The 72,089-nt window shown below is 32.9% G+C and overlaps 4 protein-coding genes across 6 annotated transcripts; 2 read left to right on the forward strand and 2 right to left on the reverse strand.

Annotated features, from left to right (window-relative positions):
- The first annotated feature begins 1,319 nt into the window (after window positions 1-1,319).
- On the forward strand, window positions 1,320-17,019 carry ltl (leucine-rich repeat-containing larval translucida). Its single transcript, XM_013323850.1, has 8 exons — window positions 1,320-1,718; window positions 13,117-13,285; window positions 13,782-13,988; window positions 14,261-14,449; window positions 14,525-14,755; window positions 15,001-15,222; window positions 15,362-15,560; window positions 15,956-17,019. Exons 1-8 carry the CDS (start codon window positions 1,387-1,389, stop codon window positions 16,390-16,392), a joined length of 1,986 nt encoding a protein of 661 aa, XP_013179304.1. The 5' UTR covers window positions 1,320-1,386; the 3' UTR covers window positions 16,393-17,019.
- Window positions 17,020-19,828: 2,809 nt separating this feature from the next.
- LOC106126319 (protein zer-1 homolog) lies at window positions 19,829-30,266 on the forward strand. 2 transcript variants are annotated; one of them, XM_013323908.1, is made up of 8 exons: window positions 19,829-21,130; window positions 21,463-21,665; window positions 21,763-21,934; window positions 22,284-22,445; window positions 25,760-25,927; window positions 26,491-26,640; window positions 27,069-27,321; window positions 27,527-30,266. In XM_013323908.1, exons 1-8 carry the CDS (start codon window positions 20,123-20,125, stop codon window positions 27,709-27,711), a joined length of 2,301 nt encoding a protein of 766 aa, XP_013179362.1. In that variant the 5' UTR covers window positions 19,829-20,122; the 3' UTR covers window positions 27,712-30,266. The 2 variants fall into 2 exon arrangements, with proteins under 2 accessions (XP_013179362.1, XP_013179363.1); XM_013323909.1 differs by having other exon boundaries at window positions 25,760-25,921.
- Window positions 30,267-31,371: 1,105 nt separating this feature from the next.
- On the reverse strand, window positions 31,372-34,704 carry LOC106126209 (peptidyl-prolyl cis-trans isomerase Pin1-like). Its single transcript, XM_013323697.1, has 3 exons — window positions 34,510-34,704; window positions 32,173-32,424; window positions 31,372-31,719 (listed from the first exon to the last, which is right to left on the reverse strand). The coding sequence occupies exons 1-3, from the start codon at window positions 34,565-34,567 to the stop codon at window positions 31,496-31,498; spliced, it is 534 nt and encodes a 177-aa protein (XP_013179151.1). The 5' UTR covers window positions 34,568-34,704; the 3' UTR covers window positions 31,372-31,495.
- A 2,680-nt stretch (window positions 34,705-37,384) lies between these two features.
- LOC106126278 (glutamine synthetase 2 cytoplasmic) lies at window positions 37,385-59,855 on the reverse strand. 2 transcript variants are annotated; one of them, XM_013323819.1, is made up of 9 exons: window positions 59,742-59,855; window positions 46,386-46,437; window positions 44,209-44,406; window positions 41,493-41,675; window positions 40,640-40,801; window positions 40,206-40,419; window positions 39,660-39,917; window positions 38,961-39,100; window positions 37,385-38,623 (listed from the first exon to the last, which is right to left on the reverse strand). In XM_013323819.1, the coding sequence occupies exons 2-9, from the start codon at window positions 46,414-46,416 to the stop codon at window positions 38,475-38,477; spliced, it is 1,335 nt and encodes a 444-aa protein (XP_013179273.1). In that variant the 5' UTR covers window positions 46,417-46,437; window positions 59,742-59,855; the 3' UTR covers window positions 37,385-38,474. The 2 variants fall into 2 exon arrangements, with proteins under 2 accessions (XP_013179273.1, XP_013179274.1); XM_013323820.1 differs by lacking the exon at window positions 41,493-41,675 and having other exon boundaries at window positions 59,742-59,853.
- Between the last annotated feature and the right edge of the window lie 12,234 nt (window positions 59,856-72,089).

Genomic DNA, 72,089 nt, shown 5'->3' on the forward strand with positions numbered 1-72,089 from the left:
TGTTGTTCCAGACTATGTTCTACATCTGTGCCAAATTTCATCAAGATACGTTGAACCGTTCCGGAGATACCTTCAAATATCCATCCATATAAACTTTCGCATTTAAAATATAGCAAGATTTAGTAACATGTAGTTTGAAAATAATAGTAAATGTAGTCATTAATATTCTGTAAAACTAAGCTACCTTTGATCTTTTGATATTTATTATATTATTAAACTAAGTGTAAACATGTTCTAACTTTCGTTGAATTTTGAGAAATATTTACATGTATTATAGAATAACTATTGTTTAGAGTAATGGTGTAGGACTTCCTATCGAAGTCAATGGTGAATAAAGCTGCTGGTACAGATAGGGAATCGAACCTGTATATGTACATTACAAGTACAAAGTTGAGCCACCGACGTATTTATAAAATTAAAGTATTAATAGCAAAAACTACTGAATGATGTTTATTGTAAGACAATATTGTCCAAAAATATTATCAGGCGCCTTGACAATCTTTGATTTGCGCAATCCGAAATTTTTTTTTAAATAAACTTAGAAATTTTCAATAGAATAAATAAGTTATTAGTTATAGTTTTTAGTCTAATTAACATTATATAACTTAAATTAATCAAAGTGAATAACGATAGTTTTTGTTTTTTGTTCAATGATGTATTAATGTCATTTTAAAACACTAGATGGCGCTATTAAGATCTTATTGGAATTTGATCGAACTTATCAACGTTTCGATAGCTCCTATTCACACTTAAGTATTTTAGTTCAGGCAGTTGCCGCCAGATGTCGCATATTAAACTTTTTTTGATAAGAATCGAGACGCCGACAAAGGTAAGTATTTAACTAACTTCGTGCTTATCACAAATTATTTTTATTAGGTACAAAATTTCGAAAAAGTCCAAATATTGCATTTCGTACATTTTTATGGGAAAATTATTAATAATTCTATTCTATTACTAAATGCGATTCTTCGATTCGGCACAAGACATTCAAGTCCGTGCGTACGGGTATAGGTGCGGATAAACCGTATGGGTGCGTATGCGCATACGGCGTCTATTATTCGAATCGAATACATAATATTAATAGCGAGAGGTACCTTTTAGAAATTGCAAAGTGTGAAAGAGAGACAGTGGTAAATCTGAAGTGAGAGTGAGACGTGAATGAAGGTTGGCAGTGATGGCAAGAGGTGCGAATGTTATCAGAGTGGAGAGCGTAGACCAGGAGTCGGGAGCGGGCCTGGGGAGTGGTGGTAGTGGTTGGTCGGGGGGTGGGTCCGGAGGGCGCGCGGCCGGTGCAGAGTATAGTCGGCGGTCGTATCGGACTATCGGTACATTAGTGTTTGCCGCTGGAGTCGGCAGTCGCGCGTGCAAACTCGGCCGGCACGCACGATGCTCGCGCACCCGCACGCGCTAGCCGCCGCGCTCCTCTGCGTCCTCGCCGGTCAGATCGGCGCCGGCGCCAGCCTGCATTGCGCCATGCGCCGCGAGATCTCGCCCTGCACCTGCCGCCGAGAAGACAGCGGCACCGGTGCCGTCGTCGTCGTTTGTCAGCGCATCGCCACCTACCAGGACATCGCCCGCGCCCTTGCCAACAAGTTCAGCCCTGAGACCAAGATCGGCCTCGACATCTCCTACTCCCAGCTGCCCGACTTCGAGCAGCACAGCTTCCGAGAGCTCGGCCTTTCCATCACCAGGCTCAAACTTAACTTCGATAATTTGAGGCAAGTTCTAAAACTTATGCCAATATTTTGCTAATGATATTAGTATGACACTGACGTAGATACCTATCCTTTGCAGAAGAACGTTTATACTAGAGTCCATTGGTAAGACAAACACAAGACATTAATCTCGCTATCACTTACCGACTTTGCTCCTAAAAAACAAATATTAAAATCCACGTTGGGGTGAAATCACAATCACCGACCAGTAAATTTCCTTTCAGAATGACTTTATTATTGAAACAGTATTTGCTTATCAGCTTCGCAATTATGAGTTTTAACGTCGACGCAAACACGAGGGTAACGGACACGATGCTATCATAAGATTTCGAGATAAATATGTTCTTCTTTGCAATTTTGATGATGACATTCGTGAACTGACAACGGAATTGGCAGCTATTTTGCTAAGAAATTACTGATATGTTTGTTAATATCTACAACATCAATTACAGATATCAATTTTTCATCTCCAATAAAGGGCAAATTAACCATTTTTGGTGGACTACCAATTATTAATTTAGTATAATTATGAGTCATATTAAACACTGTAATATGCGATCGTAGGTACACGTTTTGGTTAGATGTCTACATATATTGTTATTCTCTCATTATCAAGGGTCAAAGTCGCAGCGAAGGCGAGATTTTCAATCTGACAAATATTCAAACATATTGGTATCATCACGAAATTGTACATAAATTCCTTTAATATTAAATAATATTAATACAAGGTAAATGTTATCCACTTATATACATACATGTGTATATATACATACATATATATAGGGATAACACCATTGAGTGACGATATTTTGCAGGGTTATCTAAGGTCACCTCTAAAGCAATGAAATTGAATGATATCTTAGTCTGTCGATTCACTTTATTTACCCATTAATGCACTAACAAATTATAATAAATGCGACTTGTTTGCCGTAATTAGCGATATAATGATCATAGAATGTCAAACAACATATATAAATAGATGATCATTTCTACAAAACAAAAAGGTAACCATTTCCCCGATTACATTTTGTTTTACAATAAAAATTAAACAATTTTTACATTAACATAATGTTAGTTTTTTTCATATTATAAATATGAATGCATAAATGCAACGTATTTCCACAAAATGAATGAGGATAAAATTTGACTAAAGATATTCTGGAATAACTAATAACCAGTATATATATGTTCCTGCTAATATTGCAAATGCGAATGTTTCGATGTATGGATGGATATTTGTCAAAAGGTATTTTCATTTATAGTGGTAAATGATAGAAGCTTTTTAAAAATACTCTTTTTGTAACACGCAAAAGTAAAATCAGAATACTAAGATTATTTGTACTAAAATATTATATTGCCAATTTAAACAGATATATAATTCACGAGTCTCTTTCCAATTAAATAAACGATAAGGGTAACAGAAAAACATTTACTGACCCTTTGACTATAGAGAAACGGACTAGGCTAATAATTGGCGTTGTATTGAGGTAAAGTACACAATTCTAACTCAATTTTTATACACACCAAACGAATTCACAAGCAACTTTAGAAATTATTATTCGTTTTATTACAATAAGGAGAATGTGCGCTTGTCAAGTCCTATCTTTTAAAAGTCAAAGTACTAACGAAACAAACAAGAATATACACAGACATAATACTTCTATAGTAACCGAAGTGATGTTATGATAAAGTTAAAGAGATGATGGAATAAACAAGAAAGCAATAACAATTAATTTGGATATATCTTTGTTTTTAATTTCATCCAGATTACGTGGTAACATTCATCCAAACTTTGGCATTTATAATATTACTAAGATAAGAAAAGAGCATCGGCGGTCCAGGGGTTATAAGTACTTGACTTGTAATTTTCAAATTCTGAGTTCGAATCTCCTCATGTACAAATGTGTTTTTCAATTTACATAAGTACGTTGAACCGATGTTCTTAGGTTCGACGTTCGGTGAAGGAAAACATCGTGATTGGACGTATCTGCAAAGAAATTCAAAGATATGTGTAAAGTCAACCAACCTACAATGGGCTACCTTGGTTGTTAATGGCGTAGTCACTGACTTAGGGTAGGCTCCGTGCCCCTCAGTGGGAATGTATAGCTGATTATAAAGATAAGAAAGAAGAAATATTAACAATTAGATAGGTGTATGTTATTTAGCAACATCTATCTAAGAATGTAAACGTCTTCACCTTCATTCGTGACATTGTTCTGTGAATTTGTTGCATTTGAGTAAATATTTTTCAGTCGATTGGCGAGTGCAAGTCATTAAACCACAACTTTATAACAAACAAATCACCAATTATAGAAATTTCTTTTATCACTGTCTGAGAAAAAATATAAAATGTTTACAACGTATACCTTCGTTCAATATCTCCTATATGAACCAATGTTTGTTTATCCACATTGGATACCTAAACCAAAGATAACTTTATACATTGTACGTGTCTTTACCTCAATGGTCTAAGGAGAAACTAAGGATAAATGTGTTCCTTCGATAAAAATCTAAAATATTTTTTTGGTTTTTTTATTAAACTTCAACATTTTTACCTTTTAGTTTTTTTTTGCTTTTAATTACACTTCAACATTTAAGAGTTTATTTTTATATAACGCAAATAAGGTTAGGATTTGGTTTTTATATTAAATAAACCTTTGATTATACTTTACCAAATAATAAGGAAACTTTGTTATTATTCAAAGATATATTTGAAGGTTTCTTGTCTTATAGTAACTTAATCCTCTGGTGCCGCGAACCGAAGAGGATCTTGCCTTCCGAAACAAGAGATCACCACCTCGCTAATTCTGCGCCATCTCTTGCCATTCGTCTAATTGGAGACATTGTAGGTTCAGTTCCACGGAGTCTTTCCAGCGGTGTCTGGGCTTTTTTAAACGGCCTTTTTATAGGCTTTAGTGCCTTTTAGGTTATTTTTTCTTTATGCGGTAACTTAACCTTCTAGATGTGTTATTAGTCGCAATAAAATTTGATTAGAAATTTAGTGTAATAAAATATAATAATTTATTGAAATACATGCGATTTTTTTTTGAGTTAGCTCGGAAAGATGGAGCTGTGTATTTAATATAAACAAAAATTCGATGCGAAGCTTTTTCCGCAAAGAAAATCTTTGGTAAGCGAGACGGTCAAAGACGATCTTGTTGAGTCGAACGATCCGTAATTGTCGTACTGACATGGGCCAAAGGGTAATTAAATTAAAAAACGAGTCCAATTAAACGAAGAGCGCTCGCCTGACCGAACGTGATTGTTCGCTCGTCTTACGTTACGCCGGGATATTTGCAAAAAATGACTACTTTAAGTTTGGACTGCCGCGATCCTTGTATTTAAACAATTTGGTATCCCTTTCCTTGTCTTTGACAAAAATGGAGACTACAATATTTTTAAATACAAGAATCATGGTAGTTGACATCTTCTTAAAACAATTTTCTCGTTGCTCTACAGTCCGAGATTTTTGCATATGGAATTTGTTAGAGATATTTCTGTGTTTATTTAACTTAAATAATTTTGAGCTTTCTATGTATTTATAATTCTGTGGACGCTATAGTATGTACCCTTAAATTAAAAGGATATGTTTTACCGTTTTAAATTTTTGCTGGTACTTGAGCTTTGACATTATTTTCAAGTTGTTTTTTTTATTTAAAGTTACAATACAATTGTCGGGTTCAGCTAATAACGACATATACATAAAAGTCTTACATAAATTACATAAATATTGATTTTTAATAAAACTTTTGACTTTACTCTGATATTCTATGGACTTTTTTCCCGACTGATGAGAAGTCGTATTTAAATTCCTTTGTGCAGTGTCATTCGAGTTGTTTTCTTCCCAAGAGTGTTTTATGCAGCACTAGCTGCCGCACGCGACTCCGACCGCGCGTAATAAAAAAAAACAAAACAGTAGCTTGTGTATTCTTCCAGACTATGTTCTACATGTGTGCCAAATTTAATTTCATTCAGCTGTTAAGCTGTTCCGGAGTTACCTTCAAACAAACATCCATCCATCCATTTCCACATTCGCATTTATAATATTAGTATGGTTACATCTGAACAAAACAAGTACAGTAGACGTGGGAAATAAAATTCTCAAAAAGTAAATAAGAACTTCATTGAATCTCACCTTCTTTAACTTTTTTATTGCTCATATACTTTGTTACTATTTCGAGGAAATTCTAAAATAACAAATTGTTATAAAAAATGTGGCATTTGACTTTAGTTGTAAAAAAATATTTGTATCAAAGATGCATTAAACAGATGTTGCCAGTCTCCTTCAATTTATAAACATTAAATTACACGATGTGTCAGTGAGGCGCTTTTTTTATAGCTACCACATGTTTCATTCGTTACTTGCCAAATCCTGCTAAACGACAAATAACTTTGACGTCTTTGTATTATTTAATTACTAACTGTCGCCCGCGACTCCGTCCGCACAGAATTAAAAAAAACTTAATAAGTAGCCTGTGTGCTCTTCAAGACTATGTTCTACATGAATGCCAAATTTCAGCGGGATCCGTTCAGCCGTTCTGGACATACCTTCAAACAAACGTCCATCCATCCATACATGCATCTATCTAAACATTCGCATTTATAATATTAGTAAGATAAGTAAGATTGTTTTTATTTAATTATCCTAAGGATATTTAAAAAGTATTTAATAAAATATTAATGTTTAATATCAATAAAAAAAAACAAAAAAATAATTAAGAAATCGAACTGGCCACTTATCTGCAAACTGCATCAACAATTATCTAAATATAAAGAAACATCATAGTCTTATTTTTAATAGAAAAACTGTCGCGTCGTTGACCTTCCATTCCTTACAATCAGTACGTAATTTAAATAAATTTATGTTACATATAACACTTACATAATTATGGCAGACGAGTCGTCAGTTTAATGTAAATTGCGATATCCACTTAGTAATGACGCATCAAGTATAATAACCCATTTATTACCTTTCTTATTTATCACATTCAGTAAATACACAATGATACAAACAACACGGGAATTTGCTGTACAATCTAATAATTAATAAAATCGAACTGTCTGTATGTAATATTGAAAAAAATATATATATCGCGAATTATGATGCATTTGAGTTGCCACTAACGAAAATCCAATTTTAAAAATGTTTGTCTCTTCACAATGTCTGTGCATAATCTTTTAAATAGCTAGACTAGGCTAGATTTTGATAGGACTTTTAGTGGTAGAAATCTTGATGTACATTTTTTTCCAAGTGGACTAAGTCCTTCGTGACCGCTAGTTTAAGGATTACAAAAGTTCATTGTTTTTTTGGTATATTAATTATTTTCTCAAGAATTTTTATGTTATTAGTTACCTCTATGCACTATTTGCGTCCATTTTGTCTGTATGTACGTATATTTATTCATAAAAAGTAACATGTTCAAGATTTTGCACTACTTATATAAAGTAAATAAATAGAAAAATACAATTACTATTATATCAAACTGATATATAAACATGGCTAAACACTCACGTATATACGTCAGGTGGCGGCACCGACTAGTTTCGAGCCCATCGGGGGCCCTTCATCAGGATGAGTGGCACTGGTATTATTTCGCGGACGCGGCCCGTCGCTAACTGATGGGCTCGAAACTAGTCGGTGCCGCCACCGGACGTATATACGTGAGTGTTTAGCCGTGTTTATATATCAGTTTAGTATAATGTCTCACGAAAGTTTGAATAATTTAATACTATTATATCGATCAGTAATTATATTTATTGGCACATAGTGACATCTCACTCATACTCTTTGTAGAAAAAGAGATACCAATATGTTTTGATGCCGATTCAATAGAATTTTAGCGCAAAAGAATACCCCAAAGTAAGGTGTCAATAGAATAAAAAATATTATGGTTTTTTTCATAAAATTGGGTCAAACGTAATTCATATAGTTCATCTGATGTTAAGTAATTTAACCTTGATTATGAATCAAAGCTATGACAAATGCACTTGCTATGAGAGCTAAGGTAGGTAGATCTTTGCCAATAATTAGATCTGATTTTGTCAATCACCGTGCGAAAATTGTCTCACAATCGAGTAGGTCTGTACGTTTCTATTCTCATTTTTATTATCATTATTATATGCAGTTAAAAAAATAAAATCTGTTCAACTATTCTCTATCTACTTAAATAAAAAATACTTCATGTGTGTTCCCTAACCGCTCCTTAACTACAAGACAGATTTTAATAAAACTTTGTTGATTTGTTCAGAGGACATCAGACAAGGTTTTTGTCCAAGAAAAATTTAAAAATTTTTTTTTCAATGAAAATTTTACCCTAGAATTTGACCGTAATGACACTTTTATTTTTATGTACATATTCTTGACTCCGTTTTGTCAAAGAGAATGTAAGGGAGGACAATATATAGCAAAACAAAATCACGCCAGTGAAGATTCGCCGTTACGAGGTGTAATGCATACCGGGTTCCTTTATTATTTAAGTAAATAAAACACATATCAGCTAAAAATGGGGTAATAGACTGGATTTACCACAATTATGATTGTCCGCAGGTCGGCACTCCTTTAAAGCTACTTTTTATTTGGTCGCTTAACCCGGATGGAAACAGGACACAGCTAGAAAGATGATAACACTGACCTTATCAAATAAATTCAACAGAACATACGAGTAATTAAACAAGACAAATCTAATATTTATTATATTGGCGTACATACAAGTTTAATCTGGGTTTATATTAAGTTGATAGTAAACTATTGTTTTTTTATATATTTGTGTATTTAATTATATTAGGCACGCGTGATTAGTGATAGTAAGTTACTGTAACTGACCACGGACACGTCACATTGTTCCCTAACTCAACAAATGAGCATTAATAAATTCAAATGTAAATACCCATCAGAAGAAAAAATAGTTATCTAGTTTTTCATTTCTAAAAGCTGTCACTCATCTCGCGGCCAGTCTTAATGCGATCCGTTCAATCACCAGTGAAAAATGTGCATAAAAAGTTCGCGTTGCGATTCCACTGCGTTTAGTCTCCGTTACTATAAGTGTGTTACAACTAACTGTTTAAATATAATAAAAGTTATGACAATAGTCATTAATACAAACGTCATATTAATAGAGTTCTTTTGTACGACTTTATGACATCGTATTCTGTAAATCGCCTTATATATGAAGGGCCTTACAAACGCTTGCGGCTCGCACCGTGTGTACGAGGCCTAATATTGATTAGGTTAGGACTCATAGCCATTAGAATAGACCTTGGTCCTGTAATGCAATTATCAGCGTTATGATCACGACCTAGTTGGTGGCATCAACCTGGAGTTGGCGTACATTAGCTCTTATTGCCATGATTCTATCACAGCTGAAGATAACGCATTGTAGTAACTTCAATACAATGTTACGTGACAGTGACATCGTGAACTTAGAGATGGATTAATAATAAAGTTTAGTCATAGAAATATACTATTAATATAACTTATGCTAAAATTATATTATAAAGTTTGTCGTGTAAAACTTTTAATTAACAAAAATTAAATTTCTTAATTAAACTTTTGAGCAAAAACAAAACCATTTATCAGTTTGTTATACATCGAGGTAGAAGATAGATATCAAAAGAAATTACACTATCTTTTATTTCGTCCCTTTTCTGTTTATTTACGATAGAAACGCACGCAAATATAAACGTTGCATGATGAGTAGCGGTTTCCCACCTTCTATCATAAAAAATGACAAGAAAGTATCAATTATTCGCCCAGTATAATATTGGCCATCAATTTATAATAACTAATGTACAGTCCGATTATTTTATGAAGTTCACAATAAGTCGATGGTGTTATCATCTTTAGAGACAAACATCACAAGTCTACCCACAGACAACAAAGTTAACGACGTGACAAATGGGTCGACGATCTAGAACTGAAGGTCAAGGTTGCGGGGAGTTATATATTATTTGTTTGTTCAGATAAAAGCAACAAAGGCATCGGTATAAATTTAGGACACCTTGTAGAAAAAAATAAAAAAAACATTCATGGGTGGCAACCCAAAGAGTAACCTTCTTCCTAACTTATTGTACGAGAAAAGATGGATGGACGGTAGGTATGAACGTAATCCAGCCAAACCATCCCTGTACTATTTTTTAATTTCTTTACATTCACCTGAATAATTTGACAGAATGGTACGTGTAAATAACTCGAGTGTGGTAGAGGTAAAAGTCAAGTATGTTATAAGTCTCTTACCAATTGTTTTTTTTTATTCTGTCGGGTGCACGACAGACGATAATGTTATAGTCGTATAAAGCAATAATTGCACGAATGAACATGCATCGAATGCCTTATGATGCATGAGTGTTGAGTTTAGTAAACACTAAGGCGGGTCAACGTTCCGAGGTTATCGTAGCTGGGGCGGCGCCAAACAGTCGCCTACGGTAGCTTGCATCTCGCGAATCTCACAAAACACGCCATCACTACGTTTGAACCTTAAGCCCTACGGTTGTCAACAACAAGTCACGTTATTCTAGAGAGGTAGACAGAGACTACGGCGTTAATGGCGCAAGTATGACAAACTCTCTCGTCTCTTCTCTACGCATATGCACTTTAGTTGCCGGAGTTCTTCTGATATCCCACTAAGCAAAGCTTCAAACATCCATTAGGATTAACAAAGTTCGCTTGAAATTCATGAAAATACAAGCGTCTATGTTGGGAACATCACTTTCCTAGTACTACACTTTGTTAATGCAAACTAATATATTTTTATTAGTAGCTTCTAGATTTAAATTAAAATTTTCTATAGATATTAAATATTATAACCGTAGAAAGCTTGAAAGAAGTATGCTAATGGATATTATCTCACAGAAACACACAAATGATCAGTCAAGGAATTTAGTTTGGCATCAAGCTAAGAGTGAATATCGTACAACTTCTCGTCATGTTCTTTATTTACTTAGCCGGATAGTATATACATTTGTACCATCACGATTTAGGTATTTTTTAAAACCGATAAGCTTCCTATGCGGGAATACTCCATATGTCTTATTACGAACATCTGTCGCAAAATTTATTTTGGGTTTTATTGTTTGTTCAGCTGTTCAGTAGTTCGGTGACAAGAGTATTTGTAAATATCAAAAACAATTTTATCCTTAGGTACATTTAATAACTGTTAATCTCATGAACCTAGGATTTTGTCAACACCATATGCACATGGAGACCCATGGACAACCTGCACTCGTACACAATTTTTAACAAAATCTAACATTATAAATGCGAATGTTTGGATGTATGGATGGACTTGCTGTATGTCGCGACTGTCAAATCTTAATAAGTAGCCTATGTGTTCTTCCAGACTATATTCTACAACCATGCCAAGTTTAAGCGAGATATGCTGAGCCGTTTTGGAGATACCTCCATCCATCCATCCATCTAAACATTCGCATTTATAATATTAATAAAGTTGATGTTTGTTATAAGGTATTTTCAGGCCGGCTTCATGAATCAGGCTGAAATTTGGCATACATGTAAAACATAGTCTGGATGACACATGCGTTATTAATAAAGATTTTTTTAATTCCACGCCGACGAGTCGCGGGAAAAACCTAACAACTAATAAAGTCAAATATCGTAATGTTTGCCATATGGAATCCGGCTCTATTTAATTATGTTTTCAATCGATACGAAATACTTTGCGCAAATATATTAAAAGATGATCTGATTATTACATTATTCCTCGATAATTTAATTCAACATGTGACATCGCTTTCAATGTGAGTCTATACTATCATAATGTGAACAAAACACTCTTAGAAAAGTTATAAATAACATTTCATCCTCTGATGTCACATAATGCATGATAAAAGTTATATTTGTCAGCTTGTTATTGTTTTTTGGCCGCTGTTGATAGGGCGTTGATGCATAACTAAAATAACATTAATTTTACTTAATCTAATGAAAAACATGCAATAAATCTGCTTGGTGACATTTAAATATGAGGTTTTAAATACATTCTCTACATAACTATTTTTATAAACAGTCTACATATGTATTACTAGGTATCGACCGCGACTCTATCGAAATAATAAAAAGAAAACTTAATGAGTAGCCTATGTGTTCTTCCAGACTATATTGTATATATGTGCAAAATTTCATCAAGATCTATTAAGCCGTTCGAGACATACCTTCAAACAAACACCCATCCATCCATCCATACAAAAAATATTAGTAAGATAATGAACAGTGTAGCTAATAATAATTTACAGGAATATATTATTCGTGTCTCTTTAAATCAATAGCAGACAGTGAAAAATAACAGTTTTTTTTAGCTGAATTTTTTTATACAAAAACTTTAGTTCGGCCTTTATATACAGGTTTAAAAAAAATTCTATGTATTTCAGATAAATAGGGTTATTTATCTGAAATACATTTCAAAGCTTCGCGCCGTTTCTTGTTTAGTTACAACTATAAATACATACTAGGTCACTAGGTCGTTGTAAATAAAAGATAACTTTACAAAACATGTTCATTTAATTTAGTACTAGCTGTTGCCCGCGTCTTCGTCTCCTTGCATAGATAAAAAAATAAGTAGCCTATGTGGTTCGTTCAGCCAGGGAAGACTAAGATTTATTTCGCAATTAAAATTGAGCTGTATACCATTGAAATAAGGTTTCATTTTACTTTGCAAACGTAAAAAGACGTAAACAGTAAAATTAAACCTTGTTTCTGAAGCTTAGTAAGTAACCTATGCTCTAGTAGACTATGTTCTACAATTTAGTGGTAAATATCATAGAGATGCGTGTAGCCGTTTTTGAGATAAGTATTAACAAACATCCATCTAAATATTCGCATTTATCATATTAGTGAAATTAAAAATGAATCAAATATTAGACTTATTTGAGACGTAGTTTGAGTTTGTAGTTCATTACGACCACTGTGTCCTAAGTGGACTTAAATGAAGATTCAATCTGTAGCAATGTGCGCATTTGGTTCTAACAGTACTAATTTGCCGAATGAGTAAAAGGTCTAAGGTTACAATTCTTTAGAAAGTCACTTGGAATAAGTCGTAGCATCGGTGTTCGTCGCAAATACGCACCTGAGCGTCAAATACGAATATTTATGATATGCGATTTCGTAACGCCATCGATAAAATTTCACAGCTTGTATGAATTTTGTGTACAAATCTAATACAGATTTGTCGATGACGTTACGAATTTTCTCGCAAATTTTTGGGCTAGGCCCTCTGACAGGACCGAAACGTCATCAAAAGGTCCGGGTTGGATCCCCTTAGAAAAAACATACGTTAACATTTAGGTATTTTATAAATAGCTAACCTTGGCTACAAGAATTCTCATGATCACATAATTTCCATTTATATCTTAGAAGACGTTTATTCATAAATATTATTTTTTTTTATTTCAGCGAACTAAAGGAGAGTGTGTTTGCGAAGCTGGACCTAGTGGATTACTTCAGTTTGGCAGATAATCTACTGACCGAAATGCCGCGACATGTTTTGCGGCATCTTCCACATGTCAAGACTTTCGACCTCTGCAGGAATAAAATCACAAAACTAACCGAAGACGATTTCAAAGTAAGTTTCACCGCCTTTTATTTTTAACTAATTATATTTGTTATTAAGGACCCCACAGAGCATTAAATTCTATGCGTGTCACTGTACTATGTAGGTATATAACTGTCTAGACATTGAAGGTACCGAAGCCTCGATTTTGATCACAGATAATAAAATATTGTACTGTAAGAAAAAGAAAATCAAGACCCTATTGTGTGCACGTTTAAGTAGAACTAATAAGGATTCTCGGCTTTATTAAAAAAGCTATAAAATATAACACACAAAGAAAAACGTGCAAATTAGTCTGCGACTTGTCATTTAAATTTGATGTTATAAAATAATTGGCAATTAACAATAACTCTAAAGGTTACGCATCTGCAGTTCCTATGGTGTTCCAGATGTCCATAGGTGACTCCTTGACCTGACCTTGAGATGACCTCGGTATTCCCGTCGCTCGTTTGCTGCCTTCTCTTATAAAAACAATATTGTTAAAACAGGCTATGTTTCTATATTATAGGATATACAAGAAGTAGAGCATCTTGTTGTAGCTGACAATCAGATCTCGAAGATAGAGAGACATGCGTTGCCCAAGGCGTTGAAACACGTCCACTTGGGTATAAACAAGCTTAGTACATTGAATGGGGCGTTGAGGGAATTGGACGATTTGGAATGGATTTTCATCAACGCAAATAATTTGAAGTCTATTGATAATGAACTACCCGTGGTAAGCAAAAAAACACCTTCAGTTATGTAATTATATTTAACAATTTTGCTTGCAGCATAAGATTTCACAGAGAATGTATTAAGTATAGTTAAGTACAAATTCCAAATGTCTTCACTCTCCCATCTCTTCTGTCTCTATTCCTCTTTTTGTCTAGTAATAGACCTAGTAATTGAGGCCCAAGGAACCTGTCTTGCTCATATTTTCCACAAAAAATAATATTGCTTTCTCTTACCTTTTAATGAGTAGTTAATTAAATATTTTTCAATCTCCAGAAAGCCAAGAAATTGGTATTGATTCACGCGGCACACAACGAGCTTACAACTTTACCGAAGGAAATGAAATTAATGACGTCACTAGAATCTTTATATTTCTACGATAACAACATCAAATCTCTCGACAGCGCATTGCAAAAGGCACGGAGATTAATAAGGATTGGTTTGTCGTTTAATAAAATTGAATTTGTAAGTACGTGCCCATATCCAAAATAAAACGATTCATTTGTCTGGGTAAAAACTGACATTTTATTCCATTTACAGTTAGCAGACGATGAATTTGCCGAAGCGGAGAATTTAGCTGATCTAGACATTGCCTACAATCAACTAAAATCATTAAATGGTTCCTTGCGACATCTGAAGTCTTTACGTTATCTGAATCTCACACATAATCAGTTAACTGATTTCTCTTTGCTTGAAATTAAGGGACTGAAACGACTGTCAGTAATTGATTTATCGCATAATAAAATAAGTCATATTGTTGGAAATATGGACGTAAGTTGAACGATCATCTTACTTCTTACTTTTATTATATTATTAATGCGAATGTTTAGATGGATGGATGGATGTTTGTTTGAAAGTATCTCCAGAACGGCTGAACAGATCTCGATGAATTTTGGCATACATATAGAATGTGTGTGGCAGAATACATAGACTTGTTTTAATTCCACGAGAACGGAGTCGCAATAAATATTTCGCACTTTCGGTGTAAATACTAATGTGTCTTATATGTGTTTCAGAATCTGGTGGATGTTGAAACAATGGTGTTAGAACTACGCCTTGACCACAATCATATTTCAAATCTAGATGGAGCATTAATGGGTGTGCACGGTCTACTGCGACTTAACTTAAGTAATAATCAAATTAACCAGATTTCAGCGGACGATCTACTCGGCTTGGAAGATTTAAAACTCCTAGATGTATCACACAATCAAATAACATCACTTGAAGAAACATCAAAGGTTTGTCTATCTAGGGTTTGGAGTAAATTTAATTGTAGCTTGCGAGCTATTGCGATTTTTTTTATAATAAAATGTTGTGTTACTGAAGCGTAATATTTTTATATAGATAAAATACTGATGTGGTCGTATCTATTTTCAGACGTATTTACCATCATTGGAGGAATTGATAGCACATCACAACAATATAACTGGACTAGAGAAGGATTTCCACGGCCTACCTTCGCTTTGCATAGCCGATTTGTCGTATAATAAAATTCGTTCGATAAACTATGAACTTGTCTCGAAGTCAAGATGTACTATTAACGGTGTACCCAGCGTTCTGAAGATTTATCTTCAAGGTTAGTCTAATCGGTAACAAATGCTCAGCGTTCAAATAAACATATGAATTAAATAATTTTTTCTTTCATATGGAATATTAAAGAAAATAATTTCGTTGCGCAAACTCAATCCAAATACGTGTATTTGTTTCCAGAATTTAATATCATATTAGCCAAGCGAAATACTTGAAATATTAAATGTTTCTTTCGACTGCAAAGCGATTGCTGCTACATTATTTGTATTTTACTCTATTTGTTTCATATTATTTCTTTAATAAGATTGAAAAAATTCTTAGGTTCTACGAAGGTTTTTTGTGTGCTTGTTAAATAAACAAAGTATTTAAATAATAGAAATGTTATTAATATAAAGATAAAATTTGGTATTTTGTAGTAATTGAATGAACACTTGGTTACAGATAACCCAGTAATATGCGATGACCGGTACTACGAGTTGATGACCGTTCTGGAGAGTCTGAACGCTCGCGTCAGTGGCGCCTCGAACTGCGTCACTTCACAGACTGCGGCGCCGATATTGATGAGGGCACTCAACGATATAGTTCCAGAGGCACCCGTCATCCTGGTGACGCGTATGGGCGCCGGCGTCAGAGTTCTGCAAGATAGCAGAGAAAACACGGCGCCACAGCTCGCGTATAGACGCGTCGGTCCACTCATCGGTCAAGTTCTTCCCGAACGCGAGGGAGGATATCCTGTCCTCGTAGAGCCGCCGGTAACTCTGCCGCCTTCCGCCACAGACGTTGTCAAGTGGCCGGATCAAAGTGCTCTGCGGGAAAACCACCCCCACCCTCTGGCAGATCATCTTCGCCTCCGCGATTTGAACGCCTCATCGCACTGAACGTCATATCTCCAAGGCATCAGCGTCCCCACGGTGCCCCGCTACGGAGTGCTTAGGAAATATACTGCCACACCTCAAGCCGGCAGAATGCCATTATCGATCGAATTAAATATTCAACAGTTACCACTCGCGGTGTAAATAAAGTACATAATTATGAATATCGACTCGGGCAAAAATGTATTCATATAAATTTGTTAAAATGCTTTTTTCATATTCGTGTGATTGTATCTTTGAAGTTTCATTAATTTAATTAATAATTTATTACTACTATTTGATTATAAAAATGTGGCTTACTAAACTTTTGTTAAAACAAAATATTTAGCTTAAATATAACTTCGCACTCTTTTCTAACACTTGCTCCAATTAATAAAACTGTACCTAAAATTATTTATGTTACGTTATTTTATCTTAAATATTAGCTGTTAGTTTTATTTATATTGTCCATTAACACAGCCATAGAATGTAAATTTTTATTCTTCCATTGAAAATCTATTTTCACATCTGTCACTAAATATACCACTGCTTCTGTTTTTCTTCCCTTACTACTCTAATTATTCTACCGATTTTAAAAAATGCAAATACAGAATCTTCATTTTTCGTAAATCGGCTGTTTTTTCCTTATTCTTTTATTATTTTAATTAAATATTGTGCAATCAAGTAATTCAATAAATAATACATAATATAAATTATGGTTTCATTCTTTCTCGACCAGTAATTAGTTGCAAAACCATATTACTTTTGTATCTTAAATTTAATAAGGTTAATATTTTTCAATCATGCTAATGAATTTTAAAGTTATCAAATGGGCCATTTATACTATTATCTAAAACAACGTGTCAACCAATGTAAAAAAAAAACAGATTGAGGTAGTGCTCATAGTTCAATCGGACTCACTCCCTATATAATACAATATAGTGATCCTAGAAGGGTTCCGTTTTTTCCTTTAATAATAATACAAAAGAAGATAGAAAATTCTCATGCTACCCTACTCACACCATGACACTCTGGAGAAAAACATTAATCGACCACTACACTCACTCTACAAAATCCGTGAAAATATTAAATCAACATATACACGGACATACATGTAATAACATATACTATTACTATTACTCCGCTGCTGCAGCGACCCAGAGTGGGTCTTTGCCGACACAAGAGATCGCCAAAGTCGCGTGTCTTGCGCCTTCTCCTGTCAGACCATTGCTTGTAGGTCCCGCAGATCCAGCTCTACGGCGTCTCGCCAGCGGTATCTGTTCAGGCCGATAATAACATATTCTACAATATATTTGATAGAATGAGATCAAAGACAATTTAACATACACATGTATCAACAATCACACACAAATAAAAATATAATTTCTACACACTTAATATTATAAAAAATTCAACTTAAAGTTAGAGCACAATGCTCATAGAACTAATTATCGAATCTAAAATTACTAGAATGTAAGTTATCTCCCAAAAATTACCTTAAATTAATTACCTTAAAAAATATTCTCAGTGGCGTGTACAAGATGAAGTGAGAGAAATCACTCTACTATACAGCTTGCGATCGTTCTTCGTATCAAATAAAAACGTCTGTCCGTGACTATTAAGGAATATTTTTTTTAATATCAGACACAAACTTTAAATTAACCTAACAAGGTTTCACTCGAAAATTCTAGGAATTCGATTCTCATCCCTAACAAGGAGTTCGAACCAACTCTAGGGGCGACTAACCCTTAGTCTACCATTCTGGGTCTGCGCGGGTTTCAATTGCTCCGCAGATTATGCTGGTGACAACGATATTTTCCTTCTCCTTCAACGTAGGATAAATGTACATAATATGAGGTTCCAAAAAACACATTGGTTCATGGTAGGAATCGAACCCGCACCTGTAATTTACGCTCCGGTATGGTATTTAACAAGTGCCACCGACGCCCTAGAATTGTGTCAACCATTGAATAGAGTTCTGTTTATTACTTAACTCACTTAACATGAATTTACAAAAGGTTTATAAATAATAAAATTATTAATCATGAAAAAATACGATGATTAATTAATGAGAATTGAAATAAATGCAAGAATGCAGAATCATGTTGAACTTGCCCAGGGCTGGTTTTAGCATTTCCGGCGCCCTGGGCTAGATTTTAACAGATCCTCTTTTTCTTTGGTATCAGAGAAAATCTTCCAAAGACCTTAGGTAGGTGCCATAGTCGGATATAAATGGGTGCCTGAGGCGCCCACAAATGCCCGGGGCCCTGGGTGGACGCCCTACCTCGTCCTACCCTAACACCGCTCCTGTACTCGTCATCTTACTACACAGACATTTACTATCAAAACATGCTACCCACTCGATTTTTAAGAATAGATGTTGTACATGTGTGCAACGTACAGTTGCACCTAAAGTTCTTGATCCAATATAATATTTTACGTATATTTTATTAATTTAACTTAATTGTACTAATATTTATAAATAATTAACTTTGAATTATCTACTTTGATTCAATACGGTGTGTGAACAGTTCCCAAATACCATCATACTATTAGGTAAATGAGATTTAGTAGTAATATCCATAACATTATAATCATTTAGTTAGCAGTTTAACTTAACTCTAAACAAAATAATTTCAAACCATGACACTAGTTAACCAAGTATTAAAACCTAGAAGACGATCTTGAATTTGAATATTGATTTGTGCACACAGGTAAGCCTTAGTGTGCAATATGCTTCTGTGTTGCCAGTGTGAAATTGCCGATCGCCTATATAAGGAGCTGGACATTGTACGACAATCTACAGTTGTCATTTGGCGTGTTGCCGCATGTTTCTAACGGCGAAGTGCTCTTCGATATTCAAAACGTCAACTTTGTTTTTAAGTGCGCTGTGATTTTGTTTCAGAGTGATTTAACTTACGCATTTTTCTAAAAAAATGTATTAATTTCAAAATTAAAGTGTATTGAAGTGTTGATTTATATTAAATATATTTTAATATTTTAAAGTATTATAGAATACCGCAAGTGGATTTTATCGGATATCCAAGAAAGCAATGGTAAGTAATAATAATTATAAATATTTGACTCCAAAATTGATTTCTACCATTCCTTTAAACTTTAGTAATTAATTGTTTAAAATTCGAATTATAAGAAGTTTACATAAACTTAAAGTAAACACATTTTTTGGATATAAGTTATAAAAAAAATTAAAAAGGAAATAGAAATAGCATAATATTATGCATTGTAGTTTTTATTTCATTCTTTTCGATTTTTATTGATGTGACATTTATAGATTTTAAAGATATTTATTTACAACTTCCGAATATAGCGGTGGACACTTAGAAAACCGCAATACATAATATCATCATAATATCATAATCAAAGTGTGGACTAGTATTGCCATAAATTTGAAAAGAAGCACCAGTTGAAATAGAAATAAAGTGTAGCAACATTCAAATTTATCTGTGACAGAACAGAAATTAATAGAACTTTCCAATCGGTCGATTCTTTGTTCATTTTGGTGAATTGTGCGAAAATTGCTCCCATCCATTGCATTGCATCGTTTCTTATTTGTTTAGTAGTGTATCCTTCAAGTTTATAATGTTTTCAGAAGTTCGTAATGTAAAACTATAAACAGAATCGTCTCATAAAACTGTCGACACGACGTGATCTGTAGTGAAAAAAGAAATGAGTAAAATGGTGCCATAGAACGTGTAATTTTTCTACACCATAAGAAGAAAATCATTATCCAGTCAAAATGGCGACGAAACCAGAAAAATTACCAGTGACTGACACTAATACAGATTCCCTCTTAGAAATTTGTATTGAGACCATTGCGCGTAATCTCGACGCAATTTCGATAACAGATCCTGTCACCCTGTTGCGCAGACTTAAAAATGATATAATTCTACCTGTGGAACTCTGTGAAAAGTTTATTGACATTTTTCAAAGAAAACACATTATTGATGACAAAGTCGCGAATATATTTCGTGATACTGAGCGCACGAAAATCAATAATTTGAAGCTGCGGAATTCGGCGGTGACCGTTGATGGTCTTGCCTGCTTTATGGTTCATAAACCAAAGACAGTGGAATTAACTCATTGTGTGGATTTGACACAGGTGGCCATCAATGTGATCAATGAGCATAGTGAGAACCTAGTATCTCTGAAATTTGGACCACTGAGTTATACCATTTCACAGAACAAACTTTACCAAAAAGAGTACATCCTGTCTATACCACAACTGAAGAAGTTGTCCATTCAATGCCGGAAGGCAACTGTCTTCCCAATACTCCTCACTCAGCCTCTGTACTGCTTGAGGCATTTGGAACTATCAGAATTGACACAATCTAATTACCTGACCGCTTTGCAAGGCCTTGAGACCTTGGAGTCACTGGTACTTTATAATGTACGAATTGAGACAGGACTTGTAGAGTGGATTTGTACCTTGCATTCATTAAAGCATCTGGATTTGTCTCAATCAAATGAGCGGCTGGGTGTATTTCCTAATCCTAATTTAACACTGTCAAGGATGATGCATTGCTTGCCGCATCTGATGTCTCTGGACATTTCGGGCACCAATTTAGCTGGTACTGGAGCAGCACCACCCCCTGATGAGGAAGTGGGGGAACCTGAAGTGCCTGCTGTCCCTGTGAGGTGTGATATCCCTGGCCTAGTCAGTCGAGTGAACAAACCTCTGCACTTCCTTGGTCTTTATGGAACCCATAATGGGGCCTGTAGGTGGCATGATATTCCAGCTAAAGTGGTAATTTTTCTAATATTTATAATATTTTGTCTCCCAAAGCCTTATGAAATTGCTATTGCTGTAAATTTGATGGTTCCTATGTTAAATAATTATATCTTCATAATTTTGCGGTTAACACACTAAAATTTTTTATATATTAAATAAATTCTATGGGTATTTTTGTGTAAGCTAGTATAATAAGTTAAAATAAAAGTAAAATAATACATGTAAGAATTTTACATCCAGTGATAAAAATATAATTATAAAGTGGAAACCATACTTACCCTAACTGGAACTAAAAACATTTAATTTATTGTGTAATCAACAAGTGCACTACATTTATATTATTTCAGATTACTGGTGATACCAATGAGGAGCAAATCCTGACATCAGCGAAGGTTTACATGGGCAGAACTGCAATGCTTGCTCATGTCCTCAATGATCTTTATTATCTGTTCCGTTACGACCAGTGTGAATCGGTACAACGTTCTCTTGCAATTGTATTGGAGGCAATGAAAAGACATATCCCTGAGAAACATATTCAAATATCTGGAAGGTACTATAATTAGTTTTCCTTTAAAAATCTTATATAAATTTCTTAGTTTATCCTATATTAATTAATAAGAAAAACTAAAACCATGTTTTTTTTATAGTGCTACTCTATTCTACATTGTAAAGGGTAAAGAAAAAGACAAGCTGGGAAAAAAATTGAAGCACGACATTCTGAAAGCTTTGCTTGATGCAATGGAGGAACATAGGAAGGATGAAACCGTCATGAGAAATGGCTGTATCACCATTTGCCAATTCAAGATTCCGTCAGATGTGGTAAGTTATAAGTTAAACAGTGATAATTAAAACAGTATTTCAAAATAATTATAAAACAATTATAAAAATATCCTCTAAAATCTATTTCAGTTTCATGTTTATAATATTTGTAAGACTAACTGTTGCCGCATCTTCATCTTTGTAAAAAAAAAACTGAATGATGCCTATTTTAGACTGTAATGTATCATGGTTTAAAATTTCATCTAGATCCATTCAACCATTATGAAATTATGTGGTTACAAATAAACCAAAACCCCAGTTTTCAGTTAACATACCCCATACAAGGTCCGTAGTTTGAAGTCGTAAAAAATGTTACATGCAGTCTTAAATATGTAATTATTTTTAACAGTTGTGTGAGTATGAACGTCTAGTTCAGATGCTGCTCAGTTGCGTGCCATATCAGAGCCAGGAGGGATTCGTTCAGCGCGTCTCTATCTACCTGCTTAACTCTCTAGCGTGCCAGGTCGACGGCAATCGAAAGTTATTCTTGGGGAGAAGTGGACTCATTGAGGTAAGAATAATATACAATATATTTAAATACCACTTTCTGGATAATATTTTTCTTCCAGAATAAATATAAGTCCTGTAAAAAACTGAGCTAAGGAGACTTTAGTATTTAATATTAGCTTGCAGCTATATATACGCGATATAATGGCAACACTAACACAATACATTTGCTATGCTTTACTATACTAATATTTTGCTACTAATACTGTACTTTCGCATTGCAACGTAATCGCGATGTTTCGATGTAAACATGTTATTATACTTCTTCCATACAGACACTATACAACATCGCTATAATGCCATCCAAACTTTAAAGCAGCTGGTAATTTCTCAAGGTCGTAGATGAATGCGAGGGCGGGGTACAAATCCGCGCTTATTCCATCCGCCAACACAAACCGCTATAAAGTTTGAATCGTGTTATACCAACGCGACGTGACCGCGATACATTCAATAAGCAATTTCGACAAAGACGATTCTTCTTTTATAAGCAAGCGGATATTCTTTATGCGCACTCGCGATGTTGTCTATCTTAAATGAAAAAACAAGTATTATTTTCAACTTTAGTTAAACAGAAATTACGACTTTATTTTTTTCTTTGTTTTTAAATGTCTAGGGCGTACTATAACCTTTGTGCGTGCATACCAGCCTGTTTTATGGCCAGGTGTTTACCTGCCGCGCGGCGTAATATGAACGCGCACTTGTAGTGCAGATCTAAGACTTAACTTTAAGCAACAAAAAGCGGTTAGAGATAGATTCTACAGAGCTACTTGACTATTTATGTTAAACTATAATCTAATAAACGATGCGCATTTTATATTACACTAGTTTCTAGTTATGCGAATTCAAATCTGCGTCTTTGGCGAAATGTAGTCTACATTTTTATATTGCAAGGCTGAAAATTAGAACTAGAATGAAAGAATGACAATATTTCTTTGAAGAGTGTTAGATTTTTTCTTTGTTAAATCTAAAGAGTTCTTATTCTGCGCAAATGGTTTTATGCGTGCGTCTGCGTTAATACTGTATGACATGATTAAATAACGAAAGATTTTCAACTAGTACAATATTGAATGAAGCGAATTAAATTTACTAGTTAATTTTAAGGCGAGTTATTTATAAGTGTATATATTTTTTTTTATTTACACTTACAATTTTTTTTATTAATGTTTATTTATAAAATTGCTAATAAAATTGTCAAGGCGTCTGTAACAGTTTTGTATTTTGTATGGAACTAGCTATAAGCAGTAGATTGCAACGTCTAACGTCTTAAATTCAGCGAAAACCTACAAAATTAAAAGTTTTTATGTATGTGGGTTCCTAAGTAGCGACCGAGAGTCTATAAACTGAACTATTTTGTTTTTTTAATTTGCGATGAATGTATGCGAAGACGCGCGCGACATCTAATTTTATAAGCTTGATATCTTTATTGAGGGAAATAGATAGGAAAGATTCACGCTTGTCATAATGATAAATACAATACTTGAAGAATTGTCACTAGTTGCCTGGAAGATTTTTTTTCAAGTGCCTTTGTAAAGTTCAGTAGACGAAAATATTTCCGTAACACTTTACAAAGCAAAGATCTCGTCTCCAAGATTTTGTTTATGTTTTATTTTGTGCATGCGAATAAAAATACTCTTTGAAGCTGCTAATTATAACTAATCTGTATGAAGCGAGCTGATTGCGATGAACTATTTATGTGACAAAAGCTGCGAATGTTTGGATGTATGGATGGATGGATGTTTTTAGAAGGTATATCTAGAATTGATCATGGAGCTTGCTGAAATCTGGAAAAACACATAAGCCACTATGTTTTTTTTCTTTCCGCACGGACGGAGTCAAGGGCAACAGCTAGTTATACAACAATCAAGATTATGAGTCCATTGGTTAAGCAAAAGAGTCGATTCATTCTTTGTGTCATTCATTGATTGAATGATTATATTTTTCTCGGGTTAAATATGTACCTGTAACAAACCGGAGGATTCGATATCGACGAGTTTTATTCCATTCGTCGTTATCGTAATATTTTTAAAGTAGATGTAGAATCTGGAAGAGCACGGCCTCGTCTATGTTCGTTTTTTACTTTAAAGAGAAAGAGTTGCAGTTTTTTTAAAAATGATATTTATTAATGTAATGAAGCGAGACACTTGCATAAAACATTGTCAGCTGTGCATAATTTATATTTTCGTATTATAAATCTTATAAAAAGCTTTGTCTATGTACTTATTACTTATATATTAAGTTGTGGCTTGCAGTTAAAATTGTTGGTTTTATTAAGTTATACACAATGAATGCTGAACTATGACGATGCGAGCAACTTGTTCTTTATGAATTTTGTATTAAGCGATAAATTTTTGATTGATCTTTTTTCTATTTCGAGGCGTGGCCTTTGCACTTATTGATTTTTTTTATAATCCATGTCCCTTGTTTGAATTACAATTAAATTAACAGTGGTAGAGCCCGCTTTAACATCTTCGCGCGAATCGTCCGGGCTCGCCCGGTGAAATACCATGACCACACAGAAGACTGGCATCAAGTGGAAGCAATTCCGCGTTTCGTCTGTTGAGCGTGCGTCCCGGAGGCCTTTTTTCGTCCTCTTTTCCTTCCCATCCTTTTTCTTATAAACAAAGGATGGGAAGTGGAAGTGGACTTTCCGGATGAGAGAATGCATGGAAAGGGAAAATATTTTCTTTCTGTGCATACTCTCCGTCGATTAAAGGTAGGCAACGCATATGCAATTGCGTATGTCTATGGGCAATGGTCACGTCGCTATTTCAGCGATTTCAGATGGTCGCTTGCTGGTTTGCTCCCTTGTGATATAAAAAAAAATAAGCGATATTGTTGTTATAAATGTTTGGCGAGATACATGTAAATTGATTGAACATTATTTTTTAACCTATTTCAAAAAGTTCTGATTATTTATATGTTTTATCTTATGCATAATGTGATAGCTTTGCTTGGCGTATTGAGTTTGAAGCAAACTTTTGTCTCTTATATGATTCATAGCCTTAAAGTGAGTCTTAATTATATTGCATTTAAACATTATCGTCGCTTTTGTTCTTTTTGAAAAAGTATGTTTCAATTACACGAAGTTTTATACTGTCAACTTCTGGGTAAAATCAGGTTTGCAAAAGAAAACGAAGAGAACACAATTGATCTCCCAATCGCGTTTGGTAATAATATTAGGCTAACTCTTTTTAACCTTTCTACCAATTTCTCCCTTTTTCCTACGCAAAGACCGTTACAAAATTACCAGCAATTTAAAGTGGCCTTTTCAGAGAAATCACAGTATATTCAAAAGTTCCACCTTTAACATTGTTCCAGAAAATGATGCGTCTGATATCGACACGTCTCGATTGTGGTGTTTGCGACGACGTGCTTGAGGTCGCTTGGTCCACTCTGTGGAATGTGACAGACGAAACTCCGGCCAACAGTAGCCGCTTCCTCGAATGCCTCGGAATGGAGTTATTCATCACATGTCTAGCGGTAAATGTACGATTTAAAATCTATATTATAAATTCCTAGAGCTCAAAGGATTGCTGGCTTTAGGTTATCATCTTTACCGTCGAATGACGTAGTTTTGACATATAACGCTAGATGGCGCTGAATTTAAATGTATCAGAAAATTAGAGAATTTATGTTGTCAAGTTGTTACACTTGCAAAGCTTAAATGACAGAAGTTTGCAGAAATTGCTCCTAGAATTGATGGGTAGGAGTCGCAATCTTAAAATGGATAAGTATAGTTCCACGCAGCGTAAGTAGGCTGCCTAGGACAGATTTGAATAGGCCTTATAGTGTACAAATCAATTGAGCTATCCAATTTATTCACACAAACGATTTTGATGAAAATGTGAACTCATCAATCGAGTCGGTATTATATATTATAAAACTATTATCGCCTCTCTCGTTTTCTTAAAAAAAAAAACAGAACAATGTATATGACAGAATTTTAAAAACATATATTCAATAATCTTTTATTACTTTTCTCCAAAAATATAATAACATATTATTAAACCAAGCGTAAATGTACAACCAAGAATTCCCTATGTCCACAGGCATTTCCTCTAAAAGAGGAATTGCTCCGCAACATGATGGGCTTGCTGGGTAATGTGGCCGAGGTGGCTGAACTGAGACCTCAGCTTGTGGACAGTAACTTTCTTGTACTCTTCTACAACCTTCTAGACTCATCCAGCGATGGAATCGAGGTATGTATAAATTTTAACTAACTAAAGTAGGAAGTGGAAATATAATTTTCTATGTATCCACTCGTTGGTTCGTTAAAGGTTGGCAATGAAGCTGCCTTATTTTGTTGTTACTTTGCTACTTTGGCAACACTATATTGCCGCTCCTTGATACTCCTTACTCTTACGGTGAAGGAAAATGACGTGACGTTACCTGCATGTATCTGAGAAGAAATTCAAAGATATTTGTGAAGTCAACTAACCCCCACTGGGACTGCATGGTTGACTATAGCCTACCTTAATTAGAGCAGGCTTCAAGCGCCTCTTCGTATAGTGAGCTGTTGATGATGATGTGGCCACTAACTGATTTCCCTTGTGATATAAAAGCAAAAACCTGATATAAAAAAAAAACATAGAAAAATGGATGTGTTCACACGTGCTATACATAACAGGTAAGCTACAATGCGGCTGGGGTCCTGGCCCACATAGCTTCTGATGGGGAAGAAGCCTGGGTGGTGTCCAACCCGCCCAGATCTGCCGTCCTCGCACGCCTGGCCATGGCTGTACAGACCTGGAATCTTCATGATGAGAGGAATATCAATTATCGATCATTCAAACCTATCCTGGGTCTGCTCAGTGTATATCATACACCGCAATGCCAACATTGGGCAGTGTGGGCTCTTGCTAACTTGACCACTGTATACCGTAAGTATATAATTGTAATATATAAATACCACAAAGTCAAGCATGTTATATTGTAGCTAATAAAAACTACACGAAAATACCTTTTTAGGTGTATTATCTAAGAAAGTAAATATATTATGATTGCTTTTTATCATTCCAAGTCTTAACATAGTCCTAATTCTTTTCAAGCAAGTGAAGATTCTTTATTTTTATGTATGTTTTTCAGCACAAAAATACTGCAAGTTGGTGATTGCTGAAGATGGTATTGCACTCCTTAAAGATATATTAAAAGATCCAAGGCCGTACACTGTGATCAAAGATCTTGCAAACATGGTCATCGACAACTGTGCGCGCTATGCTGCTCAGGACAGTAACAACCCGGTCCCGGATCCTGTGTCCTATGACAACTAGCTATTGGAGTTCTTTGGAGAGTTTGACCCAGAGTTACGTGAATAGCAGAGGGTTTTATTCCTCAGATGCGTAGCAATCTGGGCAGGAAGCGTCATAGTGGGTCTCATTTCTGTTATCACCTATGCCTTAACCCACTAGGCACATAACACGGTCGGCCTGCAATGAACCATCACTGGATGTACAGCAAATTGGGATTGCAGTATATGGATATGATAGTGTTGTGTTTGAAGTTATTGTGTTGTGCAGTGCCGTCGTATTTGACGCGATCAATCTCTCCGGACTCAATGAGTGAGTATTACAAACAATTTCAGAGCGTAAATTTAAAAATGAACGTTGGTAACTACCAGTTAGATTAACCTCACAACTTAGTATATAATGTGTTTAATCTTAATATCTTAACACTCTTACCATGAGTTTACACTACAGATACATTCACATGTAAACATGTTGTGATGTATCATAAATAACATGTTTTATTGTAAAAGTTACAGCTAGTTAACTCATGTTTGTCTTGTAGTTTCGTTTCAGTATTCTTCCGAAAAATGTATTTTCAAATAATATTTAATCATGAAATGATTTCAATCTTATATCCAATATTTTTTTGTTCAAAATAGAATAAAACTTGATATTTGTTACAATATTACTATAAGATCTGTATTTCAAATAAATGTATATTGATGTTAGTTAAACTAAGTTTAAGAATGAATAGTTCACAATCACTATGGTGATGTAATTGATTGTAAAGAGGTGTTTCAATTTAATGTTGAAGTAGTATACCTTGTGACTGCACCTCTACTTTAGTATATGTTTAAATCTATAACACCCTGTATACTAGTCTCACAAATTAAATAAAATTTCATAAATTTCTAATCCTTATAATCATTTAAGTAAATTTAACGTAGATTTATAAATAAAGTAATTAACAAAACCATGATGATGTTAGTTTATATTACTATGATAATGACAAGAAATCAAGTATTGATAAAATATATATAATATGGAAGTTTTGACATTATGTGTGTTTAGATATATAAACATGTAGCAGTTATCTAAATATACAAAACATATATCACAACTAAATAGTTTACTTATGATGACCTTTAAGACGGCATTATGATAGTGCATGGATAGGTTCGCCCAGATCGCTGGGAAGAATGGTGTGCCACTGGTCTGCTAATTAAAGTCACACATAACCTTGTTATACTCCCTTCCTCCAAGGGATGATAAAAACAGTGGGCGCCATCTATAGATATATATATACCTAGTTAGTCACTGACCATTGGAAAAACTAAACATATTTAGAAAGAGATCCTAGTGTTTTAACAAAGCTGATTATTATTGTACTTAAATGCTTAAAATTATATTAAATTAATAATCATAGTTATAAAAATATGGGTGTTTCTTCATAAAAGGAACAATCCTTTATAAAAGTTTGTCTTTTTGCTTATTATAATAAATTACAGATGTAAAAATATTATTGGAAAAAAAAATTATAAAAGGATGAAAAAAAATTAAATCTTGCTTCATATTAAATTTAAAAAGTTAAAATAGTCTTTGTACATAGATAATTAGCTTTGATTGTGTCTTTAGTATGTCTAAGCCATGATAAAGAATTGATTGTGAACTTACCTGGACCCTCATAACTTGACAACATGTCAACTTTGCTCATGATTTAGGTCATACTTCCCTACTACCACCCACAGGATCTCTCTCCCCGTTGAATACTTGACATGTATTAAATAAAATATTTAATGTTTAGAATATTTGACACTTACATTAAGATAAATGTTTAATCTACTGTTTGTTGTAAAAGAGATGGCTGCGTTCGGGGTTTGTGTAACATGCAAATGTTCTATGAGGGATTAGTATGTTAAGTCTTGTGTATATATTTGATATTATGTATTTCAAGTTCCATTCACTAATGTTTCAATGTTAGTGTTTCATTCTGGATCTTTATCAATGTCTATTTATCCCTTCTGTAAATATATAGCTGTATAATAGCTTTAAATATTAAGAAGATGTTATAATCATTTACTATATTATCTTACAGCACTATTAATCTAACAGTAAATTATTTAGTCTACATATAATAATCCTCTGGTGAATTATTTACATTTTTTTTTCAGATTTAACATTTTATGTTATAGGATGTACCTAACGCTTTTGTCCATATTTCAAACGATTTGATTCACTGAATAAATTTAATATTGTCTTTAAATTGTTCTTATTATTGCAATATTAAACTTTGATGCAAAAGTTGTATATGTTTTCATTTTGCTTACAACAAATTGCATTGGATGTTGTAAAAGAATAGTTGTACCTAAGTAGACGTAGCTTTTTAAAATATAATAAATTATTATATTGGTGTATTTCAATTAAAATTTCCTTGTTCTAAACGTTCCTTACATGGAATAGATGGCCATTAGTTGTTTGTAGTATCTTGCTAATGAAATCCTGTTTCTATCGCGTAGGCTGCAGCTTTAAAAATATATTTAAGTATATCTTAAACATGTTTAAAATTATTTCTCAACTTTTTTCATGATTTAAACATATTTCAAATATAATATTTTACTGTATTACTTTTGTGTTTTAACGAAATTGTTCTTCAATTATTAACAAAGCAGGAATATTCAAAATGATATTTTATATAGAGTTGTTTTTGTTAGTTGAGTCAAACTTATTTACTTCAAATATTTTTATTCTATAAGTCTTACTGCTTTAATATGCTATGTGATTTTAGAGTTGAAATGTTATTAATAAATTTAACCTATTTAGAATTTGCCTTTCATTTTTTATCAACCACTACTAAATCAAAATCATTTTTATATCCGGTAAAAACTGGTTTTATTTTATAAAAGGATGGCTGATGAATTGACTGTTATTGACAAAGGTTTTTGGATTCCAATACACTAAGCTACGAATTTACTTCGTGTACATTATTTTTTTTTTAACCAAAATACACATTACACCGTTTTGTCGGTTTGGGAGAAAATGTTAAAAATTCGTTTGGTTTTGAAGATAATAAAAAACACAATTCAAATATCAAGTTTATTTGTAAATGAAAAAGTACAAAAACTAATCTAGGTTTTATTTTATATGGCCAGTCATAGTAAATATTCTTAATATCTTTGGAGAACATATTGCAAAGAAATTAAGAACATTAATTTAGGAACGCTATTGATTGTAGTTATAAGTTTAAAATAAGTAAAAAAATAAAAAAAATATTAAAAACAGTTTAACCTAATATTTAGGTTACAAAATTCAGAGTAAACAACATATTCATATTAAAGATTTTTGCTAAAAATATTATTTCATGTATCTTATTATATCTATGTAGAAAATTTACCAAATCTATTTAAAAATTGTGGATTTTAACATATAGACATATGTATGTAACATGTTTTTTTTAAAGAAAATGTGAACTGATATGTGACTACATGTATCGCAGCAGTGGAAACCCATGTTAACATATTTGATTTTTCTAACAAATTGAGCATTAAATGCAAATTATAAAATTTTATTTTTCGAAATAAAATCTTAAAAAAAAAATCTTTTAAAAAGGAACTTATGAATATTTAACAACGGTAAAAAATTTTCAAACATTAAATGTTATGTTATCATTAAAAAATATTTCATTCTATAACAAATTTCTTGGTCCGGAAGATTTTTTCAAGTAAAATAAAATACGAAATGTATAACGATATGTAAATATAAAAAAAAATCTGACAAAACTCTTGTGCATCTAGCATGCAATAAGTATATGTATACATAGGAAAAAAACAATTCACGAAATTCTCTGTATGATATGGTAGCCAACGTTGGTTTCAACCGGTTGGCTAATTTCACCGATCTGTAAGGCGAAGGCTGCCTCTTCAAATGCCTCATCCATATCATGGCCCTTATAAATAGGATCCAACTTGCCACCCTTGAATGCGGTCGAGCTTTCTGAATATCTATAAGCTGCTATATCAAAAGGACACCTCTCCGTCAATATTTCGATGCGTATATCTAAAAAAATTACAAAAAAATATATGTCAAAACATTTTTTGAAATGAAAAATTACAAATCAACAATCAACAGCAAAAAAAAACATGCATATCTATACATCTGGAATATTTTTTGTAGCCTGACAGAATAACATTTTTTTAGTAGCTGTAGCCCGCGACTCCGTTTGCGCGGAATCAAAAAACTTAATAAGCAGCCTATTTTTTCTTTCAGACTAGGTTTTACATCTATGCCATATTTCAGCGATACCCATGCAGCCGTTTTGGAGATACCTTGTAACAAACCATCCAATCATTTGCATTTATAATATTAGTAAGAAGTAAGATTTCAACCTTCTAATATTGTAAGTTCATTTGCAATTAATTTAAAGTGATTGATCTTCACAGTTGCCTGGCGAATTTAACAGTTGCCGTAATTATAAGATTTAAATAAGCAAAATACAATAAAATATAATACCTATAGCGCGTTCATAAGCTTCTGTTGGTGACCGAATTGTATATTCCCCATTTAGCACTCGGCACATTGGCGAATGATCACTCAAGTAATGCTTTACAAGGATATGACGAACTTGAATCATTTTAGGTTTCTTTTTCCTCAGAGGTCCTTCATCGCTTAGGCTAAACTCTTCATCAGTGCATAAAGATGCCATGCTTGTGGGTTTTGTTAATTGAAAATCTCCAGTTATCAAGTTACAGTAGAAAAGTTTCCCTGAAACAAAAACCTTTTTTTTATGAAACAAGTAGCAATCCTCCGAGACTTCGGAGACATGAAATTAAAAAAAAAACATAATTAATGGCCTGTACGTTCCTCTAGACTATGTTCTATGTGTATGGCAATTATCATTAAGATCCATTCAAGCGTTCGGGAGATACCTTTAAACAAACATCCTCCTACCAACCATCCATCTAAACATTCGCATTTATAATATTAAAAAGATTGCGTTAAACATTAAATTCTACCCAAAAGTTTTCAACTGTCTGCTTTATAGTCTCTGTTTTATAAAAAAAAACGAAGTGATCCCATAAGGGTTCCGTTTTTTTCCTATGAGGTACGGAACCCTAAAAAGAACGAATGAAACCAAGAATAACAATATCATAAGGCAATGCTATACTAGCTGTCGAATGCGACACCGCCCGCGCGGAATGAAGAAAAAACTTAATTAGTAGCATGTGAGTTCATCCAGACCATATTCTACATCTGTGCCAAATTTCACCAAGATCCATGCAGTTGTGGAGATACCTTCATACAAACACCTATCCATCCATCCATCTAAACATTCGCATTTATATTAGTAGGATAGTAGTATTAATAGATAACAAAATATTAGTGCTATGGAGGTCAATGGTCTCTGCCTACCCCTCTGGGTTAAGGGCGTTATAGTTGTTTGTTTATGGAAGCACACGATATGTTATAGTTGTGTCATAACTAAGTAAAGAGCAATTGCCGATTTATTCCATTTGCATAGATAATATAGAACAATGTTCTATATTACACGATCAATATTAAACAACAACGCAGAAGATATTTAAATACTGTTGCAAAAGGTAACCGTAACATTGAAAGAACAAAATGCACATATCATGAATATAAAATTTATTTTTTATGAATATAAAACTATGATAATATTAAGAATACATATAATTTTATAAATTAATGCCCGTCTGTCTGTCTGTCCTCAAGTCAATGTTTACTTCGAGTAATCTCTGAAATGACTGCATCGATTAATATGAGACGTGCGCATTTATTTATAGAGTGCGATCTTCACAAACAATTAATATTTGAACGAAATCGCGAGCAGCAGCTAGTATGTAATGAGACTAATCCAATACTTTCGGCTACCTTTACGTTATTTGCAAACTATTTGGAACATTCGATGTTGTACATATATCTATCTTTACCGAACTTGTGTCACGTTTACCGACAGCTTTATAACGTAACTAGTTGTCACCCGCGACATCGTCGGCACGGGATAAAAAGAACATTATTAGTAGCGCATGTGTTCTTCCAGACTACTTCTATATCTATACCAAATTTCAGCAAGATCCTTTCAGCCGTTTTTGAGTTATCTTCTAACAAACATCCATCCATCCACCTAAACTTTTGCATCTATAATATTAGTAAGATAACTCAACAAAGTACATGAGAGGCTGTCCAGGGGGCGTCCAAATAGGATTAGTCATTACGTCATTTACTGAATATGAAATTAGCTTCCTTACATTCAGCAATATGGCGACGTTTTTCTTATATTTATAGTGGTATGTCGCCGGCAATTTCGCCCGCGCGGTAGTAAAAAAAAACTTCGGAAGTAGCTTCGGTAGTAGTAGTTCTACATCTATGCCAAATTTCAGCGAGATTCATTGAAGCATTTTGAAGATACCTTCAAAGAAACATCCATATACCCATTCATACTTTCGCATTTATAATACTAGTACGCAGTACGATATAGCTTTGTATAAATAAATCGATATCTCAAGATTGAACGTCATTTCTTCATTTTATGAAGACAGATTATTTTGTTATTGACATAAAACGCAGACAACACATAAACAACACATAACACATTTTTTTTTTCACTTTAGTCAGATTATATGTCAAAAATATACTCATGGACTGATTACATTAAAATAAAATAATATATTGAGGGTAGGTATCGACGAAACTACGACGTAAATTGGTAAAAATGACAATTCAACATGCAACTAAAACACCGTCATTTTGTAAATAATGTAATTTTAAAATGCAATCGTAATTATGTGCCCTATATATTATTACACTATTATTATATTAACTTACCCCAAGTTCTGCTGACACGAAGCCCCCATCCAAGTGGTACAGGTCTCTTTGGCGCCATTGAAATTCTTTAAGACACACGGTCAACTGGATAGTAAGCAACACTTGAAGCAAATGCAAATATGTATCAAACTTCACAGAGAAAGACGGAACTGCGACGGAACTGCAATCCTTTTTTTACCCCACCTTTGCTCAACATTAAAGCACAGACAAAAGATTTAATTAGATTACGATTTTTTTTTTCTCAAGTCACCTTGTTTATGTCTTATGATTAATTTGGTTTAGTTTTTGATATTTTATTGTTCTATAAATAAAGTAATTGTTTTGTATTTACCAATTTAACATTAAAGTTCAAACTTAAGGCGAAAACAAAAGATCGACACCAGCGCCATCTGCAACAACTGTTTTTCTAATAGGAGTGTCATCTATTTTACAGTTTTCAGTTAATTTATCACTTTAATCAATAAAATTGATAACTTGTGTAGCAAAACAGTGAATCCCCTTGCAGCTCAGCTTAATTTGTACCAGCTCAGAGCTTGTTGTATGTTATACGTTTTAACGAGACGAGAGCCGGAAGCGAATTATGGGTCTGCGACTGGTCAGCTGGCTCGCAACTCGCATAGTTATATTACATCTTATTGAGTCGTGAGCTGAAAATTTAGATGTTGAGCCGCAGCTCTTCGATTCAAGTTTATGTATCCTGAACTTTTGAACCGTTTCAGACCTAAATTACACGAATGTGCCAATGCAGGTGTTGCGATAGTGGACCGTTCAGGTAAACGACGTTTTTATTATTTTCTCAAATTATATTATGTTACGTAGATAAAAAATAGACGTAGAACTTTAAATGCAAACCTATGTTTTTTTAGTATGGCAAACAAGCAAGTAGCCACCCAATTTCGCCCAAATACCGAAGTTTATTGTAGATATCTCAACAAATTGTCTATGCATTACCTTAAATGGACGGAAAAGAGGAAGTACCGAACTAGGGTATTTCGACTTCCTGGACATCACTCCCCCTCCCCGCAAAGACCAATTTCCTTATGATAAAGGGGTAGGAAGGAGAAATTCACTAGAATTAAGTATCCTAGACGCATATTCATCAGACAAAAGACGGAATCACTTCCACTCGGTACCTGTCTTCACTGTGGTCGTAGTATTGCAACGGTGGAGCCAATATTGCTGTTAATTATAATATGACAAAGATAAAGATTGTTTGCTACATATTTTTATTACTTTATTGTGCTAGTTAAATACAATTACGATAAAAAACTTCTTAACAATTTTATTTTTATAAATGCGAAAGCAATTCTGTCTGTCTGTTTGACTCGCTCTAACGCCATAATTACTGAACCGATTCGAATGAAATTTCGTACACAGATAGGTTAGAGCCTGAGAAAAGACATAGGTTACTTTTTAACGAGAAAAAAGGGTTGTAGGGAGAGGAAATGGGGAATGCAATGTTTTATGGAAGTATGGTCAATTTTTTAGTTAGAAGCTTCTTTACATTATTATTTATAAGCTTGAATCTTACCTATTTGGGCTGTTAATTTTATATAAATAAATATGACCTTCAATGTTTGTAAATTTTTATCCTCAAGGGCGCGAAATAACAATAGGGATTAGGGGGGATTAAAGTTTGTATGGGAATAAGGAATATGTAAATTTGGTGTGAATGTTCTTAATATTTTTCCAACATAAAAAATACAATTATTTAATATTTTTCAAGCTGCATGAATATTTTTCGTCGCCATTGCAGATTGCCCTCTTGCGGTCAAGCTGAGATACTTTGGATAATAGTAAGTTGAGATAAATCTTCAGCTACCGGTCCTCATAAAAATGTTGACATAAATAAAAAAACTGATATTTTAAATCTCACTGCTATAATTATCGTTATTTGGTAGCTGTAAAATTGATTCGCTTTGTAGATGCATGCCATCTCTTGTCGAAAACAAACGCATTACTAAAGTTGTTTCCATTTCTTTTTATTTAATACACACCATAGCAAGTGTGAAAGAGACAGATTCACGCAGCCACATAGCAACTGACACCGCAAAGTACTCTGTCGATTCTTGCTTTGTTTTGGTGAATTCACTTTCGGGCGCCGATTCTGTATCTATTACAAATATATCTCGTTGAATCTTGTTTATCATTTATAAACAAACTTATTAAAATACAATGCCGTATAGCGATAGAGCGGCACTACGAGCACTTTCCTTCAAATATTTTATCTGCATGTATAAATTGAAAACAGCAGCACGGCAGCCAAAATGCGTTTTATTCGCTGTTAACACGTTTATATTAAAGCTATATACGTTATTTATATTAATAAATTCATCGAGCATTATTCGGGACTACATTTCGTTATTGACATTTCCCGCGTGAACTAAAAAGGCAAAGGTTTTGGCCTGTATGCCACGGCTTTAGCAGAATGTTTAATTTTTTTTTAATTCTGCCAAATTTTGTTTTAGAATAGATTTTTAAAATATTTTATGTGCATTTTTCCAATTCATAACGTTTTAAACAATTGGTTCCACACGAAGTTTCTACTTTGAAAGACATTTATAGAAAGTTCTTATAAATTTAATTACACTTTTGTACTTAACAATTCACAATATTTTCTATCAAAATATACAGCAATAGTAAATCTAGTAATATAGCGTCATGGCTGTCAACGTTAATGTTGTAGAATTAGAATTATTTTTTTTTAAATAATTCTTAAGTATTTATACCGAAAATTGTGATCATCAGCTCACTATACGTCCCCACTGATAGGTTTGGATCCTACCTTATGTTAGAGGTGAAACCTACCTAAGTGGAAATTGTGATATACCTTGATATAGACATAGACAAAAAGGGAATTAAATAAAAGATATTATTAATACAACAAAGTATTATTTATTAACTTTTCACGATACATGTTTCTTACACAATATGCTTTATGTATAACATGTTCATACAAGTGACAAAACATCATGTATAAATTTCAGACACATGCAAATTGTTATATTTTTTTTTTAAATAAACAAGAAAATTAACTCTAATTTGTGCTCAATAAAATTGTTATGGTCACATTGTATGTAAATATCTGCTAATATTATTTTAGTTTACATTATATAATGATATGTGATTATTTCTAGTACTCATAAACTATTTAAATATCAAAAGTAACAATTAAATTTTAAATATCACATAATATTCGTAAAAGTATTAATCTATAATAATTGATTTTTTTTATAATATCTCATGTGGTCCATTTAATATAATGCTAACGCGCAATTGTGCGACTATTTGGTGTTATTAATTTTCCTATTTTATGTTATTCAAATATTAATTAATAAAGATACAATTTTAATATGTTTTTTTTATTTTTATAATAAAATTTCTCTATAGACTATACAATAATTTTATAATGAATAAGAAAAATTATTGATGCCTATGCAAAAGTAAAATAATTCTCGATTATAATAAATTTTAGGAATTAAATATATGAATGGAATTGTGCAGCTAGGAGCCAACGTTCCAATACAAAAATTTCATTTGTATATTAATGATATCAAAACTACTATCAGAAACTAATTTTAATATAAGGCAATCGGATATTGAATAGAAAAAAATTTCTATCTATTCTAGCAATTTAATATTTCTTATAGCGGCACATCCGTATATATTATTATCCAGTAACAATTGTACATAAAGTTTCATATCACATTATTGCTGATTGTCAACTTTCCTTATTGTGGTATAAAATCGGAATGTGTTTTCAAAAGCCGATTACGAACTATAAAGCGAATATCACCACAGCCGCGTCAAAATCCCGATTTTAAAAAAAGTATTTCAAAAATAAAATTCTAAAAATGTATGTAAAATGTGTTGGGTATAGTTGTTTAATTGATCTGCGTATGGCACCACTAGCTGCGATGTGCGTGTGCGCAGTGTGTCGCGCGCCGGCACGCGGCACGTACGTGTTATTCGTTCAGTATGCAGGTACGCATCAGTGCATCAACAACTGCGTACGGATCGCAGTTGGAGGCGGGTCGCCGGTCCTCCAAATATCCCTTCTTCTCTTCAGCGACGGCTCGCGGTATTCTGATGCTGCTAGCACGGTTGGCAACACCTAATGAAATAAAAACAAATAAATAAATATTATTCGTATCATACTGGGCACCATATACGGTAAGCAAAAACATCAAATAGAACTTCCCTTATCATATATCATTCAGTTTTTTTTAGAAAATAATGGAAAGGGGAAGAAGACTACAATTTTCCTCCGGCATACACTCAAATCAGACCAAATTGACAACTATCTTCTGTGCAGTCATGGAATTTCACTGGTCATGTCACAAATTGTAACCCAGGGGCGTAGAGACCACGGACCTCCATTCTTCTCGCTCCTCTGCATCCATACATATATGCATTGTTGCTGATTATCTTATTATAAAATATCAACTTACCGGCGCTGAAATCATTAATACTGGCGGTTTCGTGAAGGCCTGTGAGACGACGCTCGTTGTCTTTGCCTCCACGCGGGTCATACACCTTGATGTGCTTCATGTGCACCTTTGACAGCTTGTCTATGGCCTTTTCAATCTCACTGAAATAATAGACATATTAATATAATTTAATAATAATCTCCTATACAAATAGACCTTTAAAATAATATATAAAAGATTGAAAATATTGACAATTTATACTTATTGCAATTATTTATAGTAAAAACTCTTTGAACAACGGTTGACCTAATTATGAAAAGATAGTCTCAAGTGAAGTATGGTATTTAAAAGTAGGCCGTAAGACAGTTTTAGATGCCTTTATCCTTAGTACACAGTTGACCTCAAAAGATGATGTATCAAGAACCTACTTTTTACCTCAACCTTATTTAAAACGAGGTTAAGCAAGATAAGTACATGTAATTACTGATATTTGCATTTATTTTACAATTTACTTTTTAATTGTACAACCATTTGCAATTTTAATAAAACTTCAGAGTTTATCAACATAAGATACATTAAAAAGTAGAATTTAGTTTTTTTTTGCATCACAACTTTTTTGGGACATTGTTTTTGTCATAAATATGTTTTTTACAGGTGTTTCTGATTAAATATCCTTATTTAGTCCATAACATAAGAAATAAAAAGTTAAAATTTACTTACATAATACCATTCTCTTCTCTCATTTTCTTAGTAGAGAAGTTGGTGTGAGCACCAGATCCATTCCAATCCTGCACAGGCTTGGGATCAAATGTAACAATCACACCATACTCCTCAGCCAGTCGGTGCAGGATGTAGCGCGCCATCCACAGATCATCACCTGCGGTCACACCAACAGATGGCCCAACTTGGAATTCCCACTGAGAAGGCATCACTTCAGCGTTAGTGCCACTTATTGGCACACCAGCATACAAGCAGCACCTGAAAATGATTAATTGAATTTTTAGTTAGGTAAATTGTGAGCTATTAAAGTAAATTAACATGGGCTCCTTTTAATACTAAGGGAGAACCTAGACGGGCCTGTCAGTATTTGGTACCTAAACTGGACAAAATTTGTAGCAACATATTGTTAAATTAGCCTATAAAAGTTTTTACTATGATATTTATTTTTGTATTTGCCTATTAGTTGATGATCTTTTACACTATTACATTATAAAGTAAACTAAATATATGCATTCTGTTAAAAATATAAATATAAGACAGACTTACTTATAGTGGGCTTCAACTAAATCCCTTGCGAAGACTTTGTTGGCACCAACACCGCAGTAGTAAGGACCCTGCGGTGGTGGGAAACCGCCCGGGGGCCATCCAAAAGGCCTAAGGTCTGAATCTAACAGGATATACTCCTGTTCAATACCAAACCAAGGCTCATCATCTTTGCACTTTTCATAAGCTTCCTGGCATTTCACACGATGATTGCTCTCTGTAAATTCATGAATAATAAACGATAGTATGCATTGCTGTACTACAAAAGGGAATTAGAACAAAGAGTATGTTAAATAGTCATTTTATGAACAATTGTATAAATTTTACAAAGGGTTTCTACTGTACAATGGCACAGTAACCACTACAATCTGAAATAAGTAATCTGAGATAGCTTTATAAAGGATATATTTTAGCATTGTATATATGTTTAGACTTACCTGTTGGCTCCATGTTGTACTTGTATGTGTCGCACATGACAAGCAGGTGGTTTCCACGACGGAAAGGATCCCGATAGAGGGCACGGGGTACCAGATAAGTGTCTGAATTGTGGCCATCAGCCTGACCGGTTGAACTGCCATCGAAGTTCCACACTGGCAGATCTGTGGATATTCAAATAGCTTCATCTTCATCTCTTACATTGTAAAATCTATCGTTATACGACTCAATGCAACTTTTCATCTTTCTCCTTCTTTTTTATTTTATTTGCCCCATAGTTTTTCGATGATTTTGCTAAAGTTAATGTCAAAATTATAGCCAGCACAATACCTACTTTTTGCATTATAAAAATTTTGTTTTGTTATTTGACAATGCCATATAGCGGGGCGGGAAAAAGGAAGTTGTGCTCGTAGATTATAAAACCTGACAAAGAACAAGTTTTTTACGATAAAACATTTTTTTTCGATATTCCGATAATTTTTTTGTACAAAACATTACACTTTTTTCTTTTATATCGTTTTCTATGACCATGTAGGTTTAATATAGAACCGCGATTGCAGCGCCCCTCTCAATGGTTCAGATATCCTTGTTTGATTATAACACGCGATTGATGCGCTCTATTTCTAGCTCTAGTCTACTTTTTTAGTTCTCACATAGGCTATTTTTTATTGAATATTTACTTACAACTATTAATTGTTCTATTACGAAGTATATCTTAAAATGAAGTAAAGAATCTAACTACATTCATAAAACTATTAAATATGGAACTATGAAACTACTTATTGTCGGAACAAAAATATCGCAACGTATCGTAATCTACACTTCTATGATTGCTGGGAGCATTATTAGCGAAACCTTTGAAGTTCTCATCAAAACTGTCCCTGTTCAGTTTCTGTTCGCAAAGTATGGATGCGTCGGGGCCATCCCGAGGGAAGTAGTGAGGGGACGAGTATTGGTCCACGTAGGACCACTTCAAGTCTCCGATTACTGTTAGTTCATACTTTGAGTACATATTTTCGAGGATCCTTGTTAGATTGTCTACAAATTGAGAAAAAAATATTTTAAATAACTCAAAAAAATATAAAACTAATATTATAATTTTTTTTGAATCCTGATTTAAAATTTAGAATCGTACTTCATAGATCCTAAAACATGTATTGCGTATTAAAAATACTCTTGTTAAGAATTCTGAGACGAATGACATTATTTCCCAAGAGCAGTATGAGAGGTATTTTATATTTTTAGAGCCACTTGCGCAACCTGTGAAGAGCCGTCAGTTTATTACGCGTGTTACAAATCTCCGTTAACCAACCCTGTTTTAATAAACGTAGGCGGCAGATGTACCACATTCTACAAGATTGAGGAAAAAGCAGTTCTTTATCAAGCAACTCATGCCACTTATTTTTTATCTTAAAAGGCATTAGCCGCATGCATTTAATCTCTATTAGAAATTAAATCAGCTGCGACCAAAACTAAATTGATAAGAAATGCCAGGGTTGTCACAAGGATAAAAACTCCATACATAAATAAAGTATCTGGAATAATCCGTAAGTCGCAACGTCATTGGGAGACACTTGCTGTTTTTTAACCCTTATTGTGGCAAGATTTCTTTTTTGAAGAAAAGCAAAAAAACGCAAAAGCAAAAATAAGTTTAATAAAACTAAGTTAAAAATTATTTTATAGTGATCGTATATTTCTATAGAGTTGTATGTATGTATGGTATACTATACAAAATGAACATAAAGGTTTAATAAATACAAAAGTCAAACAATTTTACCCAGCTGTGGATAATATTGGCGTAACTCGACATATAATAAGTTTATAATTAACAGTATTTTTAATTAAATTCCAAAAATGTACACATGCATGACAACCCTGACAAGGCACGTGAAAGTTTTATACGTAAGTGCGCCATAGTTTTAAAAACACGTGGATTTCGTGATCGTACCTGCATTCTTAATTCCCTTATGATGAAAGTCGAACTATTAAGGTACCGACTACACAATGCCGCTTTTAATTCGTCATCAATTATTTAACCAAATCGTACAGACAGTTAAAAACAAAGGAAACATTTCTACGCATTAATGTTCTTAATTCAATTGTTAATTATGATTTACTTTAAATGTACAAACGGGCGTTAGTGTTTTGGCCGATCGGCCCAACGGGAAATACCCGTACAAAGTCTAATAAAGATATTGATTGAAATCATGGAAAGAATTCGTTTTGAACATTAATAAAAGTTGTCGTGTATTCCAAATGGAGTGACACTTGTAAATACAAACATTATTGCTATCTCTGTTATTTCCGAAGTGGATGAGAGCGTTAGCTATATTGTTATACGTATGATACGATGGAGACTTACCGTTACATTTTTTAATTTGTTAACACGTATTTATGTTTCTTGTAGATGAATTAATGAAATTGGCATTGCGCCGTCATTTTAGTGCGATAAATTAAAAGTGTGAATTTGAAATTGCTTCACCTAACCTTTGTTTATTTACGTTGCTCGTCAAATATTAATAAACATGTTTATTACCGGACGTTATATTTGCGATGTAATTAAAAATGGCGCAGTCGGAGGGTCCGCGCATGTGACGCAAATGTTTATTAAATGGAGGTAATATTGAAAACTTTCCATGATTTGTACCAACCCAAATTTTGTACGAACCCAAGTAACTGGAAAACGGATCGTAAAACTCAAATTGTCTCTGATAGTACGTTGCGTATTTAATAGACGTAATAGCTAAACGACGCCTTCATTGTACGTTTTCACTTTATGAATATTTCATAGAAAAGATACGTACACCGATAAAGTTTTTCATAGCAATTGTACATTTTCAGTTACATCAAACAAAAAGTAATGTGGAACGAAAAGTGAACTGTTCAAACACTTATACAGGATGTTGTAATTTGTTCTTTTAGTAACCTGATTTATGTTGTCATATGTTTTAATGACTACTTAAATTTAAAAGTTATTACGCACGAAACTTTTCTTAAAGTATTTATTGTTCATCAATTATATAGCGATTCGCATTAGCATATTTGTAAAAGACATTACTGGGCCTACATACAATAATTTGAAGCTAATTAGTAACGCTTCATTTAATATTAGCATTTAAATAGGCTTAGAGACTAATTTTAAATATTATTGTTTTCGACTACAAAAGAGCAAATTATCGTCAAAAAATCTTTATAATGCTAATTACGTTACGCCTAAATAACTATACTTTAACCTTAGTCATTAGACTTAAATGTCTGTTTTGAATTTTGAAGTTTAAAAAATACAAAAATCAGTATAATCTGCAGCAACATATCACTTCTGCAGAAATAGCCCGCTCGACCAGTGCAATACTACGACTACATAGAGGACAAAGGCTTCAAATTATTAAACCTTTCGCACCATTGTTAAAAGGCAAAGATTAGTTGCACTCGACGCACTTGTTTAACAGGGGAAATATCTTTTCTGTACATCCCTATCTACGTAATCAACATATCTGCAACCTTTAAACCTTTTGCATATGCTGGGTACTCGTTTGCCATGTACTATTATTATAAAAAAATCTGTACTCACCTTTGGGTCGTTTTGGGATGAAGCTTAGGGTGCGATCTTTGCATCGCAAGTGCTCCCCTGTGCCGTCTATCCAGATGTAAGTTGCAAGCACCTTGTCCCCGGGAAGAGGGAGGTCATTGTACCTGCCCAGCAGGGACTTTGACAGGACCGCATTCGGAGAGTTGGTGAGCACAGGGCCCGAGAGGATTTTCGGATTATCTGGAAAAAATACATTAATTATAGGATCATTCATTAATGATAGGCATTTCTTTTTGTGTTGTTTCGTTACGTGGTTCTATATTAATGGTTTAAGGATGATTTTAGAGATTTCCTGATTACTTGTTTAAAGAATTAAGCCAAAATATTTAGTTTTATAAGACCTTGTGCGCCGAACCCACGTGAATGATATAAGGCCAGGAAGATGACTGCCTAGTTTTTTAAGTAGTTCGTTAGTTGGGATTTGTTTTACTACAACTATTCCAAAGGTGGCCCTTAGTGGCCATTACACCACCCTGGGTTCGCAATTATTTAAGTAGACTAATATTAATATTGTAGACTGTATTGACTCATGAGCCGAACCGTGATAAAAACAGATGTACAATATTTTATTTACAATCCGGTGCGGAGTGATATCGTAATTGCTCTTGCGTACAGAAATACCAATGCAGTTGGGAACAATGGCCGTGAGTTGGCGCGCTCGTCAAATGTCAAAAGTGGAAATGATCGGATACTATGCCGCGAGTCAATGAAATATGAATGACATTTATTGTGCGAGTATAATAGACAGATTGTGAATTTATAGCATTGTTTGCAACAAATAGTTTAATATAATAGATGCATAAAATATTTAGGTATAAATTACGAAGGTTTTGAACCCTTTTACTGTAATTGTGTGACATTTTTTGATGACGATTTTGTTAGTTTTCCAATTTTAATAAAAGATTTACTTTGATCAAAAATGTGTGATAAGTCGTAGGTGGAATAAGCTATCATATTCTAGATACGTGATTAAGTACAGCTATTGTTAGTGAAGCTACAGTTCTAGCTTAGTAAACATCTATTGTCATGTTTTCAGTGCTATGAAATTTGATCTTGACAATGCATGGGAAACATGTCCGACTTCAACCGAAATGTCTATTTTGATATTCCATAGCAAACGTTAAATGTTACTAATAATTATAAACGAGAATGTTTGGATGGATGTTTGTTAGAAATTATCTAGAGAACGACTGCATGGATCACGCTGAAATTTGGCATAGATGTAGCCTGGAAGAACACATAGTCTACTAATTATTATTTTTTTAATTACACACGATCGGAGTTACGGGCGATCGCTAGTATTTTTTATATACAATATAACTATTTATAATTATAAACCATTAAATTTAGTACAAATATACGTTAGCAAGTACGAAGAGATTGTAACTAGTCGGCCTTGCAATTGACCCAAAGTTTACGTGCTATATTGAAATTCGAATTACTACCACCAATGAGCAATCATTAAATTATAATTAAAAATTATATTATTAAAGTAGTCCTATCATTAAATTATAATGAAAAATATATCATTACCGTTGAATCATTAGCGGTACTAAATTGCTTGTATTTATATATGACTGTAGATTTCAATTATTTAACAAGTAAGGACAACGCTTCACCATGGTTCATGTTTCGTTTGCTTGAGCGTTATATCGTTTAAATTAATTATATTAATATTATAGTTTCAGCTGTGTGGACTTAAATTAAAATATATATTAGCAAACCTTTAAATCCAACAGAACGTTTTCCTTTCATTGAAAGTGTTATTTACTAAAATAGTATGTGATAAACTCCATAAACAATACTGACATATTCATAAAAACATATTGTTATTTATCTCACACCGTGAATCAAGTTTAAAACAAACAAAAAATTTCGATAGGCATCGAAAATAAATCACAACGAAATATCGCGGCAATATATATTTAATGTTGAAATGTCAATGACATATTGACAGTTTATTTTTTATTTCAACAATTTACAAAGGCTTTATTGCGTAAGTCCAAAAGTTAAAATTATAAATGTAATCATTTTTATTTACTTTAAAGTGATAACACACGGCTCTCAGATCCATGATTTTTTAAGGTTTTTCAACCTAGGTTAGATAAATGTTTATAAGATTTACTGAATTACAAATTACTACATTAATACCAACTTACCTTCAATTTTTCCGTGGCCCGCGTCAGACATTATTGCGACTATAGTTAGGTCCTGCAACAAAGATAAAATTGCAAAATTAGTATATATAAAATAACTTACTTTTTGTCCAAAAAAAAATTACATAATAAAATAATGTAAGAGGTACAAAACATAAGTCTTTAAGTTATAATATTCAACGCTTAAAACAATCAAACTAACCAATATAATAGTATAATAATATAATAAACAGAACTGAAAGTTTATATTGCAGCAAAATGCGCTCGCATTGCAACAACAGCGAAAGTGAGTAATAATTGATCAAAACAGCGAATCGTCTATAAAAACATTGATACTCTATTCACAGAGTATATACTCAGACAGTATGGAAGATCAATTGATTTTATTATACAGTTCTTGTGTTCTCTTGTGCAACCTAGTTGGGTTGCCGGTAAAGTCCCGCCAATCGACTATTATCGTAACCAATATTCAAGCACAAGCCAGGTTACAAGAAATATTAGTAAACAAACTCATTTACTAATAATTTTAGCATGAAACTTCATTTGTTTTAACTGATCATTTATTTAATTTTGTCTTTACGTGTATGTAAAACCAGGCGTTAACCGTCGGACATAATATTTCCGAAAGCTGGTAGCCTCAAGCAAACCGGACTTCGATAAATGTTTCGAGGACGACGCGTTTTTATGCATCAAATTAATGAACAAAACAGAGAAATATATTTTATACAAACTATGAATGAACTTCAAACTTACGACATTTTATATTTGTTTGTGTTATTTATTTTGCGTTTGTCGCGTGACTTTGAAATTATCGTATACAATAAGGAAAAAATCATGACAATGACCTAAAATTCCTTGTATGAAACGCATTGACCCTTTCAGATATCCACAAAACAGTACGACTACATGTGTGATTACATGGATTCTCTGTTCAAAGGAAATAAAAGTACATTTCTGTCAGAATGAGACAAGGCGAAGTAACTCAGTTCTTTTATGTCGTAAAGCTCTTTATAAGTCTACGAACTTTCAATCAATCATCATTACAGGTCATTTAGTTAGTAAGTACGTAGCTATTTCAAGACACTGGTTCAATACTGGACAATACTTATAATATTTTATTTAATAAATTTAAAAAACATATTCTGCCAGTAATTAACTATATACGTTTTCGCTACGGGAATAATTTTACATGCCAATAATTTTATTTTCGTAATTAATAATTAATTTAACTCCCAATAATATTATTCGATTTGTTTAATCAAGACAGGTAAATATTTCAAATATGTTTTAAATACTAGTTCTATGTATATTTATGTATCATCCTTGACATTTCGAAAAGAATCTATTGTAAAAATGTTTATAGCTATATGTGGGTCAGGTTAACAAACGAATACATACAAATTAATATCCTTATGTTTTTTATATATAAAAAAAAACTTTAGTAGTGTAGCCCACCCATCCATCAATCCACATCACATCTATCTAAACATTCGCATTTATAATATTAGTAAGTTAAATAAAAAGCAGCTCTTCAAGGCATAAATTTGAAAAATAAAAAAAATTAATAAATAGTATCCTATAGTAGTCCGTCTCCTGGCTATAAGCTACCTCCTCAGCAATTTTCAGCCATATCGGTAAGGCCGTTCTTGAGTTATAAATAGTGTAACTAACACGACTATCTTTTATATATATAGATTTCACTCCTTCCAATGGCATTAATAATCAAGGAAATATGTTTCCGATTACATGTGTATACCGGATAGTATTGTTTAGTGAGGCCCTCTCCCAGCTTAGTCTTGTCCAAATTTGTCATTCGATTGATATTCTTCCCTGGAACGTCGGAATATTTTTTTGTTAAAATGTATAGAATATCTGTCGCCCGCGTCTAAGTCCTAGCGGGATTAAAAAATAGATAGTAGCCGATTCCCAGATCTACTGAATATATAAAATTTCATAAAATTGATCAATCCGTCAATTCTTGCCGACAATGCTTAGTTACATTGTGAAAATTTGTGGAAGCTTTCAACTTTATTGCCTCATTCAATTCTCTTAGCATCGACACTATCCCCCCTACCCCCTACTTAAGAGTTTACTAACAAGCTTTTGCTCTCTAATTAACAAAGAAGCTTTACGTGAAACAAGTTGATGGTAGACATTTTCATTGTTTAAAATTCTTAATTACATTGTAAAAAACCCTTTGATGTCTAATTTTTTTTAATACTTTAACATTTTAGTTTTTGCCCACGACTTAATCTTCGCGAAATAAAAAAAAAAACAGAATGAATAATTGTATAATAGTATATGTTATTTGAGACTATGTTCTATAACTGTGTCAAATTTTAATTTAATTATTTTATTAACGTTTAGAATTATTGAGTAAATATGTAAATCAAACGTATCATACATCCTATGTGTTCCTATATCTATTTGTCCTTCCACACTGTTCTAACGTTGTCCACCTGTTCACCGTTCTGGAAATCTCCTAGTAACAAATATTCGTGTTTATATTATTAATAAGATTATTTAATAGTAAAACTTTTGATGTCTTTTTGTCTTATCTATTTAGTTTCTTATATGTTAGTAACAGGACAGACAAAATAACATGTTTTATTCGTTTATATTATCTTGTTAAATATACAAATCGACTCAGATAAACTGTTGTTGACTGATAACGGAATGCTTTCAGCAACAAAAAAGCGATGACAATTATCATGTTTATATAATAGATAATATTATTACATTTTTCTATTGTCGTTGCTATGGAAACTAATTGTAAAAAAACTTCACTAACTATTAAGGTATAAGTAATATAGTTCGACAAAAATATCTGACCCGATGTGAGAGGCGCAACTTTTGCAATTCTTTCTTTCGGACATTACGCAAAATATGCAAAAAATATTGCTTAAATTAAAATATGACAAGATAGGTAATTATAGTATGAGAAGAGTTATTTAAAAAAAAAATTATTAACAGGGTGGCGCTAATGAACTACTGTAACATACTAACTTGGTGACATATGTTTGTCGGTCTATACTTAATAGAATATTAATAAATTAAATGGTAAAACTTGATTCATAGTAACTGAAGATTATTCCCTCTTGGTAAATTGTAAAGCAAACCTTTTGTAACATAATAACGTTTACTTTTGATGTCTTTGAGTTACATTTTAACTTTCAAAGGAATCTAGTCAAAGCGTTTGCTCCTTTGAAAAAGGCTTTGATTACTGACGAAATTCGAACCGTGAGAAAATGGTTGAATGTACATTTTGCCTTTTCTTATTTCTACTTGAGAGAATTTCATTGAATTGCTAGACAGATTTTGTATCAACCCTAAGAAATAAATGCTTGAAGATTATATAATATTCATTTACATATTTATTATATCGTATCGATTAACGCGTTAAAGAAATATAATTCAGTTGTTTTTTTTAATAAATTCAATAAAACCATCGTAAATATTTTCAATTATGAAATTGCCTTTAAATATTTTTTTATCTAGCTTACAAATCGAATCTGAGACTAGCGCCATAAAGGCTGCGTATGCATTGCATTGCGTTTAAAGGTGACTAAGAGAGGTTTTAATAAATTAAAAAAAAAACTTCCTCGTATTTGTAATGAATAGATCGGCCACATTACAAACAGGAAGAGGCCTCGGAGCGGTCGCGTGTTCAGAATTTACTCGCGGTCTCTACTATACTACTTTGGGCGAAGTGCCAATCGATCTCAGCCATACATTGACCACGTTTCGTGTCAAGAGCAATTTCCACTAGCCTAATACGTTTCTGCAGACGTATACTGCAGTACTCAGCTGATGCCAGAAAACAAACGGATTGTATGTACACTTACGTAAAAAATTGTAACAAATTTTATGGATCTAAACGCTAAGAAGTCAAGGTCATCTATTAAAGTTACATTTCGACGCTTCAGTAGTACTCTGTCGTGGAAAGTGTGGCTATGTTTGGAATCTACATATGTTATAATAATAGTTCGACTAGTGTACGTTGATAAATTAATACGTTGAGATCGGGCCAAATTAACCGTGTATTCTTTTTATCGTTGTGTACAGATTATACAAACTTCTCAATATGAAATTACTAGATTTTTTTTTAATCATAAGGTGGCAAACGAGCGACCGGCCACCTAAAATCGCTGAAATAGCGAAGTGACCGTTGCCCATAGACGTACGCAATTACATATGCGTTGTCTACCGTAAATCGACAGAGGATAGGATGCACAGAAAGAAAATATTTTCCCTTCCCATGCATCCTCTCATCCGGAAAGTCCACTTCCACTTCGCATGCTTTCCTTGTAAGAAAGAGGGTGGGAAGGGAAAGATGACTAAATTGGGCATCCGGGACGCAATATATTATTAGAGCCCATTACTGCAGAAACTCACTGCCGTTGTCTTTGTGGTTAATAAATATATATTGTCATCCATTTCATTCCCTTTGATAAAACAGGGACTAAATTAATGCAAATGTCATGATGGTATTTTCAATATCAAACTTCGCTTTGGTGCGGTTTCGGTTTGCATTCGCGGTAGTGTGTTACGGATTTAATAGATTTAGAATCGGAATGCAAAGAGAAGTTATATACCGGAGGTATCTGTTTTATATCGTCTAAAATAAAAATAAATCAACGTTTGGCAAATCGAATAAAATTGAATATGACTAGTCTAAACTGAAATCAATTTGTTAAATATTAAATTTGACGTGAAGACGACAACTTTGAAATAATAAAGTTCTTCGCTAAAGATAAAAAACTCAAGTAAAAATAATTGTTCCTTTTAAAGAATACATTTTCGTATAAAAAAGATGTTAAGGTTTTAACTGATTAAAATATAAAGCAGTCTGATTACGTTCTATTTAGGTCATGAGGTTAATAGTACGAAGAAACTATAATTAACTTAGAACGCGATGAAAACAAAGCTATGATTAAGTCTTCAAATACAACAATAAGGAAAGAGACCTATTTTAAACGAATAAAAATTATATTGTTGTAAAAATACTGTGTCGTTTATAAAAATATCAATTGATTTCAATCTAGTAACGATTATACCGATTAAAAAAAAATCGTAGGCTATGTGTTCTGCCAGACTATGTTCTACATCTATACCAAATTTCACCGAGATCTGTTAAGCCATACTGGAGGTTCATTCAAACAAACATCCATCCATGCATTAAACATTTGCATTTGAATACTAGTAACATTATCTATCCATATATAGTATCGCTTTATCATTAAATTAAATCTTACTATTATTATAAATGCGAATGGATAGATGGATAGATGTTTGTTTGAAGGTATCTCCAAAACGGCTGAACGGATCTCGATGTAATTTGGCACAGATGAAAAACATAATCCGGAAGAACACATAGGCTATTTACTTAGTTTTATTAATTCCGCGCCGACGGTAACAAATCGGGAGTAACAGCGAATAATTGAAATAGTAATGTCAGCCGTTTCATTTATATGACGTTACTCTGTTTACAAGTTTTAGGAATTCATTTGGTATGGGATATAACTGCGTGTTATTTGTCATCAGATAAACGGACAACTTTATGTCAACAACAAACACGTATTGCGACAAAGTCCATTAAAACGCATTTATTATGAAAACACAGCTGAGAAGTATAATGGCCGGTTAACGTTACGTATGTTTTCATAACAATTTCAATTCAGTCATAAGTAGATTTTGAGACAAGTGCTAGTTAGTCAAAATGTTATGTGGGAATTTGCGATTAGTAACGTACACATATTTTAAAAGTAACACCTGATTGCCACGGCTATGTCTGATCAAGAATGAATGTTGATTTGAGTAATTTTAACATTTTCATTGTTTCGTTTTTTAAAGATAATTTTGTAATGTTTGTTTTTGTGTAAATAAAAAGTTTTTAATATAAATATTTCTGTATAATGTTAATATTTAACTACCTCTTCAAGACACTATCCCTGTCATTATCTATTAAAACAACAGAGGTAACAACATATTTTAAACGAAGATTTTGGTCTCAGTAACGGTATACGATACAATTTTTTTATTTTTAATAATGCTAAAAATGGCCAGTTTTAAATAGCGTCATTTTATGAATGTTAACGATAGTGAACAGTGAGTAAAACGTATCGTGTCGTTGACCTATATATAAAGTTAGTTCAAATTAATTTTGGAACAGCGCTTATATCGTATTTATTTTTATAACAAATCTTTGTCACCCTTTTACTACTCTATTTTGTTGTAGGTTTTTGACCTTCACATTTATTTATTATTATAAATTTGAGTCATAACTACGTTCTTTAAAAAAATGTCTTTCCCTTGTCAACATTTTCTTATAAAGAAACGAGAAAGGAGAGGAGGGGACCTGATAAGGAGAAATGTCCTTTTTTTGCGACCCCTTTGAAGTAAAATTTGTAAGTGTAATTGCATCGTTTGTTTGTATAATTTTATCAGAAATAAATGTTTAATATTAATAGTTTTATCTATGTAGGTTAAGCACATATAGATTACATCATGCAGAGTATGTATCTACATTACGAAAACAAAACCGTTAAATTGATAGGACTGTTTGGGGAGTATTTTATTTATACGTATTATTTCAAAAAGTTCATGTTACGAAATCGTAAACGATTAGAAAAATACGAAATATATCGTGTGAAACGTAAATTCTTTTCGGCCAGATACATGAGGCCTTAATTTTATAACACTAATTTTATACGTAAAATCTTTTATTAGCACTTATCCAAGTTAATTCATTAAAACGGCACACACACGTGAATCTACATACAAAAATATACAAACATTTTGGCAGCACTATTCTCTTTATTCAGAATTTTGAAGCATGATTAATACGCGAAGGATTTTTTTTGTGAATAGCCAACATTGCCAGATTGTACAGATATTTTTTTTAAAAACAAAATACAACAAAGGTCTATTGACTTTTGTACGGTAAATTCACAAAATATTTTATTTTTATTTTTTAAGTAAGTTTCAGTCGAATATTTTTTGTAATAACATTTGTGTACGTTTACCCTTAGATGTTTAAGCAATAAGTTTATCTAAGCGGTTTATCCGAATCGTGTTATCAATCTTGTTTAGGTCAAGAACGTTTTGTCGACATGTTGCGTAGTGAAGCAACTGAGTTGTTTGACCTTATTACTATTACTAAAACTACGCACTAAACTCTTTACACACATTTGTTATGTACTTTCTGCTCACCTACTTCTGTATCGAAACTTTCATAAAAACACCCTCTAAAAGAAGCAGAAATTATTTATTATAACGATAGCTCTAACTCTTTCTGTAAAGTCAAAACTTACAAGAAAACGCAAAATAAATGCGAATGTTTAGATGGACAGATGTATGTTCGTAAGGTATCCCCAGAACGGCCTAATTTGTCATAGAGGTAGGTCATAATCTGGAAGAACACATATGCTACTAATTAACTTTTTAATTCCGCGCGTGCTGAATCCTTTCCTTTCCTTATAATATTTATTTGTACAATAGAATATTCACATGTAACAGTGTTCAGCTAAACGTTGCATGGCATAACGTCATCTGATTAACAGTCAATTAACTACGACCAGTAAGGAACATTAAGTATGCAAATTGCATCACAAACCGTTTGTTTACAACAACAATGGCTTTAATACTGAGTACTCACTTGTTCTTGATATTATGTGTAGTTGATACTACTTTAAAGGTCATACAAGGTTAGCATTTTTGTTGACGACACATATGGAACCTTTTTATACTTCTTTTTACTTATAATTTTTTTTTTTATATTATCTATTTCTTTCTTTTTCTATTCAAAATCAGTTGTAAATATCAAACAAACAGTGCGTGCTAATCTTTAAAAAAATATTATTTTATAATATTTTAATTTTCTCTTTTAACTTTAGTGTTTCATTATCCAAAATTTATCTAAATCCCACCGCTCTTTTCCTTCCTCCTTACTTTACATTGTCTTTATTTTTAAATATGTAAAGTCACAGAAATAAGATCACGTCCCACTTAAAAACGTACTGTAAACTGCCACTATAAAAGCTTTAATTTACTAATATATGGCTATGGCAAGTTTTCAACCAAAGTATTGTGATCGTTAACTGGGTTGTTTCACTGAAATGGGCAGGAAATAAACGACCTCGAATGTATTTCAAAATCTGTGCTAATCTTGTTCTATTTATAAATTAAGACTATTTCTTTTGTATGCTTTTCTGACACAATACGAAGAAGACCGAAAAAGATTAATATTGCAGGGAGCATATCAAATATCTATTTTTACAAAACCTTTCGTAGTTCAAACAATGTAATAAGAAACGCTTGGAATAATATACATATGTATTATGTAAGTACCTATGTAATAAATCAATCTATTACTACGTATGCCGTAAGCGGCCAAACATTCCTAAAGACGCAGATGAGAAAACAGTAAATATAAACTTTACCCGAGTAAATTTCCGTAATTCCATGAATATAGTATCTAAAAACGACAAACAATACCATAATTTTTCCGCCCTTTTGTCTATAGATTTTTAGCGAAGTACTTAAGTACAACTCTTTCATATATCTCTAACCGTGGGTTTCTGAGACCAAAATTCTGTATAAAATAGCTATATGCTAACTATCCTTTGTCTATTATTGTCACTTTCAAGCTGTAAGTCTACCATATAAATAAATAAAATATAAATCTGTATAAATATGAATTTTTAGTCTCAGAAACTCACGGTAATAGCCGTCATATTTAAATTTACTTCGATCTTATTATATCAATCAAACAATACAGCATGAAAAATATAAAGACAAAAGTATCCGAAAGTTCAGTTATTTTTAATTGTAATTAATCTAGTGTAACAAATTTAGTGCAAATTGTCTCTTTGTAATTAATCCGATAATAATTTCTATAATTCAGAAACGGGTATTAGTTTATCCATTTGACTCTATTACCAATTTGCATTGAGAGAGCTTATAAATACATAAACATACGGTGAAGGAAAACATCGTGATGCAACCTGCACATATCTGAGAAGAAATTTAAAGATATGCGTGAAGTCAACCTACTCGCACTTGGCCAGCGTGGTTGATTAAGGCCTAGTCATCTAACTTAGGGTAGGCTCCGAGCCCCTCGGTGGGGACGTATAGTGAGCTGATGATGTGTGCTGTGAATGTTTAAATGGATGGATGTTTGTTAGAATGTATCTCCAGAACGGCTGCATGGATTTCGCTTAAATTTGGTATAGATGTAGAACATAGTCTAAAAGACCACGTAAGCTACTTATTAAGTTTATTTACTTACGAGCGGAGGGAGTCCTAGCTAGTTTATGCATAATTACTACTACTTTGCCTCAAGTCTTATAGAATATATCAATAAAAAGTTTGTATATGGACAGATAAGTAAATATGGTATATAATGGAAATACATATGTTATATTTCCATTGATTACAAATGTTGTTTGTAATAGAACATCGAGTATATAGTAATGGCTTATCATTACAGATTGAATAACAATTGTTTTCTGATAGCTCGTTAACAATAGGTATTAATGTATTAATCATTTTATTATTGTTTACGATAAACATAACTACGCATTTGTTGTTCTCTTAAAGTAATTTATATAATTATCTATTTGTCCACTTAGCATTATACTAACTTCCGCCCGCGACTCCCTCAGCGCGGAATTAAAAAAACCGTAATAAGTAACCTATGTATGAAGATACCTTCAAACGAACATCCATGCATTCAACTTAACTTTCGCATTTATAATATTATTAAGATAGTAAGAAGTAAAAAGAAAGCGAGATAAAAACTGGATAATTAAAAAAAATGTTAAAATAATTCCAAATACCATTTAAACTGTAACCTAAATCATTATAAACGTCTAAAAAAAATTAAAAAAACGTCCCAGACAATATATGTCATTGTATATGTCCTAAGTTTCAATTATAAAATCATTACCTATTAGTCGATTGTCACTACCGCACGCGATTAAATTAAAAGGCATTTTTAAAGTCAGAATTATAATACTACGTTCTTGTACTAAGTTTGAAACAAAGGGAAATCCACAATACGAATCACGCTGCCCTTATTCTATCTGTCATAGAAATATTTTTATTCACTACCGAGCCAGATATGTTCGTTGGGAAAATGTCTGGCGATCGTACGTTAGGTGCGTGACCCCGTGACTCATTGCCATTTTTATTTTCGCAGTGAACATTGCGTTCGGGCATTGCAACCGATTTTTTCCGCAGTAACGCACTATCGTAAAATAAGAAAAGTACGAAGTCTTTGACCTTTCCTTTGTTTGTTGCTAAACAAAGATACTAAAGAAACAAAGCTTTCCGTTTGATTATAATCAAATACATATAATAATATGTATATACAGCGTGTCCCAAAATTCAACGATAAAACTGTTATGGTGTATAGCAGTCTAATATATAAAAAAATAAAGGAGATTGTAAAGTGTAATAAACTAAATTAAGTTTACTAATCACCAATATTTTAGAATCACTAAATTATAAATAATTCACTCGAAAAAAATATATTATATAAAGCAGTCATAGTAAAATATAATAAAATAAAAAAGGTAATCTTTTTCAAGAATGATAAAACCGGTGAATTTGAACGCACTAGTTTAGATAAAAAATCGTTTTTTGGAAAATACTTTTTGCATTTGACAGTCAGTATTAGGGAGAAGGTATCGGAATATTTCTGGCAAAGTTTTTTATAACGTGGATTTTCACTGCCAAAACACTATCGTAACTTTCGTCTTTATATTTTGTCAAAAATGACACCTGGATGACTTGTTTTTCTATAATTATTTACAGAAGCTAAACACAAAGATATATCTACAGGTAGCGAGAAATCAATAATGAAAGAAAAGAAGAAACAACGTTTTTGAAATCAATTAAGTTGTATATTATTTGTGGTTATGTAACATTTATTTAAAAAACATTCTTTTTGTATTTTATGTAAATATCAAAGATCATTCGGTATAGGTTGTTAATGTTAAGTCGTACCCTCAATTTTACAAAAACGGGTACAACGTGACAATACACGAAACATATGCGTCACAGTTATCGACGAGCTGACAATAAGTTTCATTTATAATTTGTAAATAAAAACATTTATTGTTTTCCTCAGAATTACATAATAACATCAATAATATTATCTTCAATGTAATAAATGTTAGGTACTTTAAACATGTGTACAGATAGAAATTGTGTGTGCAATTTATATGCGTATACTGCATAATTCTTTTGTTTATTTGCTAAACGACCTCGTCAAAGGTATATAATTTAATTGAAAAACTAGACCCCTGCCAGGCGTCCCATAGACCCCAAGGTTATGGCGAGAAACAACGCTGAGAGTTAAGACGTGAAATAAAAAATATAACAGCAGGGGGGTTCCCCGGTGTAGTAATATTTTAAGGGGTGTCTTATAGAATAAAGTTTAGGAATATTTAGTCTAGACTATCGATCAATTGGACTAAGACTCTGAGTGAGTTTTTAATTACAACACAACAAGACTGTAACCCAGAGGTGTGGGCAGAGACCACGAACCTCCATTAAGCGTGAAAAAAAACTTTCGAAATCCATGTTTCGCCGTTCCGGGAAACGGAACGTGACTGGTTGCGTGCCTTTTAATTATAAAGAAAAATTGTGATAGTATTAGAGTAATGATTTATTAGTAATCTGTATTATATCTAAAAATAACTTTTATCGGTTTAAAATGTGGCACGTGGTTCGGGCAACTCTTTGTTGTATGGAACCCGGATTAAATTATCTTATCAATTTATTTAAATAATACGACCATAATGGGATTTACAATCTTTTGATAGCAAAATGTCATAATGCGGATGTTTTTAATTTGTGATGAATAAAGGTTTATTGATTTTATATTACTTGATGAATCATAAATACCATTTATAGACTAGCAGCTAGCTACGGTATCGGGATTCGATTTTACAGCCGACGTTAAAAATTACTTAATTAAATAATTAAATTACATTTGTTAACATATATTTGACATTTGCAAGAAATATGTCTTCCTTAATAAATATATATTGATTTGTGAGAATAAATATTACGTAGTTTTTATGGTACCAAGGTCACATAAAAATAAGCAATAAGGTTAGACAATCTAACTAAAATATAATTTTTAAATATATATAATTCTCTAATTCTCGTGTCACAATGTTAGTAACGGCACCCCTCCGAAACGACTTGACCGATTTTTATGAAATTTTAAATGCATATTCAGTAGGTCTGAAAATCGGCTACTATTTTTTAATCCCGCGCAAACGGAGTCGCGGGCGACACCTAGTATACATATTTTTCTAAATAGTTAAAAAAAACTTAGGCTATGTATAATGACTGCAATATGTTAATTTTTTAAAAACCGGTTCAATTAAAATTTTAGTATCGAATAACATTTTATTTTTTTGATAAGCGGGTAGTCGCTAAATGTTATAAAGATTTTTATATAATAAAAGTGATTGGCTGTATTGGTTTAAGTAAGTTCCACACAATTGTATTAGCAACATTATTATAAATAAGGTAAAATGTAGGCTAAATATTAATTAACTTTAATACGGTCGGGTACGATAACTTTACGTATAAATTACAGAGTTTTTCAGCGCTATTGTATCTTACTTCATTATTTTGTTCGGAATTCGAAGAGTCCAATTTTTTTCCGCTTATCCATTCTAACTATGTTATATGTAAATTAAATAAAATTAAAAATAAACAACGTAAAATTTGATACGTATAAAGTATTTTAAGGAAATATAAATACAGCAAATAAATCAATTAACGACATAACTTTTTACACAAAGTTGCGAGGGTATGTAACACAAACTTTGCTTTTACGTTCCTGTCAAAACTTTATTACAAATTCATTGTGAACAAACTTCAGCAAACTCAATTTTTTAATTAATCATTCAAGTTCTTGAAGTGTTCGTAATATACTTTTTAAAACGTTTATGAGTTTTCAAAAATAACCGCATGCATTTCAAAGTATGTTTCGAAATAAGTTTTACGAATGCCTCGTTCGATGACCGGAACTTGTGCTTAACAATACCGTCTCTAGTTTGATAGTAATTAAAATGTTTTGTACTATACAAAAAGAAATGAAAGTTCGCTAAGCAATGCAATACATAGCGAGCACATTTTGATGCACCGGCCACGGTAAGATTTGGCCGGTGTTGCAATTCGCAATGCAACGCTGATGGTGGGCTAGAGGCGATCGCACTGCACGTTCTAAGACGAGAAGTTTCCAACGTCGTAGTGCGTGCCAGAACACGCTCGCGCACTCCCTTGAGTCCCTATATCGACCGAGGCATAACTTAAAATAAGAGTATACAGTACCTTGTTTAGTCCTTGAAAGTCGCGCGCGATGCGTACGTAGTATTGCTAGGGGCAACGTTCAACAATCGGGACGACCAGCACGCGTGGCGCCGCGAAATTGACTGACACTTGCTCCGCGTGCGGACGTATTTATGCGCGCGCAGAACCCAACGATTGCGGTGAGGGGGCGGCGGGAGGAGATTTTGCTTCATTCACATCACTTACTGCGGAGTGCAGAGTCACCCTACATCCCACGGCCCATTATCCCGATTAACCTAAACAGTCAGGAGTCCCCTTCGCTGAACGCGTCGAGAGCTCTCCCGTTTGCGACATCACGAGGCCACCGCGGCGAGGGGTTACTGGTACTCGGTGCTATGGTGTCAGGTGGTACCACATGACTAACTTGAAAGTTACCTCTAAACTTTAGCAAACAATTTCCAACTACAATGTTAGTTAAAACACACATGAATATTGTTGCGAGTTATCTATCGTTGTTAGATTACTCAAATCCATAAAATGAATTGTAAATAACTGCGACACAATATAACAAACAATATATAAAACAACATTAAATAAAATTCTGTCGTTTGTAAAAAAAACGTCGTAATAAGAAAGATAACCTAAAAACCTCACCGAAAGGGTTTTTTTGTAAATTCAAGGACTTCCGCGATTGCGTATTGTAGGTATTTAAAATTTACTAGGAAGCAGAGATCGCCTATCTTATAAGATATTCTATAGAATAAGCGTAAATTGAACATTAATTTATTAAATGAGATTTTTATTTAATTTAATGTTTTTACACAACTACATATAACTGGCCAAAAGTTTTAAATAATTTTAGCGATATTACGAAGTTGATATTTTCGTGTAATGTTCTATATTCCATAATATTTTTTCATTATTTAATTGCATCGTATTTAAATCCTGGCCATTTATATAAAATACGAGATGTAACTTTATTTTTTTCTATCTTTTGTCTGATAAGTACCATTGAGGCTACGCTTTTCACTTCCTTTTCTTATCCCTTACCCAAATTCTGGAGGACCCGTAGGTCGACAAGTTTAACCCAAATTTTATTTCGTCTCAATAAATCAAGGATAGTGATAAACTCTGAATTTCAAAGTTGTAAAGTTGTTTTTGTAAATACTTTATTGTTAATTGAACCTTGAGAGTTTCGTTTTAAATTAATATTTATATTGTTATGCTTTTTAAAATATTTAATGATAAGTTTCTATTATATAATTAAATTTTTATTAATAATAATATTCTTAAGAGATGTGTCTTAACGCACACCTGTGATTGAAATTCAAGCTGCAACCGCATTGCTGTAGATTAACCGAGACTAGCGTAATCAATGAGTATGAATAAGTGTGAGTTTCCACTGACGAAACATCTTGTCATCCCTTTCAATCTTTACAAAAAAAATAGAGACAGCTATATATCTTAAACAGATGTTTCTGCAGTGGAAACTCATTGTAAAGCAAACAATCTAAAATTAAGTACACGTGGTTCGTGGTAATACGCAATAGTTTCCGCTTTAGTATTAAAATCTTATGCGGTTGAAAAAACTCCTTTTCCACTAGGATATCAGCCGCGCGATATCTCATAGAAGTTTTTATATCCATAACAATGAGGAATAACAAATAAACATCTTATATATAAAAGAAATTCGTGTTAGTTACACTATTTGTAACTCAAGAACGGCTTTACCGATATGGTTGAAAATTGGTGAGGAGGTAGCTTAGAGCCAGGAGACGGACATAGGATACTATTTATTCATTTATAAATGCGAATGTTTACATAGATGTGATGTGGATTGATGGATGGGTGGGCTACACTACTAAAGTTTTTTTATATATCCACCCGGACGAATTTATGCCTTGAAGAGCTGTTTTTTATTTAACTTATCTATATATTAAGTTTTTTATACATCCACGCGGACGGTGTCGCGGGCGACAGCTAGTTTAAAATAAAAGCTATTTATTTGCAAACGGCCTTTTCAAACAAATAATATTATTTCTAAATAACAAATTAATTAAAACAATATGTTAGAACAATATTTAGTAATAGGATTTCATATTAATTTGCACGTACAATAATAATTAAGATGTAACTATTCAATTCAAAATGCTAATGAATTTATACGATAATGATTCATTAATTTCAATTAAATTTACCAAACATACTTTTATAATTCATAATTAAAATTAAATGTAATTAAGTTTTATTTTTAATTAAATAAGATTCAATCAAATTGCATATTTGCACCTTAATATTTTGTTATTAATGTTTTGCGTAAACACAAGGAAATTCTCTCGGTATTTCCCCCTTTGCTTTAAAACTTTTGAACCTATTTATTCTGAAGTTACTAGCCAAGTGAAACACAACTATTAGTTGTTTTATCTCGTACTTATGTATATTTTAACCAGTTTTTTGCACAACTGTAGTGACTTTGTCATATATTGTCATCTCATACATTACCTTTGGAAGAAAAGAGTCAACTACATGTGTTAATACAAGTATCCGCACTGGAAACATACAGAAATGTAAACACGTTACAAACCGGTGGTGTATAAGTACATTTGCAAAAAGGCAGTCTGGCAGGTTCAAGTCTGGTTTAAAGGGCTCCGTAGACCAGGTAAACTGTACTAGGTACTTATGCCTCAAGGTAACGAATGCATTTGCGCAATGATTTTTTAATGCATTAAACCATTCCAGTTATTACTTATCTAACTGGAAAGGCTTTATTTACTAGGTTATCAGTATTAAAGCTAATCTTCGTGTTAAAGTGGAGAATGTATAATAAGGGCCGCCATACACGGACAGTCTTAAGTACTCACGAATGGTTACCTAGTAGTTGGCTTGCTGTGAGAATTTTGAGGCGACTGTAAACAGCAATCAGTCTTCAGTGAAAAAGTCCGTGTATGGCGACTTAAAGTAGTACATTCAAGATAAGGCAAATGCTCGTCCTAAAGGAGCTATCATGACACTTCATTTAAGAATAGGTTAAGTATTTTTAATGTCAGCAAGTTAGTATGAAAGGTTTGTATTTTCTTAGCATTAATTGAACATTAAGATCAAAAATCGGTTAAGAATAAAACTGCAAAATGTTTTCTTGTATCACGAAAATAACTTATTTTACTGTGGTCAAAGTGTTTAAATCCAAAATTAAATTAACATCGTTACTTAAGAAAAACATTGGTTAAACCATTCGTTCGTCTAGAATTTCCACTGTGAATTTTCCGTGACAATTGATTCGTGTGACTCTTATTATAACGATGCTACTAAAAAAATGCAAACATCTTGTTTGCTTATTGTACAAAGTTAGCCGGTTACAATCTAATATATTTGTCGTTTAAATTACATATTTTTTATATCATGCTCATGAGAAATGATTTTATTTAGAGTTACAACTTTTAAATTACCTTTTACAAAAAAAATGAATTAATAATGGGGACCTATCTTGCACGAGGTTGTTTTATGCCTCAGAGTCATTGTGTTCGTATCTACTTTCTGCTTTAGTATTAAAATCTTCCCTTAGATCAGCCCTTTAAGCGTCAGTAGCGCAGTTTTCTAGCGTAAGTATTTCGATGTATGGATGAGGGAATGTAAGGGTGAGCGAGTAGGTTGAGGACGCTCACTAAACTAGCTTAGTGATAGGTCATGTTTTAAGTGCTCTATTCAGTCTTTGTCCGATACGCTTCATTATCAGTAATTTGTTAACAATAAAATGTATTTATTCTTGTAGATAAAACTATAAAGGCATCTACTTATCTGTACTGATAGAGTTAATGCCCTTTAACCTAGAAAATTCATGGAGTTTTCCAACTGTGTAATTTCATATTTCTAATTTAAAAACAAGACTAACTGTCGTCTGCGACTCCGTCCGCGGGGTAGTAAAAAATCTTAATTAGTAGCTTATGTATTCTTTCAGACTATGTTCTACATCTAAGCCAAATTTCAGCAAGATCTGTTTACCTGTTCTGGAGATACTTTCAAGCAAACATCCATCTATCTATCCATCTAAACATTCGCATTTATAAGTACGAGTACATACGTTGTTTTGCTAATATATAGAATTTATTCATTTACCTAATTAGCAAATAACCATAGACATAACAAAGGTGAAAAAAATAATTTAACGAGCATTAATCAGCAGGGTCGAAGAATAATTACCGGTTTCCTGTCGACCTTAATTTGCTTGTTGTGACAAATTAGCATTTATTGAAAAACAAACTACAAATAATATAGATCTCTTTGGCACGAACTTTAACTCTTTCAAAAAAATTATTAAAACTTATTTCAGTATGCATAATCTATAGAATAATTACAAAGATAAAAAAAAATCTACTATTTTATAATAATTTCCGAAACCTTAAACTATTACCTAAATAAATACCTCTGTAAATGTTATGTACACCAATATTTACATATGTATAAGATCTAATACTATTCATTTGATAAGTTGTATGTGTGTTATATATATGTTGTGGTTGTGCTTAAATAAATAAATAAATAAATAAATAAATAAACAGAAAAATATAAATATACATAAATATAACTTACATAAACATGCAATGAAACAAGAAATGCATTAAAACGGCTGTGTTACATTGAAATTGAAAACTTCGTCGTTTTACAATTTCCCAAGCAATATTATTTAATGGGCAATTGTGAATTTAACTAAGTTCGCGCAATACCTTCCCTACAAGTTTATTACCTACCCATTTCGGTGAAGAAGTCGAAAACTTGTTACAGCAACGTACATAACACAATTTGCTATACAATTATATTAACCTATAAATACAAATGTTTAGATATAAGGATGGATGTTTGTTAGAAGGTGTCTCCAAAAAGGCTGAAAGAATCTTGATGAAATTTGGCACAGTCTGGAAGAAAACATGGGCTACTTATTAAGGAGTCGCGGGCGAAAACTATCTGTCCTCTTTTTATTTAATTCTTTGTAGTAAATGTGTAAGAAATAATAATCCATACTTTCTACAACATGCTATTTTGATTAAAAAAAATATGAATAACAAAAATGCACTGTATAAAGTTGATACCTGTCCGTTTTAATTGTTGTGTGGCGACAAATTTAGTCATTCTCAATTGCGCCAATTAGATGAATGCGGACCACCGACATTTCGTATTCATTTCATATTCACTTCAATTATGTATAACTTGCAACGCTCTAATTTATACGAATATATTTGTAAATGCAAGTATGAAATAATAATGAAATACTCATTATATATAACTACGTATAATTTTAAATAATAGTTTGGACTGTCGTAATATTAGTATTATATTTGTATAAATTATAATATATCATTGCAGTCAAAATCAATCATAATATAATAAAAAATCTAATTTATACGACTAATAAAAATTAAAAAAAACAATACTTATAAATTAGGGAATATAATCAGAGCTGTCAAACTGCTGAGTGCATAATTTTTACACGTGAACATTCTGCCAACGTGGCATATTGGCCAATAAGACCTTTGCCTTTTTAGTTATAAAAAAAAAGTTGTAGGGAAAGAGGATGAAAAACGAGATGTAGTGGTGAATAATGCTCAATTAAATAATATTATTATTTACACGTAATAAACGCTTTTTTTCAAGTAAACAAATAATCAGTCAAAGTAAAGTCAATATCTATTCCAAAAATATTTCTTCTAATGAGGCTCATAAATTATATGAAAACATTTTGATAATCGCCTGTCTTGGTATCAACACGCGCTAAACGCGTGCGAAGTAACAAATGACGTTTTTTGTTCTTACTCATCATATACGCATGGTTTTAATCAACATTTTTTATAAATCGTTATAAAAACTTTACATATTTTACTAAGCAATTCTAATGTTGAACAAAATGTCGTTTCTCATATTTGAAATAAAAACTCATTCGAAGGAAACAAACTCCGCACTTGTATACGCTGTGGTGATGATGAATTTATTACTAACGCACTCTGTGTTCTTAATTCCTCACTTAGGAGTTTCTTAGTTTAGATTTCTCACATCAAACCTACACTAAGCGAAACAATAATGACTCTGAGTTAAACAGTTAATGTAGACAATAACAAAGTGTACTATTTAAACAAGTTTTATGACACATCATAAAACTAGAAGAAAATTTCATGACATTTACTAAATTGAAAAATTAGCATAAACATGACAAAGTAAAGTATTTATTACAAAGTATCACGTTTTAGATGTTTCTACAAAATTATATTATAAACGTACTAAATAAAATGTAACAATGTAAAATTCTGAAACCGGATCAGTCTAGCAAATATTTTTATCGGGCCGTCGTATTCTGTTAATTAGCACAATTTAATATAAAGTGTTACTTAAGATATATCATGCTCCTAGACCGTGGAAATCAGATGACTGTTGTCACATATTGCTGGATTTTCCACGATATCTTTTAAGGTAGAGTCTATGGCAGCAGATTATCGGCAGATAGACATCTACAAGTAAAAATGTTGCGGTTTCCTTACTTACATTTAATTACCAGAGGAAGACAAGTAAAGAAATAGGATATTTTCCTTCATTCAAATCGAGACTATGTGTTCTGGCATTTATATTCATCAGACGAAACGCGGCCATGTTTCAATTTTCCACATGTTTCCTGTATGATTTTTTATAAAGGGAAGGTTTATATGCGATTTTGTGGCTTTTGAAAGTGTTTTTTAATGGATTATATATGAAGTTTTACGCTCAAGGATGTAAAACAACAATAAAGAATAGAGAATCAAAGTTTGTATGGAAATTAGAAATACGTTAGGTTTATATGTATGTAATTTTAATAGATCGTCGGTGGCTCAGTGGTCAAGCACTTGACTTGCAATCTGCAGGTCCTGGGTTCGAATCCCGCCATGTACCAATGTGTTTTTCGATTTCCGATTTACATATGTACATTTATCGTAACGTTCTTACGGTGAAGGAAAACATCGTGATACAACCTGCACATATCTGAGAAGAAATTCAAAGATATGTATGAAGTCAACCAACCCGCACTTGGCCAGCGTTGACTATGGCCTAATCACCCTTAACTTAGGGTAGGCTCCGAGCCCCTCGGTGGGGACGTATAGTGAGCTGATGATGATGATGAATTTTAATATGTTTTGTTCTTAATAATTCTTAATAATTAAAAATGCTACCAGAAATAAGTATTTCAAGCGAACGAAGTCAGGGCACAGTTAATATTATAATAAGACAATGTAGTAACTGAAAAATAAACAAAAACAGATTGTTTATCATGACTATCAACAACCTTGACTGATAATAAAACAAATGTCACACTTTTACCGTGTGCGAAACTTTGAAGATTTTCGATGATAACGAATAAAATAAACATTACGTTGATAAGAGAAAAGATATTCCTTTATTATGTATGAAAAATATCGTATGCACATAGCCATGGGAAATATCTTAATATTATTGTAAACATAACAACGGTGGATTGATAATATTATGCTTTAGAATTCAATATGATGATAGAAGTACTCAAGTACCTGCCAACTATATTTTACTAATATTATAAATGCGAATGCTCGGATGGATGTTTGTTCGATGGTATCTCCAGAACGGCTGCATGTATCTTGTTGTTAGGCATAGATGTAGAACACAGGCTGGAAGAACACATAGGCTTACAATTATGTTTTTTTTAATTCCGCGCGGAAGGTGTTTTTTGTGACAGCCAGAACGTTTTAACTATTGAATTTAGGAATATAAGGCTGGCTTTATTTCGAATAATATTATAAATATTTAAAAATAAAATAGGCTATATAAATAAAAATTTACCTCCTGGTCGTGCTTGATAATTGATACAAGTTTAGTACCTTTCAGAAATTAATTTCCGTGTGACATATATATATCGTCGTTGATCTCTTACCTTTAACTTTGTAATAAAAAAAGTCTGATGTAATAGTTTCTTATCAACGGTTACCTAAGTATCTTAAGAGTAATAAGCTGACAGCTGACATAAATGAATAGAATACTTAAAGCTGATTTCCGAACGTTAAAACCCGTTAAAGTGCATTGAATATACGCCGCTGTAAATATTTAAAATTCTTTCTTCCAAGCCAGTTATGAGCTGGTCGTCTGCCAAGTAATCTTTGCTTAAACTTGAGTAGACAGCCGCAATAGCGAACTGAAACCAGAGCATTGAATGGTCAACAGATAAATTGCTATAGATTGTGAACAATAAACATTTTATCAATGGGGTAAAAGAAACTTGAATAATTTAAAAAAAAACTTTAAAGTTATATATTTGTTTGAAAATAAAAGACTAGGCGCCAAACGGTATAAATATTATGATAAATAAAATTTAATTACGAATAATACGGAAATATGGACCGGTTTTTATATGTAGGTTTTTGGGTTAATCAGACGCGTTTGATATATGTTGCGAAATTGCTTGTATGAGCAGAAACTAAAGAATAAATCGAAGACAAATCTCAACATTAATTACTTGATGTCATATTTCAATGGCAGGGCAGGAGACTGTGCAACACGCAAATAACTTTAGGCCGCCTAAATATTTGAAAAGAGAAATACCATGACACGTCGTGATGATCGCGTATGTCCCGTAAACATGTATACAAAAAAGTATAGTAGTCTTTCTCATTGTCTTTGAAAAACCGGAGATAACTATACGGTTTCTTGCATATGTTTCCGCTATGGAAACTCATAGTAAATAGATCGCTTTTATAGTGAAACACATTCGGAATGCAAATTATCACAAGGTCACGTGTTTACTACGAACACTTCATACATCATAATAACATATCCCATCGGATATATGAGTTTACATATATATCATATTCATATTAATACTAGCTGTCGCCCGCGACTCCGTCCGCGTGGATATATATAATATAAAAACTTAAATAGTGTAGCCTACGTGTTCTTTCAGACTATGTTCTATACGTATGCCAAATTTAATCGAGATCCATTCAGCCGTTCTAGAGATATCTTCAAACACCCATCCATCCACAAAACATCCATTTAAACATTCGCATTTATAACATAATTAAGTTAAATAAAAAGCAGCTCTTCAAGGAATAAATTCGAATGAATAAATAGTATCCTATGTTCGTCATCTGGCTCTAAGCTACCTCCTCACCAATTTTCAGCAATATCGGTAAAGCCGTTCTTGAGTTATAAATAGTGTAACTAACACGACTTTCTTTTATACATATATAGATTATAAATGTGAATGTTTAGATGGATGGAGAGATAGATGTTTGTTGAAGGTATCTCTGCAACGGCTCAGCGGATCTTGCTGAAATTTGACATAGATGTAGAACATAGTCTGGAAGAACACATAACCTACTAATGATATTGTTTAAGTCCGCGCTATAGGCGTTGCGGGCGACATTAAATAAATCCAATATATCTTGCTGCAATTTAACATAATCTTTATCAATCTAACAAGGAGTATTTTATGTAAAACATCAATAAATGTGTTCCAGATATGAAATCAAATAGATAGTGAGAACTGCACGCGAGTTTCACAACTTTTATCTATATCAAACTCTTACAATGTGATGGATAAAAAACTTAAACTGTACAAAATAATTGTCACAGGAAATGTATTCAACATTATTCCATTGAGCAGAAATTAGGTCAGGTCACACAATGATCGTGTAAGCGCAATTATTGTAATTTGAACTTTAAAACAATGGTAGTAAAAGTGCAATTTAATTATGCCTATGATTCGGTAAAACCAAACAGTTGGTAATTGGCGATTATACTGAAAGGTACGCGGGATGATTATACTAAATTGTTAATGAAGTAACTTGCATTGCACGTGTTGGTCATAATTTGCAAATATTAAGCATATAGTTACTCTTATAAACAAGACGTACACTTTAATTGAACTTAAGAAGAGGTTTTGATCTACTTTTTTTAATTCGATTGTATGTTTTTAGGGTTCCTTTAATGGAAAATACGGAACCCTTATGGGATCACTTTATATCCGTCCGTCTGTCTGTCATGACCCTTTTTCTCAGGAACAAGCTGGAATTTATGTAAAATACTCAGTTCTGCTGTCCTTTGATGCTGTGAAGAAATAAAACTTCTAAGCCAATGCAATATAAAGATACAACCGTTTATTTATGTGTGCTATCTTTTTCTCTGAGCTGGCCAGTATCCGCAATCCTATATGACCGGTATATATCTCTTATGTCACTAATTAAAGTAAATCTTTAGATATAGTCTGAGTTGACTGTGGCCAGATAAAAAATGCTCGTTAAAAGCCTATTCCGACTTTTGAAATGACCGATATGAAGGATTAATGAGTTGTGACCCCGCCGTGTGAGTTCTAACCAGTTCACGACACGCGTACATCATTTATTTTACTTCATTATCACAAAGTGCGTCACATTTTACAACATTCTTAATTAATATTATCTTAGACTTACGTATTACCGTATATCCTGGGGTGAGCGCGATAGTGTTCCACACGACATCGTGCTATACTAATCACAGTTTACTGAATATCTCAAAAAGTTTCTATTAATTAACATGCTAAAAAAATCCACAGGTCCGTGTCTGCATCGGAAGCATCGAATAGTACGGATTATTTATTATAGTGCGTCCAGTGTATTAGCAGCAATCGGATTGCTGATGCCGGCTCCATTCGGATTTTCTTAATGATATTATGTAAGACACGGACGGTGCAATGTGTCCGATCCGTCCTATATCGACCTAACGCTTAACAAGGAGATGGGAGTACGCAGTGTGAATCACCCAGATGGACCAGTTTATGAAAAAAAGGCATTGATTGAGTGGCATGATACAAGCAGACCAAAAGATAATCTCTCTGTCTATATTCTTTAAAATGTAGCGTTTCTGAGGTGTGCCTTTGTTCATTTATTGTTATTTATCATATCCACTAAATATTTATTTTGTATTTGTAAAATTAAAATTTGGGTAAGTATAAGATATGAGAGTTTTTCCTCGTATCAAATAACCGTGACAACAGCTGTTAAGGCGGTTCACCTTCAACTTGAAAACCTTGGATTAAATGTAAAACCCGCTACACACCTTTAGTTTAATTGAGACTGTGCTGTTAAAACTTAAGATGTGTTGCTGGCTTTACGCATCAATAGCTCTTAAAGTTATAATCATGTTTTATTGAACAAAAATAAGAAAGATTGATGAAAAGAATCTTAGTCTGCTGATATATGCTGCAATATATTGTCATCCCTTCTTTTTCTTTTGACAATAAAGAGACTACAATATGTATTAAAATAACATAAATACATGGGTCAATTCACAACTTCATTTAAGTTATGGTATTGGGAAGCGATAAGACTTTAGCATCGTTTGGCCGAACGTTCGATAACATGGCTCATGGTCAATGAACCTCAGCTTATTCTGTTTATATGTTTAGAGTTCGGATTTGAACGTCCGAATGAACGCATATTTCCAAATGAACATGACGTTCAAAAATCACAAGAAATTCTCAAGACAGCATAAACATCCGCAATTGTCAGGTATTATAAGATTCATACTTTATACCAGCTCGCCGGATGCGAGCTCGCTTGTATGGGTTGGTGTCACTATAGGTAAAAAAAAAGTGCGCCGAATTGTGCCTTGACCCTGAGTATTTTGTTACGACACATAAAATTGTGTTCTACGTACCGCCCCGTATGCAAGCGGTCATAAAGTTTGGATGGAACTATAAAATTATTATTCAAGTAGCTTAGTGTTTAAATGTTAATAACACTAAAAACCTGCATTTGTTACCAAGCCCACGAACGCCCTTGTCCGGTCATTGTATCATGTGATTCAAAATAAACCGGTATAAGTGTTAAAAACTTTTCCTACGTGTTCAGTATTATATACTAATCTTATTTATGTATCACCTTTAAGACATAAACATTCGTTACTAACGAAGAGATATCTTTTTATCAACAAATACTGATAGTATTAAATAGATAAATAGATATATTTCTTTCGTTATGGCTTAATTCAGACTGATTATTAATCTTATACCAAAGTGAAGATGTTCCATTTTTGCCCGACTGTATCTACAAGGTGAGATGGGATGGGAAGAGAAGAGGACCAGAATTAGGTCACTGGCAACACAATTTATAGAAGAAATTGATGAGGACGTTATCTGTCTAGTTTACCCTAACGAAATGTTCTTTTAATTTAAATTAACAATTAATTTTAAATATATTTACAACAAATAAATATAAAAATATTTTTATTTAATGTAATTAAATAATTATAATGAATAATATTCGTCAATTAATTTAATAAAACGTTTTCCTTAATAATAAGAAAAACATCGTTGTATTATCGTGAACGTGACTTTAAATATATGTATTTTTTTGAAAAGTTGATTTA

The sequence above is a fragment of the Papilio xuthus genome, unplaced genomic scaffold (genome assembly GCF_000836235.2).
Source record: "Papilio xuthus unplaced genomic scaffold, Pxut_1.1 DF825017.1, whole genome shotgun sequence".
In the NCBI taxonomy this organism is placed as follows: domain Eukaryota; kingdom Metazoa; phylum Arthropoda; class Insecta; order Lepidoptera; family Papilionidae; genus Papilio; species Papilio xuthus.

What these genes read in the sequence shown, in the direction of transcription:
- LOC106126278 (XM_013323819.1), bottom strand. Translation starts at nt 46,416, where the DNA reads ATGTCTGACGCGGGCCACGGAAAAATTGAAG. An exon ending in CATCCCAAAACGACCCAAAG is followed by an intron (nt 41,676 to 44,208) that starts GTGAGTACAGAT and finishes CTCAATTTGTAG; the next exon opens with ACAATCTAACAAGGATCCTC. An exon ending in TTAGTTGAAGCCCACTATAA is followed by an intron (nt 39,918 to 40,205) that starts GTAAGTCTGTCT and finishes AATCATTTTCAG; the next exon opens with GTGCTGCTTGTATGCTGGTG.
- LOC106126319 (XM_013323908.1), top strand. Translation starts at nt 20,123, where the DNA reads ATGGCGACGAAACCAGAAAAATTACCAGTGACTGACACTAATACAGAT. An exon ending in ATGATATTCCAGCTAAAGTG is followed by an intron (nt 21,131 to 21,462) that starts GTAATTTTTCTA and finishes ATATTATTTCAG; the next exon opens with ATTACTGGTGATACCAATGA. An exon ending in CATATTCAAATATCTGGAAG is followed by an intron (nt 21,666 to 21,762) that starts GTACTATAATTA and finishes TTTTTTTTATAG; the next exon opens with TGCTACTCTATTCTACATTG.
- ltl (XM_013323850.1), top strand. Translation starts at nt 1,387, where the DNA reads ATGCTCGCGCACCCGCACGCGCTAGCCGCCGCGCTCCTCTGCGTCCTC. An exon ending in CTTAACTTCGATAATTTGAG is followed by an intron (nt 1,719 to 13,116) that starts GCAAGTTCTAAA and finishes TTTTTATTTCAG; the next exon opens with CGAACTAAAGGAGAGTGTGT. An exon ending in CACTTGAAGAAACATCAAAG is followed by an intron (nt 15,223 to 15,361) that starts GTTTGTCTATCT and finishes ATCTATTTTCAG; the next exon opens with ACGTATTTACCATCATTGGA.
- LOC106126209 (XM_013323697.1), bottom strand. Translation starts at nt 34,567, where the DNA reads ATGGCGCCAAAGAGACCTGTACCACTTGGATGGGGGCTTCGTGTCAGC. An exon ending in TCGTGTCAGCAGAACTTGGG is followed by an intron (nt 32,425 to 34,509) that starts GTAAGTTAATAT and finishes TTTTTGTTTCAG; the next exon opens with GGAAACTTTTCTACTGTAAC. An exon ending in AGCTTATGAACGCGCTATAG is followed by an intron (nt 31,720 to 32,172) that starts GTATTATATTTT and finishes TAATTTTTTTAG; the next exon opens with ATATACGCATCGAAATATTG.